At 37.4% G+C, this 72,089-nt stretch overlaps 3 protein-coding genes across 6 annotated transcripts; 1 reads left to right on the top strand and 2 right to left on the bottom strand.

Moving 5' to 3' along the window:
- Nucleotides 1-12,771: 12,771 nt before the first annotated feature.
- On the top strand, nucleotides 12,772-17,187 carry LOC127956041 (gastrula zinc finger protein XlCGF7.1). The gene is made up of 3 exons (XM_052553796.1): nucleotides 12,772-12,857; nucleotides 14,631-14,938; nucleotides 16,161-17,187. Exons 2-3 carry the CDS (start codon nucleotides 14,692-14,694, stop codon nucleotides 16,808-16,810), a joined length of 897 nt encoding a protein of 298 aa, XP_052409756.1. The 5' UTR covers nucleotides 12,772-12,857; nucleotides 14,631-14,691; the 3' UTR covers nucleotides 16,811-17,187.
- A 1,829-nt stretch (nucleotides 17,188-19,016) lies between these two features.
- LOC127955980 (bifunctional apoptosis regulator) lies at nucleotides 19,017-37,229 on the bottom strand. 3 transcript variants are annotated; one of them, XM_052553705.1, is made up of 8 exons: nucleotides 37,139-37,229; nucleotides 36,558-36,822; nucleotides 34,019-34,223; nucleotides 33,759-33,922; nucleotides 31,498-31,642; nucleotides 27,722-27,898; nucleotides 27,446-27,639; nucleotides 26,368-27,244 (listed from the first exon to the last, which is right to left on the bottom strand). In XM_052553705.1, the coding sequence occupies exons 2-8, from the start codon at nucleotides 36,803-36,805 to the stop codon at nucleotides 27,073-27,075; spliced, it is 1,305 nt and encodes a 434-aa protein (XP_052409665.1). In that variant the 5' UTR covers nucleotides 36,806-36,822; nucleotides 37,139-37,229; the 3' UTR covers nucleotides 26,368-27,072. The 3 variants fall into 3 exon arrangements, with proteins under 3 accessions (XP_052409666.1, XP_052409665.1, XP_052409663.1); XM_052553703.1 differs by having other exon boundaries at nucleotides 26,371-27,244; nucleotides 27,446-27,642; XM_052553706.1 differs by lacking the exons at nucleotides 26,368-27,244; nucleotides 27,446-27,639; nucleotides 27,722-27,898 and adding an exon at nucleotides 19,017-19,947.
- A 4,483-nt stretch (nucleotides 37,230-41,712) lies between these two features.
- LOC127955959 (gastrula zinc finger protein XlCGF57.1-like) lies at nucleotides 41,713-58,649 on the bottom strand. 2 transcript variants are annotated; one of them, XM_052553663.1, is made up of 3 exons: nucleotides 58,406-58,649; nucleotides 57,562-57,805; nucleotides 41,713-43,707 (listed from the first exon to the last, which is right to left on the bottom strand). In XM_052553663.1, exons 2-3 carry the CDS (start codon nucleotides 57,731-57,733, stop codon nucleotides 42,329-42,331), a joined length of 1,551 nt encoding a protein of 516 aa, XP_052409623.1. In that variant the 5' UTR covers nucleotides 57,734-57,805; nucleotides 58,406-58,649; the 3' UTR covers nucleotides 41,713-42,328. The 2 variants fall into 2 exon arrangements, with proteins under 2 accessions (XP_052409623.1, XP_052409624.1); XM_052553664.1 differs by lacking the exon at nucleotides 41,713-43,707 and adding an exon at nucleotides 47,068-48,882.
- Nucleotides 58,650-72,089: the final 13,440 nt, after the last annotated feature.

Consider the following 72,089-nt stretch of genomic DNA (forward strand, 5'->3'; position numbering starts at 1 on the left):
AGCAATGGTTCTTGAAGCAAAGTTGCACATTATGAGAAGATTACACGCAGTATGAAACAGGTGTAAGTTGGTCTTGGCCAACATGGATGAAAGACTGACAGTAAAACAGATCCATTATAGAGAATAGGCTTACAGACACTCATGAAATTTCTCATTAAACACTCTTTTTTAACATTTATAACTATTAGAGTGTTATTTTTTTTTTTTGCCCTATCTCTCTTAAATTTTGCATGCTTGTTCATTATTTTACACAGTCTTGAGAATTTGTGGGCTTTCTGCTTATATTAAAATGCCTTTGGGTACACTATGTAAAGAACAGAGAGTCTAGAGAATTTTAATTCAGTGGTTTTATTGATCTTCTGCTAAAACTCTTGGACTAATTCACAAAACAATCTTTTTTAAATAATCTTGAATATTTTATTAACATTTTTATTGACAACATTTGGTTTCAGAGGCAAAGTTGTTCAGAATGAGGAGATCTATCATATAATATGAAGATCTAGTGTTTGTGTGAATATATGAGCATTTTCAACCAATTTGAGGTAATTTACCATATAAATCTTTTGTTTTTGAGACCTTTTCTATTTTGGCCACTCCCCTTTTCTAAATGAACCTGTTATAGCTAACAAAGGACAAAATTCAAAAAGATTCGAGAGAATTGTTCTGTAGCGGTTTGATCAAGATTAAGCAAAAAAAAACAAAAAAACAAAAAAAACAGGACTACTTCAAAAAAGTAAGTTCTAAACTTATTTGTGAATATTTAATGAACGATTTGATTGACAGCATTAGGCCCAGAGGCAAGGTTGTTCAGAATGATTAGATCTATTTTATGATATGAAGATCTAGTGTTTGTGTAAATATATGAACATGTTCTAAAATTTCAGTACATTTTCTATAGAAAATATTGTGTTTTTAATGCCTTATAGGCATGTTATAGCGCCAGCTATTGTCCAATCTCCATAAAACTTTGCATGGCTGTTAAGAGTAACTTGACACGTTTTCTCCAAGTTTCATGAAGTTTTGAGTTTTTGTTGAGGTTTTATAGGCTTTTGTTTGTATGTGGCCACGCCCCTTTTATAAATATAATTATATATATATATATATATATATAGAGAGAGAGAGAGAGAGAGAGAGAGATAGATAGATAGATAGATAATTATTGATCTAGAGAGTCCACGGAATATTACTGCAGTGGTTTGGTTCTGAATGGGTGAAAAACCTAGGACTAGTTCACAAAAGTAGGTTTTTAACTATTTTCTGCAGTTCTCCAGCTGTGGTCCCTGGGGAGTATTTTGCTCTCCTCACCGTGCATTAAGACAATATAGAAACACGCCTTCTTTCAGGTAGATTTGTAATATTTTATGTTGACTGGAATCTCTTAACCTGTCAGCCAACATCCCCGATTAAGGGACTCACTGCTGAAAATGCCCTTCCAAACTTATCATTGTTACAGTTCCTTACTTCAGTGTGTTACTCACATAATTTAGGTGTCTTTGGAAAGAAAAACCTTTGGGCTTTACTTTTTATGGACCAGATTTGATAATGCTCAAAGATGTTAAAAGTTACAGACATTGAAGTGCCTTAAAATATTTGTTTTACCACACTGATTTTTTTTTAATCAGTCCTGGAGCAATCTAGAAAATTAATGGGTTGAAAGTAAAATGTCTCATGAGTTAATATTTCAAATCTGAAGGAGAAACGATTAAAAATCCTCACTCCCAAATATAACATATTTACCAACTGTACTGAGGGCTTCTACAAACTATTTTAGTCAAACATATCACTGCATATATTTTTAACATGAAACACTAGACAGAAACTTAGAAATCATATAAGTGATTTATCTGAGCACTAGAAAAATACATTAAGAATAATTTGATTAAGAAAAATAAAAAAGATTTAACTTTGTTTGCCAACTACACATCATCCTGAGATTGCAAGAAATGCAGCATTTACAATGAATTAAGATGCAAATAAGTGCTGATGGCCAGTTATACAGATGGTAATAATACCAATGTGCCATAAAGTCAATAAAACACACACTATTAATTAATAAATTATATAAGGTGTTCATGCAGATAGCTGTGATTACACATTAATAGCGAGCTGATTTGGGCTGATTTGTACTCAAACAGATGGTAATCATGCAGATACATTCGCATTCAACATAAAATACACTCACACATATACATAAAAGCTGTTGAAAAATAAAACAAATAAAGAAAAAGGCGATCACTGTAAGTTCCGCCTCCATCAGCTGACAGGTGCGTCAGAGCGCGTCACAAGCTCAGGAGAGAGCGCCAGAATTCAAATAAACTAACTTCAGTTTTTTTCCGGTCGATCGCCTCATTCTGTCTGTGACACTGACTGTACGCTACAAAACCATGACGTTTTTTTATTACCAAAACGCAGTTTCTGAGCGCGAGTTATTAATTCTGTCCCTGAAGAACTGAAACTTAAACAAAGGAATTATCATCCATAAATGGTCACGTCACCATTCCTAATTCCTGTTTCAGGGATGTTTTTCTCTTTTGAACAAGATAAAACTCCCCAAACCCAAGGAAAACCTTGTTAATTTATTGTTTAAGGGTTACTCCACCCAAAAATAGAAATATTGTCATTAATCACTTTCCCCCATGTTGTTCCAAAGCCATAAAGTCTGTGTTCAGAACACAATTTAAGATATTTTGGATGAAAACTGAGTCTTGTGACTATTCCATAGACCCACGGTTGGGGTACGCGGACTGATTTGAGGGGGTACGAGAAAGAATATCTAAGTCATATGCCTTTTCAAACATTTCTCTGTCCCACAGTGGTAACTTCTAAGGCCATCCTTAAAAATATTTTGGTTTGCCGTAACAAAAAAGATTGGTAGGTCAGATTACATTTTTTTTCAAGATTCAAAATGTCTAAAAAAAGTAAAATTTTGGTCATGGTGATTACGTAGGTATTAATTTAAACAAATTTGCGGGACTTTACTGACAGAATTTCGTGCCAAGTTAAAGAGGTGTCGTGAAAAGAAAAAAGAGATTTTGATAAAAAAAAAAAAACATTTATATTTATATATTAAATAACAATTAAAAAACCTCTATAAACTAAACACCAAAGAATAATATTAACTATTGAGCGATGGGGACGCGTTCATGTGTAAGGGTGGCGCTGCCAATAATGCACCTAAAAGCTGCCACAAAGAACTGGGAAAAGTAATGATAGATTATTATTATGTCAAATATATCAAGGAGACATTTCAATTGTTTATTAATAGACAAGTGTTTTCTTTGTCAAAGATGAAGTTGACTATGCTGACTCGCGATATTCGCAGCAGTGAACGCGCCAGAGAGAAATACGGATTAGCCTACATAAGCAGAGAGCAGTCTGTTTTCTTTCGTTTTGAATTGTTTTGTTACACATGTTTAAGTACAGTTTTCATGCTTTCTATATGTATATCTCTCAAGTCTGTGAGGCAAGTAGCTTATACGCTGAGTTTCGGTTCATTTAAGAGACGATCTCCAGTTCACGCGCCGTGACTGTGTCCTGATTTATTTTCTTCTTATTTATTAAATCCAGGAAATTGGTAGATGAAACATTGATTAAAATTAAGACAAAATTAATACAAAACGAAATTCACTTTAAAGAAAGGTTTTCTACAAAAACAAACTCAATGAAGTGGTCAAAATCATGTCTGCCCACTCCATTTGTCTCTCGATATTTTCGGGATCATCTTATTCATGCTTTTCAATTTTCATATAATCAACATAAAATAAATTTATTTTATTTTATTTAAACATTCATATGAAACTAAATCGTTTTTAATGACTGGGCGGGTCGGTCAGAATCGAGTTCGGTCAGAAGACACTGACAGATTTCTGGATTAGTTTGCGGGCAGAGTATCCGGACCTGGTAAACCAAGCGATTTAAGACGTTGATGCCTTTTACTACAACGTACAGTATTTATGCGAGACTGGATTCTCAGCTTTGGTCTGCCTTTAGACCAAGTATAGGAACAGACTGTTTGTGGAAAATGATCTAAGACTGAAACTGTCCCCAATTCGGCCTAACATTGCTGCATTATGTAAGAACATCCAGGCACATCCCTCACACTGGTGATGTGGATGGAGAGGTGGTAGACCTATTCTGTGTGGTTTACTACAATTTAGTTTACTGTTTACTATTTAGTTTACTATTGTTAATGTGTTCTCTTTTTTTTATTATTTTACAGCAGAGAAGTTAAGAAAATATACAATGTTATCATATGTGAAAAGCAATGCTTATCAGTATCTGAAAAGTTAACAATAACTTTAATGAGATGTTGGATATGTGTTGTAGGCCTATTGTGTGTGAGATTGGGTGCATATCTGCTTAAAATCATTATATTCAGCACATTTGATGAGATTTGTATCATTTGTTTATGATTCTATACACTATTCTCGACATAATTGATAAAAATACATAATAATAAATTAAAAAAAACTTGTTAACAATTGGTGGTGTTGGGGGTACTCCGGAAGATCTATAATGTCTCTGGGGGTACATGCCTGTTAAAAGTTTGGGAACCACTGCCATAGACTGAAGAAAAACTTCTGGTTTGTTTACCAAAAGCCAGTTTTCAAAATAGCATGACACTTCAGAAAACACATGAAGGAGGACAGTGACATAGCAAAGGCTTTAAGTGTTCCTGTCAGGTCAAAACCTAGACAGGAATTGCTTGAGAAGTTAAGGAATGGGGAACCTTCATGCACAAACAATGGATCTGGTTCACTCAAAGTCAAACGAAAGGCTAAAGGATAAAAACTATGAGTAAGGGGATGTTTTTACGGACTGAGTTGTGGAGACACATGAAGACGTGCTCCTGGGGACTCTGACCATCATGGCAGGAAGCGAGTTATTGGCCTTGCAGCACTGGTAAAATCTGCGTGCTCCAGCACTGAAGATGGCGTGCCTAAAATTCGGATGCATGATGGCGAGATTTCAGATGTTGTTTGGAACGACTTTTGCTTTGCAGAGTCTCTTGGTCATGATGCATCAAAGCATGACTATATACATCAAAAAACCCGCCAACTTGGACGTATCTTACAGACTTTGCAAAGAAACCAAACTCTAGAGGATGCTATAAAACCAAGCAACTTTATGAAGGTCATTGAGGCGGTAAAGAAGACAGCAGGATTAGACAGAGACAACAACAGTTACAAAATTCCAAGCCTTGCCTTGAAAATTGGACTCTGTTTTAAAAGTGAGTGACATTAAACGTTGTCATGCTTTAATGGCTGGAAACGAGGACCTCATTAAATCGTCAGAAGCATTCCAGAAACATTATCAGGCCAAATGATCGGAGTATATTTTACACTGCTCTGGTACAGAACTATTCTAGTCTAGCAAATATAACATAGACCAAAATTATCCTCTTCAACAGAAGATGCATGCGACAGGGGTCAAAGATTAAACTTTAACTTCTAATTTTCTTGAATGAGATCACTCAAACACACATGAAGGAATGGGGCTGTGGGAATACAAACAGGAGCGGTGTAACTATTTTGAGTGTGTAGAACTTAAAGGGAAGAGAGGGAGAAAAGCTTCAGTTCTGCTAACTCCCGAAATGTCAACTGCCCTTAAACTAATGATTGCAGAGAGAAAGTAACGTGGTGTACCTGTGAAAATCAATACTTATTTGCTGTACCAAACTGCCTCACATACAACCGAGGACTTCAATGTCTCAAACGACTTGCAGTTGAATGTGCTGCAAACAACCCTGATTATTCGCGGTCCACTCATCTATTCAGAGAAATCGCAACCACGTCCCAAATTTTAAACTTAAAGGGATCCCTGGATATTCAGACTTGTATTGCTTACTGGATTACCGTCGCCCCCAAGTTTAGAAATATCTTATACATAAAAAAAAAAGTCCATGTAACCATGGTGGTGGTTCTTTGATATACAATAAGTCATGGTATTCAATTAAAATTCCAAAAGGCAAGGTCTGTATATTTTATATCAAGCAAACGTCCAATCAAAAGAAATAAAGAATAAAAGAAATATTTCTACATGTATTGAGACAACGATGAGACTGCCTACAGGGAAGAGGTACAGCACCTGGCCACATGGTGCGCTGACAATAACCTGCTCCTTAACACCAGTAAGACTAAGGAGCTCATTGTGGACTTCAAGAAGAAGAAAGGATGCATGCATGCCCCCATCCACATCAACGGGATGGTTGTTGAACGTGTCTCCAGCTTCAAGTTCCTGTGAACCACCATCTCGGAGGACCTGTCCTGGACCACAAACACCTCCAGCCTGGTCAAGAAGGCTCACCAGCGCCTCTTCTTCCTCAGGACACTGAAGAAGAACCAGCTGTCTTCAGCCATCCTGGTGAACTTTTATGCAAGGCACTGCAGAGGGTGGTGAAAAGTGGCTTCAGGAGCCTTTGGAGAAGGACCAGCAGATTCAGGAAACAGGTTTTTCCCTACAGCTGTCTCCTTGCTGAACTCTGCCCTCTGACACCCCCCAAACACACACACAGACTCCTCACCCCTCTTCATCACTTCATCTAATTTATTTATTTACAAACAAGAAAAAACAGTAACTTGTTATACTTGTACTACTGTCTGTTCATCCAGAAAACAGAGAGTAATCCATTTGCACATTGAAATATTTTCTATCCACTTTACTGTCCACTGTACTAGTGTAAATGATGTTCATATGTTCATAGTTTTTAAAATCTGTAAATAATGTCCATAATACTACCATTTCTGTATATTTATTGCATGTAAAATATTGTAGACCTTGTATATTCTGTACTCACTTCTAGTTAGATGCTGTTTTTTTTTTTGCCTTGTACCTTACATGTGCAATGACAATAAAGTTGAATCTAAACTAATCTATTGTACTTTTACATTTAGATACATGAGGCCATGTGACAAAAGAAAACCGTTTCTGTTCAGGATTTTCCTCATGAAATCTATACTATTTTAATATTTTACTTAAAAGCAGTATCTAGTAAAAACAATGTAGCTACAATAATCAAAATATTTTCATGTTGAACAGAAAAGAATAACTAACAGTTTCAAAGTTAAAGTTCCATCCAAGCCATCTAACAAACATTTTCCCAATTATAATTATGTGACGATTTGGCGTGATCTTGGATCGTTTGGTTCTTCGAAGCTCATCCTGGAGCTGCTGTCATAGCAACAGGTCCGTAAGCTTAAACCTGCTCGGGAGCAGCTTATTTCATGTAAACAGGATTAGATCGCTTCTTTTCAACCACAACTGATACTCAAAATATGTCTGCTACCAACGCAACTTTATTACAAGAGTATCGTTCTGATCCAGGGACAATAATTTAAAATAATAATCATTTAAAAAAAAAAAAAAACATTTTTCTATCTAAGGAATATTGCCAGGATTAGAACTTCTCTTTCATTACCTGATGCAGAAAGACTTGTTCATGCACTCGTTACCTCTAGGGTTGATTATTGTAATATCCTTTATCTTGACCTACCTGCAAAGTCTGTTAAGCAACTGCAACACATACAGAACTCAGCTGCACGTGTTACACATACTCCTTCTCGTCAGCATATCCCTGGGGTGCTTAGGAACCTGGATTGGCTTCCGGTCCATGACCGTATTGATTTTAACCCTCTGAGGTCTAATGCTGTGTTCACACAAACGCGAATAGAGCGTCAAATTCGCGTCTACCGCGTCTAGTTTGCCGCTTGAACATTTTGAGTGCATTTTCACATCTAGAGCGAAATAAAAAGCTTGTTTTTTATGCGCATCTAAGACTAAATTGATGCGCATCCGAGGCGAAATCCGCTTGTTGTGGGAGGGGCAAGTGCTAGACGGTTGTCTGTTTGCAAGATGGCTGATGTTGATCGAGTATTCATCGAGAAAGTTACTGCTTTGTAGTTGCTCTGGAGAGCAGAACAGCGGCATAGGGGTCAGCGTCCCTCTGGAGGCGTTCCCAGTTTGGTGAGTTTCATCATTTGCTCCAGGAGCTGTGTCTGGATGACGGCCGCTTTCAGCGGTACTTCCGCCTGTCTCGCGCCCAATTTGATGACCTGTTGTCCCGCGTCGGAGCGAGGATCACCCTCCAGGACACCAACTACAGGCGCTCTATCACAGCTGTGGAGCACCTGTCCATCGGTCTTCCGGTAGTAAATGTGTATGTATTTTAAATGCATTATATTACATATATTAAATACAGTATGCTTAAATATGCTATGCTATCAATGTTTCTCAAACTACGGATAACATTACCACTGTTGGTGCTCTTTCTAGTGATACTCAGTAGGTCTTTGTATTTTAAGTCCTGATTTAATTTTATTTAGACCTGATTTTGTTTACAATCGTGGTTTAGACCTGGCTGAGACCTACTTTTGTCCTGGTTTATATATATAAAAAAAAAATTTTAAGATTAAATGCAATATGTTTTCTGTAAGATAATTGGTTTCCCTTATGAAAATTAACCATGGTTTTACTACAAATAAATACAAAAAACCATGGTTACTACAGCTAAACCATGGTAATCACAAATTAACCATGGTTTTGCTATGGCATTTGTAGTAAATCTGTGGTTATACAAATGGTAGTCAACACGCCTAAAAACCATGGGTTACTACAGTTTTACTATAATAAAACCATGGTTATTTTTTCGTAAGGGTTTGTATGTTGTATAGTTCTGCCTCCTCTCTGTTTGCAGGTCATGGCTGCACTGTGTCTGGTCTATCTGTCTGCTCTACTCCTGCTGGCCCAGTTCCAGACTGTCAGGTCCACCACAACATGCACATTTCATCATTTTAGACCCTGAGTCATTAACTTTTTCAATTGGTAGGTTTCCACATTAGTATATAAGGTAAAGTGATAAAAGAAGGTAAAATGATAAAAACATTCATAGTTAACATAGCTGAACAAGATCATTCCTCATTTGATGTATAATAATTATATAGGTCTGTGCCATTTCTTTGTTCAAGTTATTACTGTAAATTAATGTCATTTATTTTTGTTTTGATGATAAATGGAGCCAGCCTCCAAAATTAATTGACCCGTCCTGTGATTTCTTTGTTTTCCTCACACAACACTGTCCAGACACACTCAAGTATATTGGTTGTCTTTACATTATAATACATGTTACATATAATCAAGATTTAGATATGGAAAAATAGCATTCAATACAAAATGAATGTGTCATATATAGAAATCAAGTTTTAATGTGATAAAACACTTGATTTGTTGTGCATTAGATCCACATCAGGCATTTAGTCATATTTAAAAATAATGTATTCAGGCCAAACATAAAATAATCTGGATATAAATGTAAAAAAATACAATGTACAACCATGTTACTATTTACATATAGAGACAGAAAAAAAAACCTAGCTTGTAACGTGAAAGAGGAAGGAGGGCATTCTGTGTTTCCTGCAGAGCCTGCTGCCTCTTTTTTTTTAAAGCCTACTGTGGGCTGTTGGGGTCTGATTGTTTCAAATCTAGCACAACGGTGCTGTTTTCCATCGCTAATTTATACATTTGAAACTTGATAGTTTCTTTTATATGAGGCGGCATGCTCTGCAGAAAAGGCAGAAGGCTGAGGAGGAAGTGCTCACCAGCAGACTGTGGTGGTGGTGGTGGTTGTGGTGGTGATGGTGGTGATGATGGTGGTGGGGCTGGAGGACGCCTCAGGAGTTCGAGCAGCATCTGCTCCACCTCCGACGGACCATCACGGGACCACCGGGTGCCTCTCCTCCTCTGTTGGCCTGTGAAATCAAAAATAAAACACACAGTGCAATGAGAAGACAGAAAGATGATAATTGAAATAACAAAATTGTCTAGATATTGGGGGAATAATATCTGTGCCTGTGTGAGTGACATACACATAGCCAGTGCTTAAATACAAGTGTGAAATTGTTTTGAACTTGCTTTAACATATTTGACATAATTAAAGTTATACTTCAGACATATAAACATCAGGAAGATAAACATGTTAACGAACAGTAGTTAAAAAGTATGTGTGCAGATGTTTGGTGGCACACGTAGCAATAGAATTGAGTCTGCATATACAAATACAATGATTATTAGTAAAGGGACTAATTCACACATTTTTTGACTATGTGAATGTTAAAGCTATGAGTGGATACTGTACTGATGTTTTCTGCACGTAACGTTCAGATATTGTTTGTAGTATTGCCTTCACACAGCTGTGGGTGCAGCAGCAGGGGATCTCGGATCAGCCTCTTCATTATCTGTAGGCTCTGTCAAGACAATACTATATGTTAATACAACACGTTGGTAACAATAGCCAAAGAGAGATTACATTACTCTTCATCTGTAAACAATGACAGCATACATGCCTTGTAAATTGGCTTAATTGAAACTCACCTGTTTCTGTATCCCCTGCTTCCGGCTCTCCCTGGTCCCTGGGGTGGTTGTACTCTGTGACCTGGGTCTCGACCCCCGCCCCCGCCCCCCCATGTTACTGGTGGTCTCCCGTGGGGTGACGAAGCGCTCGAGTAATCCCAGGATCTGTGAGTACTTCCACTTCTTCACTGACCCTCCATCTTCTTCCTCTTCTCCTTCAGGTAGGTGTCCCTGAGGCTTTTCCATTTTTTTCTGCACACGTCCTCTGAATAAACAGATTACCTTGTTAGCGAAAAGTAAATAGTTGTAAAAAATGGCGGGAAGGCCGCGGGTCGATAAACGTGTGACTCAAAAGTGAAATGTGTATTTACAACTTACCAGGTTGCCCAATCTCCTCACTGTCACTCTTCCAAGCGAGGTCCTTTTTATTCCTGTCTCTATAGAAATAGGAACTTGTGTCATAGATTTCTGGATGACTGCTCACTGATAATATCAGTCGTTCCTCCATTTTGAATGAGTGACTCCGGACAGGCCTGCCGCCACAGCAGCAAGCAAGCTCCTGATTGGTTAACGCGGCGCGAATTTACGCCAAAGTAAAAAAAAGAATTCAACTCGGGCGGCAGATGCGAATTCGTGTCAAACGCATAAATGCACAAAAAGCACCATTCGCGCGACGCTCAACTCGCACATCATACGCCTACAACATTATTTTATATCCACTTGCAAGTGCAGTTAAACAGTTTATTAGGAACAATCAAAGCAGACTTTCAAACTGAATTTTTTTTCATCCTTACTCCAGTTACACAATCCTTCAGAAATCCTTTTAACAATCAGATTTTCTAACAAAAAACATTTATTGTTATTATTATTAATGTTGAAAAGAGCTGAAAATATTTTTTTCAGTTTTTTTAGGGGGGGTAAATTGAAAGAACAGCATTGGGCGGAATTTTTTCATTGGAAAGCTGCCATGAATTCCAGACCTTCAGCCGTCAGTCGGAACGGCTTGCTACGCGAGACTAGATTCTTCCTGCAGGAATTTGGGGTAGTTTTTTTCCAAGGTGTGTTTATAAAAATTACTTAAATTTTCTAACTGAACTATGGCCTAATCCTGATTTAGGCTAAGCCCGGTCTATGAAACCGTGCCATGAGTACACATCAAATGCTTTCACATTTGAAGTAGCCATATGGGTATATAATGCCATTTAATTTTGAGTTGGCTTAGCTGTTCTTAAATACAAACACAGTCATTCTCAATTTGAGTAAAGATTACTTAATTAAACAAATCTTTGTGTTAGTTCAGCCAGGGAAGCAGGTCTGGTTAAAATAAAAGGCACAAAAAATGAAAGTCTGAAAAGAAACAATGATAAATTGTTAGAATTACTGTCTCAAGCAGAGGAAAACAGACAACCAAAAAGGCATTGAAAAAAACTGTAGGAAAGGAAATCGATTAATTTATGACAAGAGTGCACCCTCAAAAATCTAAATTATAACAGGAGTTTTGACATTTGTAAAAAAAAAAAAAAAAAAAAGACTTCTTTGTTGGCTTTTTCTCTATCATATTTTAGAAATCATCAGAAATTATATATCAACTGAAAACTTAAAATCTCAAAATTCATCCTTTAAAACTCATTTTAAAAACAGACATTGCATTACCATGTAAATGGTACATCAAAATCATGTTAAAAAATGTTTTCATTCATGAATTATAAAAATTTAAGTTTGGATTGTGCACTACATTGTCTATGTTCAAAAATATGAGTGAAAGTTAAGTGGTTAAACCAGGATTGAGGCTAGGTTTGTGTGTTGGGTGTAAAAGTGTCATAAACCACAATTTGTTCCGACCCTGCAAGCCTGTGAATTGTCACATATTTAATATCTGTGTGTTATGAAAGTGAAATAGTTTTTTTTTTGAAGCATGATTTGTCTTTTGTAGATCAAATGAAAGTTTCATTAGCTACATACATACAGATCAGTGAGCACCAGAATGGCCAGGAACAGTTTCTTCCCTCAGACACTTGACAATAATTGTGGAACACACAACACTATTGATACACTTACTTAACTAACACGCATAATTTACATTTCAAACTTACACACACTGCTACATACAAAATTGCTTATTGTAATATACCTGTACATACAATTGTCAATTTGTATATTATTCCCTATTGTTCAAATTTAATTTATTTATTTATCATGTGTTTTTGTGTTTGTGGAAGCTTCTGTGTAAACATACCTGGCAATAAATCTGATTCTGATCAATTTGTTGGAGGTCATTTTCAGCACACTATTACAAAACTCAATGTATTTCATTATGTATTTTACTAAGAATAAAATTCCCTGACGAGTAATATTATTGGTATGTGTTCTCTTTATGATAAAACATCAATACCAATGTGCTATTTTTGGATCGTAGACTCAGCACCGCGTGAACAGGACTTTTATTTTGATTTGGTTATATGACGTCATAAAGCCGCGCCGCGCTCCCGCATCTGAGTTTCAGCTGAAGGAAGGTTTGTGGTTTTAATCATGTAAAGTGTTTAAATAGATTCAACGCGGTCAGTGTACTTTATGGTTTTACAAGCTTTGTGAAATCAATTGACTGTTTTTGAATGTTACATTGCAATAGTTTATCTGACAATAACTTATCTGAACCGTTATTGTGTGAGTAAAGCACACCTGCACCAGTGACAGAAAAGGCGCGTTTCATTCCGTTCCCTATCTAGTGAATCAGATTGTCGTAAATACGGATTCATTCAGTGATGAAAAATTTTCAAGTCCAATTAAAAATTGCTTTACAAATTATTTTGAACAAGGAAAAACAAGAACAAAACACACAAACACAACCTTGTAATTAACTTTTAAAAATAATATACATTTTCTATTTCTAAGTGTAATCTATTAAAATCAATCATTAACATGGGACATTCCGCATAATGGGTAACATTTGCTTTTGTAAATTTTAAACATTCAACTCAATTTTTAATATATTTTTTTTTTACTGTATCTAACAACACAAATTTCACTCTTTGAAATGTAAAATCTCAGGGACCTTTTTAATTATTATTTTTTACAAGTTTTAATGTAGGGGATGGATGCATTTTTCTCAGTCTTTAAAAAAAAAAAAAAAGATGTCTGAGGAATGGGTTATGTCCATGAAGCTCATAACAAGATGGAAAGAGGAGAAACAAGGAAAACTGAGATTGAGAATGTGGTGGAACTACCGTATTTTCCAGACTATAAATCACACTTTTTTTCATAGTTTGGCTGGTCCTGCGACTTATTTATAAAAATTAATTTGACATAAACCAAGAGAAAACATTAGAAGAGAGGGCCTCTCGCAGCTGGAGACAGTAACGTTTTCTCTTGGTTCTAAATAAATGCGACTTATAGTCCAGTGCTACTTATGTTTTTTTCCTCATCATGACTTATACTCAGGTGCGACTTATAGTCCGAAAAATACGGTATGTCCTTTCAGTCAGCATGCCATGAAGGGTGCTTCTGTATCCTGAGGCCAAAAAAAAAGTTCAATTACAGAAAGTACATCTAACAGGGTTTAAGCTAGAATTGCATTCAATTCATAAAAACCTACTGACCCTTTCTAAGAAGACTTCTGCAGTAGGTGCTTTCTGTATCTTTCACATTCCTTCTCTCAATATTTCTGTCTCCTCTCTGGGTCTGCATCACGTAGTTCATGATAAAGTCGCTGCTTCTCTGCAGCACTTAGAGGTGGATTACCACTCTGCAGGTTTGGAAAATAGATGGTACATATGATACATTTACAATATAAGTAATGGTAACTGTAAAACATAAAAAGAACAAACAATATTACATAAACTTATAGTCACACTATTATATCAATGGACCAGAGAATGCAACTCATTCCTGTTAGTAATACTCAGTCCTGTTTTGGCTTGTATGAGTAACAGGACTGAAAGAAACAGGACTGAGTTTGATAAATATGATAAATAGCCACGTGGCACACATACTAAAACCATGAGGGTACTGAGCAAATTTGTGATTTATCAAAAATGTGTATTTTTAAAATGAACAAATAAGATCTAAAAATAATTTGGGGAACAGTATGTTGAGATTGACTCTCTCAGACACGGTTCAAATATATTGAAAAGAAAATGAGAGGACTTACCTTTGGTCTCCCCATTGCCTTCAGAAAATCTGGATAATTCAACTTCCTGTGGAAAAATCTTTGCTGATTAAGACACTCGGAGATTCAGTTTGCATTTATTAATTTTTTTCTGTTTATTCTCATCTTAAACTGGACAAAGTGTATAAACACAGAAAAACTCCCGCTATAGCGACTGAGGTCCACATGACACTGTTATAAAGATGGTGTTTATTAAAGAAGAGAGTGAAGACACGAAGATTGAAGAAACATTCAGCGTCAAACACGAAGATACTGAGGAACAAACAAAGATGGTGTTTATTAAAGAGGAAAGTGAAGACACGAAGATTGAAGAAACATTCAGCGTCAAACACGAAGATACTGAGGAACAAACAAAGATGGAGATTATTAAAGAGGAGAGTGAAGACATGAAGACTGAAGTCAAATATGAAGATACTGCGGACCAAACAGGTTGGTTTTCATTCTCAAATCTGAACTATTTTGTTCTGTTTTTGTACACTTTCTGCCCTACTGCAGCTTTGTCCTTTTTTTCCCCAAACGATTTCATCTTAAAAAATAAATTTAGCAAAACCACAGAGCAACTCTGCATTGTTTTGCAAATTAAGGCATTTTTATTCGAAAGTCAGTATTTCCATCACTCGATTCTGATGTGATACTTTGAAAATGTGCATAAAAGCAGGGTGATGGAAACCCAGCAAGTGAGAAGAGGTATGGTTGAACAAATTTGAATTGGTCAGTTGGTCAAAAAAATAACAATAAAGTGGCCAAGTCAGGCATTCTGGTTGTACATTTTGTTGGTAAATTTAGAAGAAATTGTACAATTAAAGCATTTGACAAATCATGATTTGTTTGTGGAAATGTTTGTACACTTATTTTACAAGTTTGCTTGTACTTTTACTGATTAAATAAAACCTATTGTCTATCAAAGGAAGCATATACAAGCATAAAATGCAGAGGTCCTAATACTGAGCTTTGTGGCACTCCATACTTGTGTTTGATGAGATCTCTTTATTTACACATGCAAAGTGGTAGCAGTCAGATATGAGACATAAACCATGCTACTACTTGTTTACAAATGCCAACATAATTTTAAAGATATGAAAGAGAATGTCATGGTCTACAAAAGTGGTTCCCAATCCTGGTCCCGGAGAACCCCCAACACTGCATGCTTTTCGTGTCTCTCTTATCTGATACACACATTTGAGGTCTTGGGGTCTTAACTAATGAGCCGATGAGTTGAATCAGGTGTGTTTGAACAGGGAGATATCTAAAATGTGCAGTGTTGGGGGTTTTCCAGGACCAGGATTGGGAACCACTGTTCTACATTGTCATTAGATCTTTTTACCACAGGGAGGAAAAAAATAGTTTACTTGTAGATTTAAGGAGCAAAGATTTTAATGAAAATGGCAAATTTTAGATGTCTATAATTAACCGGTTCTGCTGAGTCAAGCTTTTGCATAAGGGGTTTGAAAACTCCCATTTTATTTGGGACATTTCCTAAATAATTCAACGAGTTAACAATATTGAGAACAGGATTACAGGCAACACCTCTTTCAGTAGCTTAATAAGTAGTATTTATTATAAATGATTGGTTTTGAAGCTATAAATAGCTTCAAATAATAGCTATAAGAAAGCTTTGTGGAGTTAATGTGTTGGTCTCTTTTTGTTTTAGGCCTGATGCCACAGAAAGTGGAGAGACAAGAACTGAATGCAATGGAAAACAATGTTCAGCACAAGGAGAAACATGATTTCATAACAGGAGACAAGCTTTACACGTGCCCTCAGTGTGGGGAGAGTTTCATTAAAAAAACGGGCCTTAAAACACACATTAGAAGTCACATTGGAGAGAAATCTTTCACCTGCGAACTGTGTGGAAAGAGTTTTGGTAGAAAAGGACACCTTAATCAACACATTAGTACCCACACGGGGGAAAAGCCTTACACCTGCCAACAGTGTAAAAAGTGTTTTAATTCAAAAGGAAATCTTAAAAAACATATGAAAATTCACACTGGAGAAAAGCCTTACAACTGCGAACTGTGTAAAAAATGTTTCAATAATAAATCCAACCTTAAAAAGCACACTAGAAGTCACAGTAAAGAAAAACCTTACACCTGCGAGCTGTGTGGAAATAGTTTCACTGAGAATGGAAGTCTTAAAAAGCACATCATGAGAATCCACACTGTAAAGTCTTTCACATGCCCTCAGTGTGGAACTGTTTTCAAAAGTATAATATCCTTTAATAACCACATGAAGACTCACTCAAGATCACAGTTATATATGGCATTAGCGTGGAAGGAGTTTCTCGGACAGGACAAAATGTGAGAATCATGTAATAACCCACATCAAAGGAAGCCTTTCATTTGCCAACAGAGAAAAGTGTTTCAGATCATATATCTATATATTTACAGTCACACTGGAAAGGAGACATGCACTTGTCTTTAAGCAACAATTAACCAAAGAATTAAAACTGTCAACATTTACTAACCCTCAAGTTGTTCCAAACCTGTTTCTTTTTATATGACCCTGAATTGGATGTAGACGGGTTGATTTGGTCTAGTTGAGAAAGTGAATCTGTGTGTAGTAGAAAAATTTAGCAAATTGTTAGTGTTTTAAAAATATATGTATATTTTCTCTCTAGTTCTTGTGTTCTCTTAAAAGACACAGTGTATGATTAGTCATATTAAAAACAATGCATTACATCTTTCTGAACTTTTATTTGAGAAACATACACAGTGTATATTTAAATTACCTTGAACCATGTAACTTTCAAGGACCAAAACCCTGAACTTGCACGTTAATATTATAGTCAAATGATAAACAAAATGAGTAGAAAATAATACTTTGTGAAATAAACTAAAGAGAGAGCTGGCAATACGGATCCCGAAACACTACTGACTTCGTGATTGGTAGATAGGTGGAGGGAGGCGCGTCAGGCCAAAACACAAAATGACAACAACAACATCAGTTGAGGGTTGCAAGTCCACTTTTAAATGACAATATCCTGGCCGGACTACTGTTGTCAGTGATATAAGTATTTGAAATAAACGTGATTTCTTAATGTCTAGTGACACATCAGGACCATTTTATGATTAATTGAAATAGATTTCTTACATACAGCTCCTTTAACATAAATGTAACTGGCCAAGTTAAATGATTAACACTAAACTGTAAGAACCAGTCCAGTCTCCCCTGCTGTAAATATCATTGGCTGTGTTCTGTAGCTTATAATCAAGGCCGGCCATGGCATAAGCAGTTGTCTAGGGTGCAAAATGACCGGGGGGGCACTAGTCATTTCTTTTTTGTCAGAAGTGCGCACTCCTGTGACCATCATGTGCTCCTACACCCATTTATTAAAGGGGGGGTGAAATGCTCGTTTTCACTCAATATCCTGTTAATCTTGAGTACCTATAGAGTAGTACTGCATCCTTCATATCTCCAAAAAGTCTTTAGTTTTATTATATTCATAAGAGAAAGATAGTCTGTACCGATTTTTCCCGGAAAAACACGAGCGCCTGGAGGCGTGACGTGTGGGCGGAGCTAAAGAATCACGAGCGTCAGTAGGCTTTTGCGTTCAGAGCATGTGGAAGCTGTGACATTACCGTGAGGAAAAAAACATCATCCAAAACAAACCATGGCTTACAGTCAGATTCAGCGTATATTTATGATCCAGAATCAGATCCAGAGGCTGAAATTTAACAAGAGCAGCATCAGCAACAACGTCTCTATGTGGTATGTACTGAAACTGTATATATTTGCTTAGTGGTTTTGGAAAATGACTAAGTTCCACTTTATGTCGTCTTTTTTTTTTTTTTTTTTTTTAAGGTGTACATGTGGAAAGTGCAGTTTGAAGCCAACATCGCATGTTGTTTACTTGATGTGCTTACGTGCCGATAGTTAAGTTAACAACAACAGTCGTTGGGACTGCAAAGCACCACTTACTACTTTCTATAAGGTATAAGTGTGACACTGTCACACCCATCATACATATTAGGTACACTAATGTTTAATTGTGATCATTAAGTATTGTCATTGTGAATTGTTTTTTTTGCTATCGCTTGTAAAATGGTTCTAAAATATGACAAGAAAATGACAAGAGCTTAAGAGTTATACTGTGTCAGAACAAATTCATCTTGATAATGTCAGATAACTTTGATAGAAATGTATGGAATGGATTATAATCAACTAAAACTACAGACTACTGTTATTATGACTATATTTACACAACTATCAATACTTAGTCTGAACAAAACGGTTTTGTTCAGACTGTGGTGTGAAAAGGTTGCATTAGTAATTCAGGAAAAAAAACATAAGCAATACATGGTGCTTTATAAGGTGCTGAATAATTTTAGGTCCCAATTTTATGTATAGATAGATAGATATACAATTTTTAGCAATTTCACAGGTAGTACAGTCGGTATAATGTTACAGTTCGCTTAATTTTGCTATACTCACTTACATAAATGTATTATTGTGGACCAGTACCTACTAGGAAATATATATATATATATATAAAATTATATCTGGTGTCTGAATAATGTTTGGTTTGGCTGTGCATTAATTCTTGTTAAAACTACAAAGTAATTAAATCAAGAGCAGGCAGTAATTTTCTGTCTTACATTTTCTTGGATTAACATTACAGCAACCAGTAGCTAAATTAGGCGCGGTCACTTTAAGAGACGACGAACGCATTCAATATAATACACATCCCATTTTTTTCCTCAACTGTTTACTTTCACTTATAACTGACAGTTTTTGAGCATACTTTCCAAGAAGGGTATTTTGACATATTTTGTATGTATTTGTCGGCACGAGCAAAAAGAAACAAATTCGATGTTCTAGTGTTTTGAGACGCCTTTCTCTGCGTGAGCCTGAACACCAGAACACCGCGTACAGAGTGTACTGTTACTTTATTTTGGTAAATTCTTTTTTACTACCACGCAGGTAGGTAGAAAGTGCCAGGCTGGATAGTTGCACCGTTTCATCGCCGCTCACAGTGGAGACCGTGGCTTTACCGCCAAAACTGGTGGAGAAAGACTGCAGCTCTTACACCTTTGCATCAACTATTCCATGAACTCCCTCTGCTTGTAGTGGCAGACAGAACACCGACGTTGAATTGTGACTTCTATGCCCTTTATTGTGTCACTGAAAAGCGCCGTTGATCTTTCATCTTCCACGCTGGTTGCTCCCTCAGCCACCTCTAAGTCCGCGATCTGCTCGATACTGCTGGACGGACAAGTACAGAGGCAAAGGCACCCGTCTCGCTCTCTGGTAGAAAGGTTCTTGAAGGCGTAGGAGATGCCGGCCTCAGCAGCGTTGACGAAGCTGTCCAACAAAGTCAGCTTTACATCCCCCGTTGTGTCGCAGATCTGCACCTCTTTCAGCTCATAGTCTGAGTTGCTGATCGTAATGACTCTGCTCACGGAGGCCTGCAGCGCAACCTTCACACGGACCTCTTTCACCTAAAGAAAGCACAAACACGACATTAGTTGACTTTTCATTTAGTCCATGAACAGAACAAGAAATGGCTCTGAAACGTCAGCTCTGTGACTCGCAAAGAACGTAGAACTGTTCTTAGACAGCTTTCTGGGCGATGCGTCAAAAACGAATCCCTCCCCAGCATCTTCACTCTCTTTTCGCACTTTAGCAGGACTGGACATCCATCCTTTTCTGGACTCGACCTGACGCAGATTCAACGTCATCCCGGGAATTAGCTTGCTCGGACAGATGATAGCACCGGCAGCAGTTGGACTATTTATACCTCTGATATGCAAATTAATCAGAGACTGATGAGTGTCATCCTATTGCCTTCAGTGGGAGGGGCTTAACCGTTTCCATTATTCCAAGCTGTTTATAACAGATCACTACAAATGAACCTGTTTTCCTTCAAGCCTTCTACTGTACTATCAGGCAGAAATAAATCAAGTAATATATAAAGCAAACAGCTACAACTGCAATTACTCACGTGGTTCCCTATAAACTCATGAAAAATTTACTAAAAACTGTATTTTCAGTCCAAACAAATGAATCCTTCAGGCGGCGATCACAGCGTCTGGTTTGTTTACTTCAGAACGCATTCTGACTCGTCAAATGCATTTTGATTAACCCCTTAACTGTCACTCACATTTCTGAACATAGACTGTATAGTGCACGATCCAAACTTAAATTTTTATAATTCATGAATGAAAACATTATGTAACATGATATTGATGTACCGTTTACATGGTAATTCAGTGTCTGGTTTTAAAGGATGAATGTTGAGATTTTAAGTTTTCAGTTGATATATAATTTCTGATGACTTCTAAAAATGTGGTCGGGAAAAAGGCAACTTGATATGTTTTTTTAAACAAAGGTCAAAACTCCTGTTATAATGGAGATTTTTAAGGGTGCACTCTTGTCATAAATTAATTTTCCTACATAATTTTTAACAAAAAACATTAGTAAAATATATATTTGGGAGTCTTAGACCCTTCCAATGATATATAGTTTGTCAAGTTTCACAAATTCAAACTCTGAACAGTGCCCCGCCGGGTCCTCTACAGATGCACAAATCACTTTTACACCATATTTCACACAAATATGTGGTGCGAAAAGGAAAATTAAGTATGTGAAAACTAAAGTAAATGAGGGAAGTTGCACCATTTCTTATGCTGTGGCTCTCTCTAGTGGACTTCAGTTGTCCTATAGAGAGAATTTTTTTTAGAAGCCAATGCAAGTCTTTAATTTCATAAACATTTATAATAAACTTTTCATACAAATCATGCTCAGGCTTATCAGCTAGAAAAAAATATAGAAACAAACTACAGATCAAGTCCAATGTCTGACCACTTTGGTGTCTGTAACATTAAAGCCCTAAAAACATATATACTACAGCTGAAAATTATTGGTCTCACACGGATAATAATGTTTAAATACTATAACAGTATATTGGCAAGAAAACGTTGCCATATGGCAACAGTGTACCACAATGGAAAATAATGCTGTTCGGCAAGAGCATTAGACAGGAGGGCATTGATAGGCACATTACCCAAAGCAGCGTGTCTTTGAACTGAATCCATGTGTAACTTTGATCGTTCATGTTCCTTGAATTTTGCAGTGGCTTTACACCAGTTTCCAAAGCCACCTGACACAAATGGGTTGTCTACCCTAAAACTGTCTGCATTGATAAGTTTTTTTTCTATTGCTTTCAAACAAGCAAAAGACAAAACTCGATTGGTCTCAGTCACGTAATGCAGCCACTTCCATTTGTTAAACCAAGCTGGTGTGAATGCACGATTGAAAGTTTCTGTTCCTAAATGTCTACTAGGAAAAACAAAGTTAGATGGCTGGAAAGGCTCCTCAAATGCAGCTAGCGTGCTAAATCCACCACCAGTGCTAGCAGCATTGCATGAAGGAGTGGCAGGCTCGTGAGGGTTGTTACCGCAGGTCTTGGCGATCTCTTGAAAATCAGAATGTTTTAAAACACCTTTATAACGATCCCGTTAGTTGAGCTGTATGCGACGGCATCTTAGTTTGTGACGCAGTTCAGAGAATCAGATCTGTTGGATTTACAACGCGTGAATTCATCCACTTCTCCCGAAATACATAAAAGTAAGTGGCTGGTGAACTGGGAGAAGAATAAAGTAAACTTTAAAGTTACTTACACATGTGTATCTGATATGAATAAAACAACGTGTCTAATTATAATGGAAAGGATTATTATTGTCTCTTCCTTTGACATCAGTGTGTATTATACAAACTCTAAATGTATTGTTTTTTTAGTACTTATATGTCTGAAACCTAAAATAAACATTATGTGGTTGAAAACACTAAAAAGTTGTGATATATGACAGCTCTGAACCTATGCTCTGAACGCGCCTCTCCCTGGCTCAGCGCCAGCCAACACGTGAAAGCACAGTTGATCACGTCATGCACTGGGACCAGCCTAGACTGATCACACTGGTGTGATCGTACGTATGTGCGAAAGGGTCAATAATTATTTAGTTGTGCTCAAAACCTCCTCGTGCATAAACTTCTTAGGTTAATAACAAACAGGAGGATTTAAAAAAATGTTTTAATACGTTTATGTATTTATTTTTTTGCATCTGTCAGAGAGTGCTGTAATGTCTGCATTTTCCAACGGGGGTGCTGCAGCACCCCTACTTCCCACGGCCATGTACTGTGTGTGTATATGTGTATATATATATATATATATATATTATATACACACATTGTTGGGGAGAAATTAGTTACATGTAACGGCGTTACATAATTTAATTGTTCCACTTTATATTAGGTGGCTTTAACTACTATGTACTTACATAAAAAAATAAGTACAATGTACTTATTGTGTTCATATTGTATTGTAAAACACTTTTGCTGCTATTGAGGTGGGATGGGGTAAGGTTAGGGAGAGGGTTGGAGGTATGGGCAAGTTTAAGGGTGGGTTAAGGTGTAAAGTATGGGTCAACAGTGTAATTATAAATGTAATTACAGAAATCAAATACAGATGTAATTACATGTAGTTTTTTTTAAATATAAGTACAATGTAAAAACATGTATGTACACAATAAGTACATTGTACTAAATTATTAATTAAAATGTAAGTACATAGTAGTTAAGGCCACTTAATATAAAGTGGGTCCATTTAATTACAAAATGATTGTAACTGTAATTAGTTACAGTTACTATGAAAAAATTAGTAATTCAATTACAGTAACTTATCAAATTTTTAACGATTACAAAGGGGATTACATTTGAATATTTACACACATCCACATGCAGATTTAATTGATTTATTTCCCTAAACATGACATGGACTAGTGTCTGTGAATATTAAGCCCCAAAAATGAAATATATGCGTGTTGGAAATCAGGCGTGGACTGGACACAGGGCAACCGGGACAATTCCCGGTGGCCTGGCAGATGATTCGGCCCTCTATTTTAATATTGTATAAGTGCACGCCAAAAGTACTAAATCGATCATTTGCGAATCCGCCATTTGATAATTACATTTCTAATAAGTCATGAAGTGTTAGTCATGACTCGCGCGCCTCCGCCAAACGGTTTGTATCAGCCTCAGAGTAATCAATGCAAGAGAGAGAATAGAATGGACTGTGGAAGCACAAGCTGGAGCAGAGAAGCAGAACTTCTGTTCAGGGTTTCAGGTCAGTTATATCTGTAAAAGATTGCAGCAGCAAGTTGCTCATCAGTCATCACTCAAAATATTATATAAAGGACATCATTATTACCTGTTGTAATGTTACAGTAGTAGTTTAGCTGAAAAAAATTCAGATTTTTTTTTATATATAGGTTTAGGGGGAGCTACGACAGACACAACACAACCCTTACGAAAATTAACATTTTAATATTTAACTATAAATTCAGAGAAAATGGTTACTATTGTTTAACTGTGGTAAACAAAAATGTAAAATACATTTGTAAAATAATTTATTTAAAAATAAATACAAATCCATTTGTAAAAAAAAATAATTTTTTTTTTTACTTTTATATAGGCTAATAAAAGCATGGTAAATTTTTGTAAGGGAAAAACATGACTCGTGTACAGTATTAGGATTTTTCTATAAAGATATTGTAGAATATCGTATTGTAAAGTATAGTTTTGTTCAATCTTGAGTATTAAAGTCATGAGAGAGATGGATAACAGGGCAAAATAAAGAGACTGAAGAGAAAAATGGAAGTGAAGGTGCAGTTCAGGAGAGAACTTTTAATTATTTTGCATGTCCCCAAATTAAAGATTTAAACCTTTTTTTTTAAATGTTTTTATGTCATGTCAGGTTTGTATGAGTTTGAATTTTCCAGTCTGAATTTTTTTCCCAGTCCAGTCCACCCCATAAACACACCATAACTATATACTGAATACAACTAAAAAAGGCAGAGTACCGTAACTCAGGTTGAATGTTTCAAAAGCCAGGGTGTCTCCCGGAACTTTCCAAAGCTCCACAGTCGTCCTCAGCCCAGGAGCGCTGGCCAGTCCAAAAATCAATGGCCCCCTGAGCTCCCTGCACCGCCATGGACGCCTGAGCTCCCTGCACCACCATAGCTCCCTGTAATGCATGCTCCGTCATGGCCATGTTGATTTGTCTCCAGCCATGTTAATTTAGTTTTATAATTTGTGCTCCTTTATAAGCCTGTCTTCTACGTTCATTTGGTTTCCTGTCTCAGGTGTCCTGTCTCAGCACGTTTCCTCAATTTCAATTAAAAGTTCCTTATTGCAAAGATTCTCTGAGCCTCCTTTGTTTCCCTGCCTTACACAACGTAACGGCACTCTACATCAATGTGCTTTATATAATTTAATGGCAGTTTCTGCTTCTCTGGAATAAATAGCAGTATTATTGGAGACACACTCATCCCGTGCATGATGTTTTTTAACTGGAGTCAATCGTTTTTTTTCCCACTATAATATCAGACATTGAGTAAAAAGTTGGGAGTTGCTACCTAACAGTTAATGATGTCCTGGATCGCTAAGACCCCAGGTATGCATTTTAGGGTTATGGCTAAACAGCACAATAAATTAATATTTACATTTCCTGTTGTTATTAGGATGAATAAGACATTATATTAGACATTCTCACTACTAGTACTCTATTTTAATTCACAACATTAAACTGACACTTGAAGATATTTTTCTGCAGATTCTGAGAACTGATGTTCAGTATTCACTTTGACATGTTGTTTTATTACAGAGTAAATTATTTCCTTAGAAGAAGCTAAAATTGAAATACTTATTTACATGATGATTCAAGTGATAACTACACACTATTTGTAATTTCATACATCAGCCTCAGTATAAATGAACAATAAAAGTAAATCATAATATTACAACAATAGGTCTGTGCAAATTGCAATCAATTAGACCATAATTTAGAAACATAAAAGAGGACAGTAAAGATATAGGACGACAAATATTTTATTGAACATAAAAGTAATATAGAAATAGACAATGAAACGGTTACAAAAATTTTCCTTGACAGTAAAGTCATAATAGAGAGATGGCCACACACTAAAACATAGTTACCTCTAGTACTATTTTATAAAATCGACACGTTATAAATGTGAGAATAGTATAGCTGTCAGGAGAAACTACCAGTACAATGTACTTGTTATGATAAATATGATAAATAAAAAGGGACAACAGCATTTTTGTGAATGGGGTCTCACAAAATAGTAAATACAGAAACTCCAGCAATGATAGTAAAAATACAGAAATCATGAGTATTAATCAAATTACTCAACCACACAATAATGATTATTGAATGAGAAATGAATTCATTACTTAGGAAAACTGTGGAAACTTGTAATGTAATCACATTTCATAAGAATATTCCATAATATACTTTTTCTTTTTAACAATAATTATCTTTCAGTATAGTAAATCTGACCACAAATCATAATAATATTTATGTAAAATAAGCTATTACATTAAAATAAAATTATGCTTTAAATAAATAAATAAAGTTTACACTCTCATGTAATACTAGTTTTCTTGTTCTTCTAGTTTGAGATCGTTATTTATGTTCTACACCACAGGTTTTCAAACCCCAGACATAAAAAATGGTTCACCAGGATGATTTAAGGAAAACTGTGTACAAGTTACATTATAAAATAAAATTAAAATAACAAAATTGTTTTTGTAAAATCATAGTCTATATATAAAAGAAATAATTGTGCTAAATATATTTGACTATAACAGATAAAGAAAATGAAATAAAAAATTGTGCGACATAATATATATATATATATATATATATATGTGTGTGTATATATATATTAGTACAACGCTTGTCAAATTAAAGAATCTTTTATATTGTATTTTAATTAAAGCTTTAGTTTATTTGACTTATGTATATATAAGAAGTAATGTACTGTAATAATACTAATAATATCAACATAATCGTCAATAATAATAATAGCTTAATCTCATGCTATTTGAACTAGAATTAGATTTTTAAAATGTTCTGTAAGGGAATGCCAATGTTTTTATGTTTAACAACAAAACAAAACACACACTATTACAATTATGACATATTGACAAATATTTTTGGTCATTTAGAATGTAATACATTTCTCATTATGTAGAAATTAATATTATACTATGAGGCCAAGACCTTATTGTGAAAATTATTACATTATAAACATTTTATGACATTAATAATATAATAAATATTGCATTATGTACAGTTATTACAGCATGCTTAGTTATTTAAAACATTTCCTTATGAAGACAAGGGGGTATATTCCTCACTCCAGGTTTTAATGGTTGGATTAGGTTTTTGAAGGGATGAGATGCTATAGATGAATTAAATAAAGTAAATATAGAAACAAATATTATAAAAACAATGTTAAAAAGAGCGAAAACGCTTGCCCAGTTGTTGTGAAGCTTAATAGTGAAGTTATTATAGTTGGTTAAGTAATAATATGCAACCCTGCACGCTCGCTGGTTGAAGTGATGGTTATTAGGTGACTGACACAAAATATGGCCTTCTTATTATATTCAAGCAAGTGTATTTTGTAATGAAATAGCAATTGTACCGTAGTATGTAAAATTAGCTGACTCTTAAAAAAAAAAAATCCTAAAATGTTTGGTCTTTATTGCTGTGCAAGGTTAAAAAAAGATTTCCGAACACCGATATAAATGAATGAGCTGAAAAAGAGTCCACAGTAGAATTCAAAGTCACAAAAGAACTGAGGCATCAGAGGCCACAGCAGCACAACGAAGAACATATTGAACGTCTTCTGCAGAATCATCTTCGGGAGAGTACTGAAATACACACGCAAACACACAGTATTTGACTTGTGGATATGGAGTGTAATGTGATATTGTTTATGAATCATTAGTGTTTTAAGATCTTTCAGGTTATCTGATTCAAGTCATTTGTGATCGAATCAAACAACCCATATAACTACACTGTTTTTACAGTATGTACAGTATGTTATGTATATAAAATAAGTAGTTGTGTACCTCATCTGTCGTCTTCTCCACAGTGTCCAGACATAAATATACTCCATTACTGTCATTACCATGGCATTTCCAATGACAATCCATGATATCCAGTAATGAACGCTCAGCCATTGCCAAGCAAAGTCGATCAGTAGCAGATAGGGCATCAGACAAACCTTCAAGCGAAAGTTCACCCACTGATGTTGGCTTGGCTCCTGCTATAAACACACAGTTACTTACTATTCTAATATTTTAACCATTGTAAGTTTACAATGGGGAGAGTTCTAGGACACTAACCAGCATGTTGTCAGGTGGGATGTCCTCCATTGCTTTAGTTATACGTGCAGGACAGCAAGTGTGTATGAAGGGTAAAAAGGTTTCTTCATAATCAAACAGGTACAAGTAGAGAAAAGTGAGACGTGGAAATTCTCTCAGACCAAACTGGAGAAACAGTGATTTTCCTAAATTTGCAGCCTTGACCAGGAAAGAGAATTATACACACACAATTACAAGAGTAATTATCCATTAAAAGAATAGGCAGTACATATCCTTAATCAAAGTTTTAATAAAGCAGTTACAAAAGAATGGAGTACAAAACATATGACAAATCAATGAAAAAACTTTTGTGATAGTAATGGGAAGTTTGATTCTTCTCCGCGAACCGGTTCTTTTGGACGGTTCGATTCAATAAACCGGTTGAAAAAAAACGGTTCAGCGTTTCTTTTACGCTCGAAGTAATGACGCCATTGGCAATGACGTAATGGTGTCACGTCTATCAAACATATAAAGTCAGTAATCAACTTTAGTCAGTTAAATACTCATAATCATGAAAAGTTTACAATTAAGTTTTGCAACCACGCACCCAAATACAGTAACAGCAATAATGTGCATACGAGGATTTAACCCTTGTGGGTTGTTGGGGACGTTTTCGTCCACTAGGGGGTAAAGTTGAGTCTTATTTTGGCCACAATTTTTTCTGTGTTTGATCTTATTTTGGGAAAAATATTTTTGAAATTTTTCAAAAACATCCACTAAATTAAACTGCTGTAAAAATGTATCGGATAAATATTTTTTTCACATTTTTTGCATAAATCTATTAATCAACCTCAGTCCTGATCAAAACTAGCAAATTTTGAAAAAAATTCCAAGATTTTAACTTTTTAATTACCAAGTTCATAAATGATGTCACTGATTTGGGGAAAAAAACACAAAATTACATATTTTCGATATAAAAAGTGATTGTGATAAAAGGTAAAAAAAAAAAAAATCCAGTTCACAGTCTTGGGCATGTCCAAGATTAGTAACAAGATTGGCTTTGATGTATTGTTAGCTTTTGTGCAGCATTAGATTTACATTTTTTCTCCCTAATTTGTTGTTGGTGGCTGTTTTTGCCCCATTGACTTCCATTATAACAACATTTTTTGATTGCAAAGTTTAATTGAGTGGATGTTTTCATCCCAAACAACTCGAAAGGGTAGTGAATTTGAACAATCCACAAGGGTTAAGTCTTGAAGATATAAAGTAAATAAATTAAGTGTCATCAGCACAGAAACCCTGATCCACTTACTATACATAGTGCATTGCGATGTATTTTTTATTAAATGAACTTACATTTCGCCAGATTGCCCTTCATTCAAGATCTCGGTTTACCCGCCCTCATAACATTAGCACAGAATCAGTTCAGAATCAATCATCAAAAGAATCAGTTTGGTTCAGACACGCTGTGAGTCAGTCGGCTTCACGCTGAATCATGCATGCGCAGTATCATCAGGTACTGTTTGTGTTGGAGGCCTTTTAAAAATTTTGATTGGGTGACCAAATTTAAAATGTTACTCTTAAAATCTTTTTGGCGTTTAAGACAGACGTGTCCAATCCTGTCTCTGGAGTTGCAACGTCCTGCTGATTTTATTTCCAACTAGCTGGAGGTTTCTAGTGAAATTAGTTTGGACACAGCTTGTCAGGTGGATTTCAAAAATGTTTACCCAACAAATCCTCGACTCCTGTTCAAAATTACAAATTAATATAATGACAGGTACAAAAAAAAAATAACAAAAACACAACAAGCTCTCAAAGCTGTTGTCATTCCATCTTGACGGACAATAGCTATGAGAAGAATTGTCGTAAATAAACCATGGAAATTTGATCAATTGAATTTGACTTCAATTTTCCCACTGCAGCTGCAGTGAGCTCTTTCTCATTTTCTCTTGTACTTTTAATTTAATACTATACTCATAAAGTCCGACCAATAATAATAACAACAATAACCACGTGCTCCCCTGTTCATGCGCTACACTTATTTCCACCCCGTGAAGAGCTGGTTGAGCCACCTGTTCGAATGCAGGGAGAGTTCGCCATTTTTATTTACAAGGTGCACCTGTTCATGATGCAGTGTGGGCTCCCTGTTTGGAGGCAGCGACATGGCTAATTTGACCAAAATCTTCTCTGCCACTCCGAAATGCTGGTTGAGCTCTCCCAACTGTTTACAGGTGGGGCCTACCCATCCAAGATTCCCCATTCCCACTGGATGCTGCGCTGGTCTTCCAACTCAATCAAGCAGACCGAATTCAGGTAGGGCTCTCCCGTCCGATGCAGTGAGCTGCTACTCCCACTGGAAGCAGTGAGAGTCCTCCATCTAATTTGGCATCGTGCTCCTTATTCACCAGCAGGGCTCACCCATTCAATGCTGCAAGCCGCAAGTTCCTGTCGAATGCTGCATGGGCTGTCCTGGTCACCCTGGCTTCTCCTGGCAAATTCCAACCAATTTTTCTTCGTTGAATGCAATTTTGTGGGGTTAAAGACAAATTGGTTCCCTGGCTGCTGCATGCTCATTTGCTTCTTCTGGGATTTCTCTGGGTTTGGGCTATATTCCGAGCTCGGAGCCCACCCTCATGACAGCACGCCAAATATGCTTAGTTTTGCACTTCTGATTATATGTAAGTGCGAACTTGTGAATTGAATTATATTATGGACACAAGCCTTTTAGTGCACTGCAACTCTTAAGAGAAAATTGTGAGGAGGACATTTCTAACAGTAAAATGTCTAGGTTACAAATGTAACCCTGGTTCCTATGTCAGAATGTTTACAGTATGTGAAACCTTGGCCTGCATCTGAAGCACGTGTGAAATGAATCTAATCTCAGTGTCAAAAAAACGTCCAGTGTAACTTCAATGCCCCATACCCCAGTTAATCTATTCCACAATCAAAAAAATTATTTTAAAGCAAAGGACAAATTATATGGATGGAGAAAGGATTACAAGATTTGGCTACAGGCATGGGTCACAATCTCATTGTAAGCTGGGGAGAAAGAAGGGCGAAGCCTTAAACTTTCTTGCCTTGAGGCTAACAACATCTAACTTCTCAGTGCTGGATATAACACAACATCAGGGCCTAACACCAGCAGGTGAGAACTGAGAAAGGGAACATCCCACCTCAAGTTCCTCTGACAATTCAAGCCACCAGATCCAAACCACAAAGACAGACAGGTTTGGGGATTTTTCCTGGCAGACACTCACAATCAACACAGCCAGCTCCCTTGAGAGCTGTTTGTACACACTTCTTTTTTATACAGACCACACACAGGTCAAGTGTGGATGTGGGCAGTGGAGTATCCTTCACAAATTCCAGAGTATTGAATATGAGACATGCAGAAGAATTCCTGACACATAAGCATTCTGACATAATGTTGAAATTCCCTCAAAGGGGAAATAAAAACCTCCACACAATGGGTCAACAGAGGTAGGAGAATTTGCTCCAGGCTCAAGAAAATCAGTACAACAGGGGTTCTTGGCTATAGGATTATTTGCACAAGGAGATAAAGTCCTCACATTACTCTTCCTATGAGCTCCAAATTACTTGCCAAGTGGCAAGGTCACACATCGTTGATGATTGAGGTTACTTAATTGAGGTTAAGCAAACAAACAGGTATTAGAAATAGCACAACTGTTGACTATTTATTTGCAATAGACCAATGCAGACTTTTAGTGACTTTTGAGAATTCTCATTGAAAATCTTGATATGACTGAGCTCTTTATTGAATGCAAAACTGATAATAACCAGAAAAACAAAAGACACACCTTGTACTCCCAGAGGTTTTGTGGTTGTTTGACTTTGAGCTCTTTGATTTTCTGGATTTCCTCCAGTATGACCTGTCTGTGTGATGGATTATTAACATTGAATGGAGCAGCGGACAGGTCTTCGTCTCTGAGATGAGCTAACAAACTGGGAATTAACAAAAAACATACATATCATTGGTGATAAGTTACCTTTAACTGTTTTAAGAAGTGTATAAATGGAGCATAATATAGTTTCAAATGATTTTATTCCTTATTTGCTTTCTAGTGGTTTGTTTTCATTAGTTTTGAATCTATGATTGAAGTCTCAAATTTCAAAATGTGTTGGACTGACTTTGATTTTGGCAAGCATTTGTTTCAAAAACCATTAAAAGATATATTTCTGTACTGTAGTTGCAACACTGCAGTATTGACTTGATCTCATATTCACAATGGGAGAGTCAAATTACTAACCACCTAATGTCAGGTGTACACTGTGCGATTTATAATAATCCTTTTCGTTTGTAGTTTGTCAGACTGTACAAGTACAAACACAATCCTTATGTCACCTGATGGGAGGTGGTGGTGGTGGAGTAGATATCAGAGGCAATCGGTAGGTTGGTTACTGTTGGTTATCACCAACTGTAGTCATTTAATATGATATGCGATATGCAGGTGGTATGCAAAAATGTCTGATCAGTCTTTTTCTTTAACTGGATCTGATGCAGTTCTCAAGGTGGCACACAATGATAAAATGTATGACAGAGTGTTGAGGCATTTCTTTTGGCCATGTGTTAAAAGGGATGTGTCCGCTTATATTAAAACCACACGTCAACTCGCAGGTAAACCAAACTTGGGGTTTGTGTTGGCACATAAAGTATGTAGTCTTTTGGGAAGATTGCAGGTTTCTGAGCAAAAGTGAGTTTGTGAAGCCGACCGTGACCTATCTGTGCAGTATAGTTGGGCAAGGGCAGGTTAATGTGAAAATCCAAGCGAAATTGGAGCAATTTCCAGTTCCAACAACTAAAAAAAGAGTTAATGCGATTTTTAGGCCTCAAGGGGTATTAGAAGGCATTTTGTATACATTTTTCTATTGTTATGGTGCCTCTCACTGATCTGTTGAGGGATAAAGTCAAATTTGTTTGGTCTTCTCTTCGTCAAAGTCCCTTTTAGCATGTTAAAACACTTCCTTGAACAGACCCTGTTTTGGGGGCACCTCGCTCAGATCATTCATATTGTATGTGGATATGAGCCAGGTTGGTGCTGGGGCAGTCCTCATGCAGGAGGAGGACTTTGGAATTGAGAAGCCAGTTAGTTTGTTTTCAAAAAGGTTCAATTCTTGTCAGCTGAATTAATCAGTGATCGAAATTGGCTTTGATTACGGCTTTAAAACATGTCAGTGACAGTGCTCCCAGTCTCTCCCAAAACCACATTTTATTTATTTGATTGTGATGTGAAGGAGCGTTGCTGTAAGCTGTGCAGGGTACAGGACTAATGACAGTAGTGTGGCCTATTTGTACTACCCGCTCAGTGCTACCTCCGGTAGTCCGTCTGTTTATCAATCATATACATCTTCAGATCAGGTTTTTTTTTAACTTATAAAAGGTGCAGAACACCACACAGCAACTTTTTTGGCTCTGCACCAAGCAAAAATCTATAGAAATCTTCACAAAATGTAAAGATCAAGTGCATAATAAGGTCTCTACAGGGCATTCCCACCAATGCCGCTCAAGTCAATATATAAGATGTAAATATTAAATGAGTCGCCTGGTGTGTGTCTGTGAAGGTTTAGCTCAAAACGCACCACAAATCATTTATTATTCCATGCTGTAATCACTCGTTTTTGGTAGAAAAATGACATGCCCTTTTCATGTGAGTCTTTTTAAATGCAAATGAGCTGCTGGCTAGTAAAAACTCAAGACTACAAGCTGGCATTTGAGAAAGTACTTACCTGTACTTACTGATATAAAGAATAATTCCCTGTGGAGTGGACTTTGTGTTTTGTAATCTTTTTTTTTAATGTACAAACAGCAACATTACACACTAAATCGGTATAACATTATAATAGCATCAATTTAATTCAGTTTTTGTTCATTTTAATTTGAGAACCATTGTTGTCATAATGAATAAAAGACAGTACACCCTGTAATACTGTTTTTCCCCCTCACTAGACATGTTGACATTTTATTTTAAATAACTAATAAAGCCATTAATGACACTAAAATGAAAATCAATGTAATAATGTTTGAATTCTGTTTCTGTGTGTGTGTGTGGATGGTGCACACCTGCCATTAATTTGTGCTCTCTGGAACATTTCTCTGTACTGATTGGTCCAGGGACCCAGATGCTCCACCCACAGAATGACATCATGGGGTTTCCACCTGTTGATTGGCTTTTGGACCAAGATGTCGGAATCAGCACTCATCCAGTGATATCGCAACAATACAACCTAGAAACATTCACAAGGTGTTATGTCCTGTGCACAACTGAACCCCATCAAGAACTCTTCAGTCTTTGAGTATGAATATGAGAAAGCGTTTCTCACCCCCATGAAGATCAATGCCATAATGACTCCAGAACAAAAGCTGGTTTGTATAGCTTCCTGTAGGCCTTCAGATACAGGGATTTGTTGTTTCAGTACTTGTCCATACTGTTGGAATATCTGGATAAAATAATGGAAACGCTTGTCACTCTGGAGAGCCCTCCTCCGTCTGCTTATCTTAGCCGGAAACGTCTTCTCCACTGCATCCCTAGATCATACACATGCCAATATTAAATAATGCTTTGAATTAGCAAGATGGATGGATGATCTGTTAAACTTCACAGAACACATTACTAAACCTCCCCATTCATGCAGAATTGTCTTATACAACATTAGAAAGACCAGGCCCTTACTGTCAGCAAATGTTACACAGCCTATTGTCCAAGCTCTTGTTTTATCCAGACTTGACTATTATAATGATCTTTTGTCAAGCTTTCCAGCATGTACTATCAAACCTTTGCACCTGATCCAGAATGCAGCAGTAACAGCAGTCTCATCAATCTAAAGAGAGCGCAAGTCACACCTCTCCTGATCCCATTGCATTGGTTGCCATTAGTCGCAAATTCAAGAAACTGATGTTTGCCTACAGAACAACCACTGGTTCTGCATCCCATACCTGAACTCACCACTTCAGACTTCCAGAAGCTTGCATTGTGCAGTGAAAGTCACACTGTGGTGCAATCCCAAAGAAGCATTAAAGGGGTCATATGATGCGATTTCAAGTTTTCTTTTCTCTTTGGAGTTTTACAAGCTGTTCTCAAACCCAAAGAGATATTCTTTATAAAAGTTAAACTCATCCACGCCCTCCTAAAACGGCTCATTCTTTCACACCCCCACGTCTACGTCATGATGTGAAAAGATTTGCATAAAGCCGCCCAAATGTTAACGCAATGAAAAAAGCCTTGGTTTATTGTTTTTGTCTTGTGGCACTGTTGTCCTGACCTGGACATGCATCACAGTATAACAACGTTCGTAACATTTCCGTCACACGTTTGAGGTATTCGGCCAATCACAAAGCACTGGATAGCTGGCCAATCAGAGTGCACCTCGCTTTTTTTTTTTTTTTGCTTTGTAAAAATCAACGCATTTCAGAAGGCCAGGCATAGAGGAGCAACAGTAATGTACATTATGTGGAAAATAATGTTTTGTTTTTTTTTTAACCTTAAATTGCATTAACATTTCTTAACACCAAGTAAACAAATTAAATTGCACAGACGTTTACCTGGACTGTTCACTGCCGGTGGAATGACCTGCCAAACTCAATCCAAGCAGCTGAGTACGTAGCAATTGTCAAGAAACAGCTAAAGATGCATCTTCTTGGACAACACTTGACCCATGACATTAATATTAGCACTTTCTATTCCATTGCTACATATACTGTGTTAGATTGGCTAGGAATTGTCACAGCACCTACTTGTCATTTTTCAAAAGTGCAGAGAGCAATGATATGCATTTGCCGCCTTCTCCTGCATAACCACTGCATTTTAATTATTATCTAAATATAGATGCATACATATATATGTATTCTGTCCCATTCTATATATAGAAAATTAGCAGTTTTTGACTTGAATTAGATTTAAAGCAAAAACAGAATGGTCTGACTTGAGATGTGTGAAGTTATGCTACATGAGACTAAAAATTTAGTTGGGCTAAATAATAATGCAAATTCACTAATAAATACTTTACTTGGAGGTAAGAGGAAAAGAAAATGCAATTGAAACTTCTGAAGACAGTCAGTTGCCCAGTTTCAGAAACATTCATGTAAACCCCCAATCACTGGCCACCGTAAACAGCTGCTTTCAGGCTCTAACATATTACCTTTGGTCTGTCCACATTTTTTAAATAGTCATTGGCTACTTCAGAGTGCAGAAATGTTAGTTGTAATGTGACCAAAAATATTTCACACCCATCAAATCTGAATTTAAGACAGTTTAACCCTCAATCATTCTTCATATAGCAGCCCTTAATTGGTCCTTCATGGAACATTTTAGGCACAAAGGTCTCAGGTGTGAATTTAAGATTAAATAAAAAGGATAAATTTATGCAATTTTGAAAAGGTTTTTATTTATTTTTATGTAAAACCAACTGGTCTTTGCTTTATTTCGGTTGCTCTCTGGACTGCATTGCGTTCATTTTCCAGAATGTAATTTGTGTTGAAATATTACGATGTCTGTAAAAGGCCAGAGATGCTGAAGACCAAAGCAAAGAAGAAAATAACGCAGCAGGCAGAGTAAGCTTAATCCTCACCATGCACATAATATTGGAAGAAAATCCAGATTATTGAATTGAGGTGGGGTTTACAGGAATGTATCTCTGAGGGGAACATCTTTGGATTGTGATTGAAAATTACAGGCAACCACTGCATTTTATTGACTGCAGATAGTTCTGCCAGTAATAGACCATATAAACATCTTGTTTATGTACTCGTATGTTAATACCTTCTTGTTTGTTGATTAAAAAAATAATAATAATTGGCAATCGGTATCAAAACTGGCAAAAAATCAGCTGTGTGTGTGTGTATAGACTGCAATGGTTCTCTCACCGAAGGAGGATGTTGATTCTGGGAAAACCCTGCCATCTCTCTCTGCATTCTGGACACTCGTTCCGCTGAGAGGAATGTAACCATTCTGCCAGACAATGACGGCAGAAACTATGGCCACAGCTAAGTGTGGTAGGATCTACGAGGACATCATAGCAACAGTGACACGTAAACTCAGGTGCTGCCAGGTCTTCCATGTCCTCATCTAACTCACTGAGGTCTGACTCTATTGTGATGCATTCATCTGTCATCTTGCCCTCGTACACAACTGAGTAAAAAAAGAACAGAAAACTGAAAGGGTTTTAATAGCATGTGCAGGTTAAAGCAATGATAGATCATCAAACTATAGTTACATTTCTAACTTCACTAATTAGTTCAGTCGTTCCCATCCTATCAAACTGATTTGTTTAGCAGATATATATAACAAACACACATATTTTTGTACTTCCACTAATTTTGATCTCCTCCAACAACAGTACCACATGAAACACACATTTGTCCACTGCCTCACCAATGTGTATAAATGTAGGTATGTAATAATATATGTGTATATGTTTATATATAATTATAAATGTAAATCTTACTGTCAAAATGTTGGCTGATTTTCAGATCTTCAGGTCTCGTCAAGTGACTGAGAATAAACAGAAAACGAAAGTATTCTATTTGTGCACATGACTAAACTGAAACACAGAGGCACCTGACAGTAATACTTTCAGTTTTAGATTTGAGTTGTCAGGTACTTGAATGCCATTACAATACCTGTATATTCAAACTATTTAGGCTTTTCTGACACTAAACTAAAAGTGTTTTACATAGTGAACAAGAGACTCTTAATAAATAGAGAGTTCTGGCTTATTATTATTATTACCTTTATTTAACCAGAATAAAACTCATTGAGATTAAAAATCTCTTTTCCAAGAGCGTCCTGGCCAAGACAGGCAGCAGCACAATTAACAAGGTTACAGACATAAAAACATATAACATCAACATATAACAATTTGTACAATTAATAAATAATTATAAAATCATAAGAAATCAGAATTTCTCATATTATCGAATGGCTTGAAACTCCCGATGGCACAGTCCAATAGGTATAACTCAATCTATCCCAATGACATCATCACATGGCACAGCTGATTGGTTATCTCCTGTATCGGTAGCCAATGAGCTTGTCATTTAAAAATAAGAGATTAGTGCTTGCTGTAGCAGTTGCAGCTTTCTTCAGAAACCCTCCCCCTTCCCCAGCTCCACCTGTATAGATCTGCTAAGAAGTGATTCATGTATGCTACAGTATCTCACAGAAGTGAGTACAGCCCTCACATTTCAGCAACCATATTAAGATATCTCCTCAAGGGAAAATGGTATATAAATTAAACTCAGATATATTTTAGAGTAGACAATGTGCTGCTTGTATAGCAATATAGATTTACAGTCCTCTGAAAATAACTTGACAAGGAGCCATTATTTTCAAAATAGCTGGCAACAAAAGTGAGTACACCCTGAGAGACAACAAAGCTGCATATCTAGTTAATCATGTTTTTGTCTGCTTGACAGGACCATACAAATTTGTGTATCTTGTATTAGAGCAGATAAGAATTGATTCTTTGAGTACCATACTTGGCCACGTCAGGTTACTTTACAATACTGAATATCACTTTTGTGATAATGCAGTAAGTCGGTTACATTTCCGCCAACTGTCCCTGGACTCAGTTGGCCTCAGCCATGATAAGGCCATGATTGACAACATGGTCCACAATAGTGGCCCTCATTTTATTTCATATATTTACCTATGTCCCTTGTTTTACCTCTGTATTCTTCCACTTTCATTCTTACTCCTCTTCTTCGTCTCAGCTGTTGAACCTGTTTTTTACCTGGTTGTTCATCCATTGTCAGAATTTGTAACACTGTGTTGTGCTCTGTCTATAAAGGTATATGCTTGCCGATTGAAGGTTCATTAGATGCACCTTTGAGCTATTTTAGTTAACATGTTGATCATTAATGAAGGGAATGTAAAGTGTTAAATCAACCAGTGAAGTCGAGATTCACCACCTCAATTCAGAGTATATTTACAAAAAGTCAAATAGAAATGTGTGGAAAATATGCTTGACCATTTAGGGCAACTAAATAAACCATTCTGCTTTCAATGACTTACGCAAGGAACTAATGCTTAAATGTTTTGAGTGGTAAGACTGATATTTTGATCAGCATGATATAAGCAACTGATAACGTAGGAAACAGCAGATAAATATACACAATCATATGTATATTGCATGACTGGACCAAAGCATTTGCAATCTGTTCGAAACAATTAGAAAAACTTATGATGGGACTAGTGACTAGATGATGTGGAGGTTGAACAAGTAGTTTTGAGAATTTTCACTTGTGATCTGAGAAATGCACTAAAGCGAAAGTAAACTGCCCTTTAACATTCACTCACTGGTGTCTTGAATCAGTAGTCCTAACATTTCAATATGTTTAATGAATGTGAGTGAGATTTGCTTATATTTAGATTTTAAATAGTAATTTTGGCAGCTCCTGAAATGGGTCATAGCATTATTATTAGTGAAGTACTGAGCAGTTGAAGTAAATAGAAAACTCAGTTAATTCAGTAGTGTAGGTAATGTAGCAGTGGTAAAGCAAAAGCAAAAATATTGTATGAAATTATTGAATATTGTATAAAAAATATGGAATTAAATATTACAGATTAAAATAGAATAAAAGGTGCTGGTGAATGTGTCTTTCAGATGTTTTTTGAAAATGGCCAAAGACTGAGCCAGTGTAACCTGATGAGGTGAGGAGTAACATGCACTTTTTAAGCTCATTAAAGACCACTCTTGCTGATGTATTCTGGATCAGTTGCAGAGGCTTGATAGTACATGCAGGAATTCCCGCCAGGAGAGTCCAGTCTGAAGAGAACTAGAGCTTGGACAAGGAGTTGTGTGGCTTGCTCTGACAGGAAGGGTCTAATCTCCCTAATGATGTATATGGCAAATCTGCAGGAACGGGCTGTTGTAGAAATAGGTCTATGAAACTGATCATTGACCACAACTCCAAGGAACTTAGCATTTCTGGAAGGAGTTATGGTTGACGAACCCAGCTGTATAGAGTTGTGATGAAGTGCTGGGTTGGCTGAAACCATGAACAGCTCTGTCTTAGCAAGGTTGTGTTAAAGGTGATGGTCCTTCATCTCACTAAAAATGTCTCTCAGACAAGCTGCAATGCGAACCGCTACTGTCTAATCATCTGGTAGAAATAAAAATTGTGGAAGTTGTGGCCTAGTTTGACTCCTAACCCTAGGGTTGTGGGTTCGAGTCTCAGGCCGGCAGTACCATGACTTAGGTGCACTTGAGCAAGGCACCGAAACCCCCAACTGCTCCCCGGATACCACAGCATAAATGGCTGCCCACTGCTCCGGGTGTGTGTTCACAGTGTGTGTGTACTTAGAATTTATTCTCTGCATTTAACCCATTCAGAGTATGGGTCACTATACTTGGCTGACTATAACGTCAAGTCATATCACTCAATGAGTTGAGTATCTTAATTATAGCAGTGTTAAGAAAATCCATGCTACTGTATGACAAATCCTTATGACAACATGTAAATGGAGAAGAGAAGTGGTCCAAACACTGAGCCTTGAGCAACCCCAGTAGCAAGAAGTTTTGACATAGAAGACACCCTCCAAGACACCCTGACGGATCTATCTGAGAGTTAAGACTTGAACCACAGGAGTGCAGTTGATGAGATACCCATCTTTCTGAGGGTGGATATAATAATCTGGTGATCATGCTGGCAAACAGTTATGGAATTCAAGTTGATTCTTCCCACCCTTCTTGAATATCCCACAAAGGAATTATTCAAAAAGCACTTAAAAATGGATATGAGGCTGTATCTCCACCCATCTGGTGCATGTGTGTTATAATAAACATGACCTGAGACTACCTGCAGTGTCTGAGTGCAGTGCTCCCTAGTGGTCAGGAGGTAAGAAAAATGCATATTTTTGCTTATACTTCTGAATGGTTTGGCCAAAAATCAAGTCAAACCATACCAAATGTTTTAATGTCAGCCATTTTGAGTGTCTGCCATTTTGAATTTTGTTATTACGAAAATCGGTATGCATCTTTCGGCACCATGCCCTGATGGCACTCAAAAAATTTGGGTGCAGTGCCACAAATTATGAAAATGTTAATAACTTTTGCATTTTGAATTATAATATTGTAATGAAACTGATGTTGATAGATTCCTTGCATCAGGCAGAGAGCATTTATACAAATTCTACCATAATTGACTTAAGTTCTTCTCCACCATTTTGATTCATGTTGAAAACCTACTTTGTCGAACTCCACCTAGACTGGTCCAATTTTCACCAAATTTGACTCGGATCATCTTCAGAACAAGCTGGCAAAATGTTTTGTGTTAATATACAAAGCGTTTTTTGTTTAGAGCATCAACTAACTTTCTGGTTAAGATGCCAAAATGCATCTGAGGCTGTATCTCTGAAAAGCTTTGACATATTTCCACCAATCTATGTACGTGCCATTGTCACCTCACACTGACCACGCCACATCAATTTGGTAACTGAGCCACCTATTTGTCAAGAGTAATAAACCATTGATTTATTATTAGTTATGAAATGTCCAGAAATGCTAATAACTTTCGATTGCATTCACAGGTTCACAGGCCTTCTCCTCCATCTTCTGTGAGGACCACCACACCTGCTCCATTCTCCACCTATGTAATGGACAGGTTGTGGTGTGTACTAGTTTGTTTAAACGATAAGCAAATTATGTCCCAAACAGGGGGAGCCTGAAGGAGTCTTGCCAGCCCCTTCAAAGGCCCCGGCTTTATTCTGGTTGCCAGGTGAATGGAGCAAGACTATCCCTGTACAGAATAAGAGGTGGACTGCCAAGAGCATATTTTACTCTGGCAGATTTTAAGCTTTGGCATGAGCCCCTGTCCCAGCCCTTAGTTCCAACCAGATACCAACAACTGGTTGTTTTCCCATCGGTTGATGGTGCCGATGTCCTACCACCGTTGGAAGGTAAGGGTGTCCCCTCTAGTTTTAAGAACAAAAACCTACAAGCAGTCTGGTGAATTAATCCATTCTTCAAAATACTTTATTTAATATATACTGTAATTACCAAGGAAAGGAAGGACAAACTGCTTAGGACTGTTTATTGCAGCAAATTAATTAGAGGAAACAGCACGTACATGTAGATAAAAGTTACTGGAAGCACTACAAAGAATAAACTGTGCTGATAAACAAAATAAAATAAATACAATTAAAATTAATTCAGACCCAAGTATAACTAGAATAATATTTCAGTACTCTTCCTGATCATAAATTTAAAGTTGCCTGGTATTTCCATAGTACCACAATCAGTAAACTTGTCCAGATATTACAACATTCAAATGAAATCAAGGTGAGCCTCGGGTATGAGCCTCCACTGGGGACAGCAAACCAAGTTTGTTTAGCATTATTAGCAGGACTGGATGGGCAGGCAAATTTGTGAAAGAAAATAAAAATCCTTATGGTGAGGCTTAAAGAGATGAGCGATGCAAGTAAAAGAAATCATTAGCGATAATCAGATGTAGCCTGCATGCAGCTGTGTTGTGAACGTAGCCTTGATTTCAAACACAAACTGGGTCTCACTTTTGCATGACTTTTATGTGTGAAGGCAAATTATTATTATAATACACTGAATACAATTGAATTGTCTTTTGAAAATTAATGCACAAATAATTGTAGAAATCGCTCCTTTTTTTAAACCTCTTTGTCATTTCTTCTCAGGATGAGTTCGCAAATGACGTTTCATGCTGCTTGGACATGTGAAACTCTTCTCACACTGAGGACACTTGAAAGGCTTCTCTCCAGTGTGAACCACCTTGTGTATCTTGAGGCTTCCTTCTCTTGTGAAACTCTTTCCACACTGATGGCACATGAAAGGTTTTTCTCCAATGTGAGTTGTAACATGATCCTGAAGTTGATTTGTGTCTGTGAAACTCCTTTCACACTGATGACATTTAAAAACGTTTTCTCTTGAGTGAAACTTCATGTGATAAATAAGGTTTACATTATATCTGAAACTCTTTCCACACTGATCACATGTGAATGGATTCTCTCCAGTGTGAATTCTAATGTGAGTCTTTAGGTTTGCTTTATCTGTGAAACTCTTTTCACACTGAGGACAGGTGAAAGGCTTGTCTACAGTGTGTACTCTCATGTGGGCATTAAGAAATTTTTTTTGTGTAAAACTCTTTCCACACTGTTGACATACAAACGGCTTCTCTCCAATGTGAATCCTCATGTGAGTCTGAAGGTTTCCTTTTAATCGGAAACTCTTTTCACACAGTTTGCAAGTAAAAGGTCTCTTTCCAGTGTGAAAAATCATGTGGACATCACGTGTTCTTTTCTGTGTAAAACACTTTCCACACAGTTGGCAGGTGAAAGGCTTCTCTCCTGTGTGACTTCTTATGTGGACATAAAGGTGACTATTTTGTGTAAAACTCCATCCACACTGATTACATATGTAAGGTTTCTCTCCAGTGTGTACTTTCATGTGAGTTTTCAGATCTTTATTTAGTGTGAAACTCTTCCCACACAGTTTGCAGGTGTAAGGCTTCTTTCCAGGGTGAATTCTTATGTGGGCGTTAAGGTGACTATTTTGTTTAAAACTCCTTCCACACTGATTACACATGTAAGGTTTCTCTCCAGTGTGAACTCTCACGTGAGTCGTAAGATCTCGATTTCGTGTAAAACTCTTCCCACACAGTTTACAGGTGTAAGGTCTCTCTCCAGTATGAATGATCATGTGGGCATTAAGGTGATATTTCCGTGTAAAACTCTTTCCACACTGAGAGCATATGAACGGTTGCTTTTCAGTGTGCATTTTCTTGTGGGATTTAAGGCTTTCTTCTCGATTTAAATCTTCTCCACACTGTTGGCAGGTTAAATGTTTCTCTCCAGTATGAATTTTTAAGTGGGAACTAAGGTTTGTAGTTTGTGTTTTTTGAGCTTTTTTTGGTGAGGAAGTCTTTTCATTCTGTGGGCAACTAATCGGTTCATCTTCAGTTTTGAAATCATGATGTTTCTCATTTTGATCTTTGTCTTTCATTTCATTCAGTTCTTGACTCTCCTCTTTAAGTGCCATCAGGTCTGAGGTGAAATAATAAAAAAAAACATGGCACAAATTAATTAGAATCAATCAATCAATTAAAAAATTATTATGTGACAATTCAACAGTGAATCTCCAAATGACTGTTAAACAATATAAAGATTGTGTATTTAAAATACATGGTTTAATGGCATCTTTTCCCAAGTAGCCTAATGTCAGTGAAGACCAGTCTCATACAATTCTGATACAATTACTGCTACTGATCTGTCTCTATTAAATTAATTTCCTTCCAATTTTAACCATTAATTATAGCCATTATTACTGTAAAAACATTTTAAAAATCTTCACATAAACTATATGCATAAACTTTTAATTGATTATAAATTAATATTTATTAAACAAAACTCAGAAAAGTGATTGACGTTTTCTTTTGCTCTTTGATTTACATAAATTTCACAGACTGCAGGTTAAATTTCGAAAGCAGTATTGTCTCTTTAAAACCTGAGCTCATAACACAGAACTAACACACATCTGCTTTTCTCCCAACACATAATTTAGTACCTTTTTAACAAGACTTAAGACTGTGACTTTGAGGTCACGCTGTCTGAAGCAGCTAAATTACGTTAATTGCCTTCTGTAGCGCATTCTACATGTGGTGATCCCCAGGGATCAATCTTGGCACCGATCTTGTTTATATATATATATATATATATAATATATATATATAATTTGTTTGCTTAACGTATTTATGTGCAATTATTCTAAAGGGAATTTTAATGTCATACAAAAAATGTCACACACAGTACACACAAACCACTGGCCTGTGAAATAGTGAAAGAAGTCATACCTCAGGTAGATTGCATTTTTTCTTGTCTAGCTGGATGTTGACCTCATGATAATAATGTTGTTTGCATTCACCTAATCATTCACCTTGATTTGCCTAAATCAAAACGCGGATGATGAAGGGAATTGCAGGCAGCGTAAATCCCGCTAGCTGTGAACCTGGAACGACCGGGCTGCAGAGGATTCTACTTGGTCATAAAGCCTTCCTCACATGTGTTAACAAATGAAATTGTGATTTGGGCAAAACAAATTATTACTTATCAGTTAAGAATTTTTTATTTGCATGGTCTGGTAGTAATATGGCATATGACTGTGAATAGGGGAAAGACTGCGTTCTGTATAACTTTCCTACAGAATGCTTTGATGAATTATATAACTTTACCGGAGCCAGCTAACTAATTACAATTGGATTAGCTGCCAGAAACGCGGAGAGACATCCGAATCAACAAACATCAATGCGATTATAAATCAGATTATTATTATGATGTCAGAGTGTATATGAAGCAATAACCTTTTTCAAAATTTGCTAACAGCTGGCTCCAAAGCGCTTTACAATTTGCCTCACATACACACATTCACACACCGACTGCGGTGTCAGCCATTCAAGGCACCATCCAGCTCGTCGGGAGCAGCTGGGGTCAGGTGTCTTGCTCAAGGACACCTCGACACTTGGTCAGGTGGAGCCGAGGATTGAACCACCAACCTACCGGTTTGTAGACAACCTACATGAACCACTGAGCCACTGCCGCCCCACTAATAACTTACCCGTCCGAGGGCTCTCAGTCCCTCCATTAAAGCTGTGTGTACAGTATACTGTCCATGTCCAGAAAGGTAAGAAAAACATCATCGAAGTAGTCCATGTGACATCAGAGGGTCAGTCATTAAAACCCCTCACTGTGTTTGAATCTCTCGTCTCCTGTGTTTCCCTGGGTTCCCGATCGTCACAGAAGGACTTCATCATGTTTAGATCCAGCGGTGTGGAACTTCGTGTCCGTTCCCCAGCCAGTGTGGAGGAGCGGAGGGCGAGATTCTGCTAATTAACCACTCTCCGTCAAGAGGGTACTGAGGTGGGTGGTGTGGCACAAGGGTTCTGGACCCTGGCGGATGGTATTGGATATAATGATGCGTCCCTGAAGGACCTTTTCAATGCCGGTCTGGATGACCCGGTGCCAGAGAGGGAAACTGATCAGTTGGACTCCTTTGATTTTAGGGGGTTCATCTTTTACCTACAGCATCGGTCTCCGTGGGATACCCCAGCCACACCTGTCTCTCCCGGTGGGATGGCCGACTCTAGACAGGGGTCAACAGACAGGAGGACTGCCAGCCCAGCGCCACAGCACAAGGTGGCCACCCGCCCAGCGCCACAGCCCAAGTTGCCCGCCACTGCACAAGATGGCTGCTGGCCCAGAGACATGGCACAAGATGGCCGCCTGTCCAGCACCTCTGCACAAGATGACTGCCACAGTTGACCCTCCCCGTTGACCCTCCAGAGTCCGGTCAGGTCCCCGTTGACCCTCCAGAGTCGGGTCAGGTCACCGTTGACACTCATGAGTTAAGCACTACCCCAGTTAGACCTCAGGAGTCAAGTCAAGTTACCAATGATCTTCATGGGCAAAATCAAGTCACCAGTGTTCTTCATGGGCAAAGTCAATTCACCGACTATCTTCATAGGCAAAGGCAAGTCACCATTGATCTTCATGAGCAGAGTCAGGTCACCAATGATCTTCATGAGCAGAGTCAAGTCCTCACTGATCTTCCTGAATCCAGTCTAAACTCTGCGAAACTACCAGAGCCTCTCCACACCTCTGCTGAACTACCAGAGCCTCTCAACGTCTCTGCTGAACTACCAGAGTCTCTCCTCGTCTCGGCTGAACTACCAGAGCCTCTCCTTTTTCCCTGGGTTCCTGATCGTTACATTAGTGCAATTTTGACACATTCATTTCTCTGAAATATGACAAAATTGAACCAGGATACTTTGTCACAAGAAAGAAAATATGTCACAATGCTCTTTTTAGGATTTAACTCACTTTTGACCAGATGTGTAGTTACAGCGCTTTGCCTTTGGATGGCAGTGTGGCTTGACAGTCTCATTTACATATAAACTTCAGTTGGTTTGCTCACAAGCAGTTGCAAATGGTTACATATTATACCTTTCTTATGCTCGCTGCACAGGTTACTGCTCCAATACTCAGTGGTAGAGCATTGCATTTGCAGCACAAAAGGTTGTGGATTCAATTTCCAGGGAACACACATACTGGTAAAAAAAAATGTATACCCTGAATGCACTTCAAGTCGCTTTGGATAAAAGCATCTTTTTAGTGCATCAAGCATTCTAATAATCAAGTATGATTTAATAATATAACTTTAGTAATTAAAAATAAACTTGATAACCATGTTTGAATGCATATTAGTCTTTTTAACTGAACATTTTAACTGGACTGTTGGTGGCGTTTTTTTTGGTCATTCAGTGTCTCTGTAAAAATAATAATTTTTGGGAACAAAAAAAACCTAGCTAAAAAACTGATAGGATAATAATGATATGAATTCCACTAATGAGAACCATGAAACGCATTAATGTTTACTAAAAATTAATGAGCTGCTGGATTTATGAATATTAAACAGGTTTTGTGCATTCACTCGAACTGATTTGCTAAAATCATAACAGGGACGATAATAGGGGAGCGCCAGCCAATGAGATTGCAGCTTGCGCATTAGCACTGCCCACTACCAGAATTTACAACACGTCAAATACAGGTGCGTTGCACATCCATTGAGATGTGCACAAAAAAAACACAAAAGGACAGATCGCCTGACGGAGAGTGAAACTGAAGCACTATATATATCTGTGCTTAACATATTCATAGCCTCCAATTCACACACTGGCGAGTAAAATGTGTACATTTATTAGACATTGGCTAATATTAGACATCATTTAGTCGCCCAGAGTGAAGACTTAGTCGCATATGCAAGTGATTTACTCACAATGTAGAGCGTTGGTACTACTGGCAGAGGAAATGTACGATCAGGGTTACCTGTCCCGAATCATACTCTACTGAACTGTACCATACCACACAGTGAAAATGAGCCGTTAAACTCAAGATGAGACATCATCACACGTAAACAGCTCAGTTACTTGACATACATTTATTTAAATATAAAGTTAGTACACAGAATGAAATTGAATGACTTCCAAAACGAATGAGCAGATGATGGTAGAAATGACTACTTTTTTTAAACATCTTATCACACTGAGGAAAACGTCTGTTTCTTCCCAGAGTGGGTTTTCAAATGACGTTTCATGCTGCTTGGACATGTGAATCTCTTCTCACACTGAGGACACTTGTAAGGTTTCTCTCCAGTGTGAACCACCTTGTGTATCTTAAGGTATTCTTTAATTTTGAAACACTTTCCACACTGTTCGCACGTGAAAGGCTTCTCTCCAGTGTGAACTCTCATGTGAATCTTGAGTTTTCCTTCTTTTGTGAAATTCCTTCCACAGTGATGGCACATGAAAGGTTTTTCTCCAATGTGAATTTTGACATGATCCTGAAGGTGATTCGTGTCTGTGAAACTCCTTTCACACTGATGACATTTAAAACTCTTTTCCCTTGAGTGAATACTGATGTGATAATTAAGGTTTTCTTTATATCTGAAACTCTTTCCACACTGACTACATATGAAAGGCTTCTCTCCAGTGTGACTTCTTATGTGAGTCTTTAGGCTTTCTTTGAGTCTGAAACTCTTTTCACATTGAGGGCAGGTGAAAGGTTTCTCTCCAGTGTGAACTCTCAGGTGGGCATCAAGGGTGCTTTTCTGTGCAAAACATTTTCCACACTGGGAACATATTAATGTTTTTTTCTCAGTGTGAACTCTCATGTGAATCGTAAGTCCTCCATTTCGTGAGAAACTCTTCCCACACTGAGGGCAGGTGTAAGGTCTCTCTCCAGTGTGAATACTCATGTGGGCTTTAAGGTGACTTTTCAGTATAAAACTCTTTCCACACTGATCACAGGTGTAAGGTCTCACTTCGGTGTGAATTCTCATGTGTGTCCTAAGGTTTTTTTTCCGGGCAAAACATTTTCCACACTTAGGGCATATTAACTGTTTATTTTCAGTGTGAATTTTCATGTGAACTTCAAGACTTTCTTTTTGATTGTACATTTCTCCACACTGTTGGCAGGTCTCTCCAGTAGGAGTTCTCATTTGGGAATCAATGTTTTGTGTTTTTTCATCTTTTTTTGGCGGGGGAGTCTTTTCAGTCTGTGAGCAACTAATCGATTCTTCTTCAGTTTTGAAATCATGATGTTCTTCATTCTGATATTTCACTTTCCTTTCATTCAGTTCTTGACCCTCCTCTTTCAGTGCCATCAGGTCTGAGGTGAAAAGAGACCGATACAAGTTAACACTAGTAGTGGTCGACCGATATATCAGCCAATATTTGGCATTTTTCAAATATTAGCATCGGCCAATTAGGTTTTTCTGAAAGACTAGAAGTAGAAGTGTGCCTAATAATCAGATAAAACGGTTAATCAATGGAATTAATTTATACAGAAAGTATTATAACGATTGCTTTTATATTATTAGTAATAGAAAGGCAAGCATTATAATAATGTTTTGTTTGCTGGCAGCATTAGGAAAACATGGATTTATATAATTTAAACAAATGTTTGAACGTCAAATGAACATTTAATTTCACAAACCTTGCAAACTTAAGGTTGCAAAGTTTTAAACTTTTAACTCTTCATTTCAAATTATGCTGCACTTATTGCATCTATCCACGGTCATAATCATGTCATTTTCACTGTGTGCTGTATGTAAAATGAGTGTTACCCTGGCTTTATTTGATAAAGATAATTCCCAATGCACACAAACTTCCCAGAATACTGAGTGCCCCGTTGGTTATAGTGTTTACTTCATTTTTAAATATATATTTTTAAATATTTATTTGTAAAAAAAATACTTTGTCTTCTAAAGTGTGTGTTTATTTTACACATTTATTTTTTAATCCATTGTCAAATATTAATAATACATTTCTTTTTACAGTTATATCGGCTATCGACCATCCGCTTTCCAAGATATCGGCAGTCAAGAGACACATACCGGTTGACCACTAATCACCAGTTATGGAGCAACAGACATTAAAACATGACATGAAAAGCATCATATTCAAACACGTGCATGCTAGATCCTGTACCTACTAAACTACTGAAAGACATGTAACCTGTAATATCAGAACTACTCATTGATATTGTTAATCCTTTGATTACTTAAGGACCTCCATCCATCTAGATCTTGATGAAGAGATGTACCATTACATTGTTTTTTGTAGTTATTGCATTCACAAATTGTTTTGTTAATAATCATGGCCTTCTTTCATGTTATAAATGTTGCAAGATCAACAAATAAGCTTTAGCTGATTGAATAGAGCACTTACTAGTCACAGTGTTCACTAACTGTGTTTCCATTACCCTTCAAATTGCACAAACTGAAATAGTGAATTGAAAATACACCCAATGGAAACCTATCAATTTCCCAAAACTTCCATATAGCTCCCGTTAGGCTTGCATTAGGCGTGTTTTTAGGCAATTCGAGAACAGAATAATTTTCAAAACTGCAATGGAAACATTATTCACATTTACAGGTCATCTGGCGAACACAAAAGTTATATGATCATTCTCTAATGTATTATAATAGGGTGACCATACGTCCTCTTTTCCATGGTCATGTCCTCTATTTGGACCTAAAATATGCATCCGGCCAGGGTTTCTAAATTGCCCAAAATGTCTGATTCAGATTTAGCTTTCTATGGTTGCCATACATTGTGTGCATTTTTGTATTAAAGCCCTTTTCTTAATCCTACACCCAATTTCTGACCAACCCGCTTGCCCCCGCAAACTTTCTAGTATTCAATTTAATTTTCATGCATCAGGAAGCCACTATCAATATGGTGAGTATTTACTGCCATGTTTCCACCGCAGGAACTTTACCCAGGAACTAGGGACTTTGGGCTGGTACTTGGTGTGTTTCCACTAAGGAACCAGGAACTAAAAGTTCTGGGTAAAAATTTCACCCCAAAAATGTCCCTGCTGGCGAGGTGGTACTTTTTCAAAGTTCAGGAACTTTCAGGGGTGGGACTACCACTGAACATGCTGATTGGTCGGATTCAGGCCGCATTTGATTGGTCGACTCCACGCAGCAGTAAATTCCATCCACCATTTTCCAAAATGTGTTGTGACAGAAGGAACAGAAGTTGTCTTCAACAATGGAATGTAATAAAAAATACGATCGTTGGAACGACAATGAGGTGCAGGCTTTATTAAGCAATTTATTATTTGCGGAAATCGGCTATGCGAGCTTTGTATAGTGCACACTGGAAAACAATGCAGAGAGAAGTTGAAAAACCTAAAGTAAGACTACAAGAAAATAACGAATCACAACAATTGAAGTGGTTCCGATCAGCGTACTAACAAGTGGTTTGTCAGCCTGGACGCATTGCTAGGACACAGACCATCCTTTTCTGGTGCAGCGATGACTAAAGACTCCGCTACTGCATTGTTGGAAGCCATTCCGCAATCCGATGATCAGTGGGCTGAAGGTAAATAAATATACGTATGTATCACATCAAAATGATATCTTCTTAAATTCGTTGTCGTGATAAATCAATCTTACTTTTTTAACACCATGTTTTTCCAGACGAAACGAGTGGGCCGAATGAATTGCAGGCAACAGAGGCCAGCGTGTTTTCCCTTGCAATCACCAGTAGCCCCTTGTCCCGTGTTTCCCACTGAATCACACACGCCAAGGTATTAGCCACGTTTGTTCTTTGTCCAAAATTATAACGTTACTTCACAACTGACCTATTGCATATGTTAATGGTTTTGTGATATTTTGTTTATTTTATATTTAAAACTAACATTGCCCATGATCAAATATTAAAATATGGAACATGATGGGACAACACAAATAGTTTAAAATGAAGATTTTTTGGCAAAAATCTTTTTAATAATTTTTGATGACTCCTTTTGTGTCAGGATGGATTTGCGTGTTTATTACCATATGTTGACTATATTTCTTCCACTTTAGGGAAGAGGAAAAGGGATAGTGACTTCCTTGATGCGCTGAGAGACATGGAAGTCGCTAACCGAGCCGCCCTGCAGCGTGGACAAGAACAGCGAGAACAGTACATGCATCTGTTACTCGAGAGCCAGGCTGAGGAGAGAGAGATGAGGAGGCAGGAGTTGGCATTCCTCCAGTCAGAAGCTAGAGAAAGCAGGCAACAACATAGAGACTTTCAGGCTGGGTTTCTGTCTGTTCTAGGAGAGTTCGTACAGTCTTTCAAAAAGAAGCCACTTGACTGAACAGTTTCTCGTTTGCACATACACATTTGTCTTTGCACTTTCGGAGTTTATATTTAGTAGTCTACATTTGAGGTGGATCAAAATCTATAATCAAAGTGGTCCTAAAATCTTCTTATAAAGTCAACTCTGAACTTTTAATCCACGTCATATGATTACTACTGTATTTTATATACTGTTGGAATTACTGCTTTCAGTAGTTGAACAAAAAAGTAGAGGGTTTTTTTTAGGCTGGGCTGCGGCCTGTTATTGGCCAGGTTCTAAAATACATTTGCACATTACTATTTAATTGTTCCAAAGTTTTATTTATATTTGTAAAAAATATATATATATTTTTTATTTTGTCAGAAATACTAATGTAAAATAAAGTTTGAAGTGTGACTATTGTTTTCCAGTGTCTTTTGTTTTCAATCATTATCTAGCACTTATGGTACTTTTTAAATGTTCTGGTTAGAAGTTAAAACGTTTAACACATACTACATTACACATACAATATGTAAAAGGAGATACTGCTTGAATTCCCCAATACTAATAATATTCATAATACTGTGAGGAAGTACTGACTTACAGTTCTTATTAAATTAATCCATTAAACACCAATAAGCTGTGTATTTTAAGTTAAAATCCAACACACATTACAGATTCTCATATTACAGTGATACTGTAGTATGCACTTTTAGTAAATTGAATTTATTAAAAGAAAGTTGTACACAGTTTTTGTTGCAATGTTGTATAACAGGTGTATCAGCATGAAAACAAGACACATTACAGCCTTTCAGTGATACTGCAGCTTACTACGTTGTCGTCAAAAACTGCATTAGAGCTGTGCGTGCATCTAGTCCCTCAGCCTCTACAGTGGCCGACAGAAGCACCATCAGGCTGGTTTAATGCACTGGTCACACATTCTTCCCTGAACTCATCAACATTCATTTCACAAAGGTTATGCAGAACACAACATGCAGGGATTTGACCTTGTGCGTACTTGCAGTCATTCTGTTTTAGCAACCTCCTCCATCTTCTTTTTTAGTCTGCCAAAGGCATTCTCCACCACCACCCTGGCTCTGCTTGTTTTTTGGTTGTACACAAGTTTTTGAGGTGTCATTTGTACGTTGTCTGTAAAAGGTTTCATCAGCCAGATCTTCAAAGGATAAGCTGCATCACCAAGGACAAAGTACCCCACATCATGTTTTTTGTTACATCAGGTAGTAACAAACCCCTATCCACTAGGCCCCACAAACCTGACAAACGCAGCACTCTGGCATCATGCAGGCTTCCTGGTGCTCCAACAAAGACATTCCAAAAAAGACCCCTTCCATCCACAACAGCCTGCAGGATGATTGAATGCCGGCCCTTTCGGTTGAAGTACTCTGTGTGATAGTCCTCCGGTCCAAGAATGGGGATGTGTGACCCATCAATAGCACCTACACACTGTGGCAACCCCCATCTGCATTCAAAAATTGTAGCCATTTCTTTTAACTTTTCACTGTTTGATAATTTAATAACTTCTGGCGTGAGAACCTTCTCAACAGCAAAGCAAAAATCACGAACACATTGACACACAGTAGCAACTCCAATTCCAAATAAGTGAGAGATTCTTCTGTACTTGGAGTTGGTCGCTAAAATCCACAGTGTAATGGTGATTCTTTTTTCGATGGGTTCACAAAGTCTGTAGTTTGTGTCTTGTCTCTCTAGTTGAGTTTACAATCGATGACAGAGGTACATAAAAGTATCCTTAGACATCTGGAAATTCAGCGAAAGTAGAAACCACGCTGTCGCATCATGCAGTTGTTCTATCGTGTACCCAAACTGATGGCGAAACGCGACGCATTCGATAGTACTCACAAATCTAGAACACACAAAAGTGGCAAAAATAAGTTTACGTAATCTATAATAACATTAGTCACAACTCTGGATAATTTTGATTGAATTATTTCTTACCAATCTTGTTCTTTCTGCCCGATGGTGCGGGTTTGTCCCAGCCATCTCATGGTTGATGTCAGCAAATTGCTGATAAGACACGTCTCATTTTGTATTGACCATTACGAGCTTCCGGAATACGCTTTACTATCAGTGCTCATCTGTTTTCTGCCATTTGGTGCATTATTCCTTGAGTAAACCAATACACCTTGAGCAGAAGCAGCATTCCTTGAATCTCCTGCATAGTACTTTTTCTTTCGCACAAGAATGATTACAATCTGTCACTGATAGGAAGAAGCAGTAACACGCAGTACTACGTCACCAGACAATTTAACATAATCTTCCCGGTACTTTAGCCCGCGGAGGAAATGCACAAGGCCACAGGTCTGTGGGGATAATTTCGGTGGAAACGCAGCACAAATCACTTTGGAGGCAGCTCGTGATGAATGGGGGGGTTGCCAAATCCACATTTTTTTCTACGGAACTGGGCAGATTTTAAACTGTTGCAGCAGGTTGATTTTCTTCCGTGGGTTAGGGTTTTGAAATATAGCATAAATTACATTTGACTAAAATGCTTGTATTGACACATTTTGCATTCTACCAATGATATAACTTTTGTGAGGGTTGCATAGCCACTGGTAGGAAGTCTTTTAGCTGCGTTTATGATCAATCTGCAGAATGGTGACTGTGAAATATATATTTTAGGTTGGGAAATGACACATTTTGGATTTTGATATGGGATATGGCCGTTGTACTACTTTTGAGGTTACTTTAACCAGAACAATACTAATGTTACAGAAAATACAACAAAATGAACAATTTGTCGAACTCACATGCTTTTTGAAACATTTTCCTTACTCCTTTGTCCTCACATTTAGACAGGCTCGTGTAACTCTACTACTTAAGAAACCCACTCTTAATCCATCTCTTTTAGAGAACTACAGACCAGTTTTCCTTCTTCCTTTCATTGCAAAAACACTTGAACGAGCTGTGTTCAACCAAGTCTCTGCATTTCTCACACAGAACAACCTCCTTGACAGCAACCAATCTGGCTTCAGAAGTGGACATTCAACCTTGCTTTCTGTTGTTGAAGCTCTAAGATTGGCAAAAGCGGAATCCAAATCTTCAGTACTTATCCTGCTTGATCTGTCCGCTGCTTTTGACACTGTTAACCACCAGATCCTCCTGTCAACCCTACTGATAAAAGGCATCTCAGGAACCACACTTCATTGGTTTGAATCTTAACTATCAGATAGGTCTTTCAAAGTATCTTGGAGAGGTGAGGTGTCCAAGTTGCAACATCTAACTACTGGGGTGCCTCAGGGCTCAGTTTTTGGACCACTTCTCTTCTCCGTCTACATCGCATCATTAGGTTGTGTCATTCAGAAACATGGCTTTTCATACCACTGCTATGCTGATGACACTCAACTCTACCTCTCATCCGTTGCTGTATTGTGGGGTGTAATAGCGCAGCACATAATCGCCATGGGGAAAATAAAATGAGAATGGATTAACTTTACACCGCTTTCCTGCTTGTAGGCGCGACCACGGAGACCATAACATCTGAATATTAATTTATATAGCTTAAGTCAACATTGAAAATAAGGGAAATTTCTCGGATTACTCATCCAAAATATGGAAAATTTTAACATCCATCTTTTTGTTGCTATCCCTCTGCTGACAGCAAAAAGTCGTACTACAAAACTAACTAACGTTAAGCGATTTGTGAAGCTAGGTCTAACGTGACTTTAGTTGCAGATTGGCATGAAATCGTGCTCTCACAACAACCACGCTGTCTTAAAAAGCCCAACATCACGCTAAGGTTGCTTTCAAGTAAACAAAACAATGCTTTGAAAACATATGTTTCGTTGGAAGGGCAAGGGGTAGCAACAGGACAACAGTACAGAGACTGACAGGTCAGATCTAAGTGCTAACGGGAGATTTTACAGGGAAGACAGCGGGAAAATAGCTCAAATACGTGAGAAACCCCGGATAAAAACGGGAGGGTTGACAGCTTCTAACTTTGTTAAAAGTACATGTGTGAATGGTTGTTAGCACTAACGTTTACCAAACTAGCAGCAAGGTGTGTGCCGGTTTTATGATCTGCAACTCCTGAACATATCCATTTGTGAACTGCACATGAGACTCCAATGACTTGTAGCTTCGGAACTGTTCTGAAGTGTAGGTGCTCATAAAACAAACAATGTAGCCGAGGATATCTGTAATAGGGCTGTCACTTTTTGTTCGAAAATCGATTGCACAATCGATCGGACCAACCAAAAAAAGTTTTGAAAATGAAAATAAGGAATTGATTTTAACCAAATATGTACACTATTAATTTTAAAATAATTAAACAATTAAAAAATATACATGTAACAAAACTCACAAACAAGCAGAAAAAGAAAATAAAGAATTCTGAAAGTGCAGTATTCCTTGCGAAAGCTAGACAGAAAACGCGCGCCTATTGTGAGTTATGAAAAGGACCATTGCAAGCTGACAGCGACCGGTAATACCCCCACCTTGCGCAGCTGTATCTGAGTGTCCCTGGGACATCAGTGCAGTCGGACCGTGTCTTCTCAACAGCTGGACATACAGTGAATAAAAAATGCTCTGCTCTGGACCCCGAAAATGTTGATCGACTTGTTTTCCTGTCCAATAAATTTGTAATGGCCCTAGCCTTTTTGCGCATGCCTGCCTAGTGCCGCCTAGAATAAGTGTCGTTAAAACTTTCAGTTTTTTTAACAGTTGTTTCAAATGGATTGATCATCATTTAAAATAATCTTGGAGATTTTTGAAAAGCTTAAATCATAAATGCAGCCGGTTTGCAGCCTGCAGTGATGTTGTTCTTTTGTTATGGCAGCCGTCCCCTCTGCATATATATTTTTTAGAGAATGTTGCACTCCTGTTGCTGTTTGCTATTCTGCACGAAACTTAATGCCAATAAATAAGAAATATTGCTGACTTGTGCGTTTCCAGCGATCTCTTTACGTTCGTCTGTTATTTGTGCTTGAAAAAGGAAACGTCTTTTTTTAGACATGGAAAATCGATTTTACAATCAATTCAATGAACACTTATGTCTTAAAAATCGAAAATGATTTTTTCACAAAAGTGACAGCCCTAATCTGTAATGCAAAAGTGCGGCAGCAAGTAATCGTCGGTGCTCCACTCTTTGTTAGGAATTTCATATGGATCCAAACCGTTAATGTTGCAGATTATGTGCACATACTGGTCCCTGACATCCATATTTTGTGTATCCCTTTAAATCCCACAACCTTTTCGCGACTTTACCATCTTTTCTCTTTCTCCCAACTCTGCTTCTTCTCGTTCGACTTGCTGTATGTTTACATTCGCGAGGCTACCAGCAGGGCCGCCATGTCCCAGAATGCAACGCGGCGCCCAAGCCCTATAGCACTTTTATATCATTGCTCTTTTTGTTGATTTTGATTGCTTCCATTGTCCTCATTTGTCACTTTGGATAAACGTGTCTGCTAAATGCGTCAATATATATATATATATATATATATATATATATATATATATATATATACATACATACATATGGCAAGTTTTGTATTATTGGTACTCTCAATTGCATGATGTCATAATTGTGAAAGCAGGATCTTCTGTTTTGTTTGGTCATGTGATCGCAACATTTCTGTTGAATGTCTCAACATTTCTACACTCATGTGACATTTTTCAACGATATCATTAATTTCAGTAGAGCTAGACATTTTGATAAGAATCAAATGAGTGAGTTCAGCTTTAAGAAGTAAAACCAACCTGTTTGTTCCTCAATTTCTTCATACTTCAGACTGAATGTTTCTTCAATCTTTATGTCTTCACCCTCCTCTTTAATAAACTCCATCTTTGTTTGTTCCTCAGTATCTTCATGTTTGACTCTGAATGTTTCTTCAATATTCTTGTCTTCACTCTCCTCTTTAATAAATGCCATCTTTATAATTGTGAGTCACATGAATCTCAGTCGCTTCAGCAGGAGGTTTTCCCTGTGTTTGGATGCGTTGTCCTATAACAATAATTTAAAGAAAGAAAAATAAATGCATGCTAAATCTCTGTGCGTCTAAATCAGCTCCCTAGTTCAGTAGTCAGCACACTGAGAAGGGAGTCAGTTAAAGAGATAGTTAACGGACTTCTAATGATCTGAATAAAATAGTCAAATTATAAAGTTAATATTAGGTGTTCATTTTTTTATATTTGGTATTCAATAATTTATACATAAAATTAAATAGATTACACTTTCATGTAAACATTTGCAGCTGGTCCGTAAAAGCTGTCATTGCTGAACATGTTTGTTGTTCTCATTTATTGTCAGCGCGCGCTGATTCGAATCACTGAATCATTTTACGAATGATTCGGTTCAGATGATTCGGATTCTCCGTTTCTCTCACTTCGTTCTCGTCGTACTTGAAGGATAAATTTATTTACGATATAATAGGGAACGAAATGAGACGCATCTTTTCTGTCATTAATGTGAGTATGGGCTTTACTCGCAAAAATAACGTTAAATAAATTATTACAACATTATATTCCAGCATCTAGATTTTACGTAAGGTTGTAAAATGTGTCAATTAACAGAAAGGTTAGAACTGATTTAAACCCTACTAACCTTTCTTCCGCCGAATCACAACAGATGCAGGGAGCGCGTTAGGGCTTGAAGGGGCGCGACTTTATGACGTCACATCTTCAGATCAAAATAAAAGTCCCGTTTACACTGAAGTCTATATGCATAACAAAGCATTGTCACAATTATTAGAAAGGTAAATCTATATTATATATAGATTTTTTATTAATGTGCATTTACAACACTATACTATATGTTTTCGTACCTTGCTATTAAATTACATAAGACTAGTCAATGCTGCTGCATAAGTGTTGCTATACCAATTCTGAGAGAGTGACTGCAAATCTGACACCTTTCACTCTTTTGACTTAACTGTGGCTTCTTCCGAAATCGCATACTTAATGAGTAAGTACTTAATTTCAATATGAATGCGATCCGCCATGTTTACGTTATCATGTGACATAAAAAAAAAGCGCAACAACTTAAAATAAATGACCGACAGGTGCACCAACATCTCAGTAGATCGGCAACCATATACACACTTAGGTCCGTTGAATGTTAGCATTTGCAATCATGTCTGCACAGAGGAGACGTCGGACAGCTGCTCGAAGATCTCGTCTTTGGCGAAGGCTGTTAACGTTATACTGGAAAAATGTAAATATTGTTACTTAAAAAGTAATATTAACTTTCCCACCCCAACACTTAAGCACAACAATAATGATAAATGCTGATCAATACTTAATTATATTGCACATTTTCTCACAGAAAGTAATATATATTTAAGTAAATTAAGCAGAATGTAATTTTAAATTGACCAGCATATAAATAATGATCAACATGACACGGAACAATGCTTTATTTAAGTTTATTGTTCTTTATATTGTTCACATTCACAGGCAGTGGACCCTACATCCTACTGCCATCTAAAGCTTTGCCAATTCTGCAGCTTGATTTGGATGAAGCAGCTGACCACGTGCCCATCTTCGCCTGTCTTTGCCATCCATCAGGTCCCTCGTTGCTGCACTCAGACAGGAATCTGACCATGAGTGGGACAGGGACATCGAGGTGCTTGTGTTCCTCTACTGGCTGGCCCATGCAGCATCCTACAGGGTCGTGTCACAGACCTTTGATATCCCCAAGTCCTCTGTACATGATATTGTGCACAGAGTGACCAAAGCAATAATTGTAATTTTGAGGAGGGTGATTTCTTTTCCGACCGGTGATGACCTGGAGGCAATGGGTGCAGGATTGTCACAGATGGCTGGGTCACCAGCTTTCAGCAGGGCAGTTGGTGCAATAGACGGATGTCATGTTCGCATGAAACCTCCGGCAAATAACTCCCACTGTTACTACAACAGGAAACTGTTTCACTTCATTCAACTCCAGGCCATCACTGATCACTGGGGGAAATTTAGTGACATCTTTGTGGGATATCCTGGGTCTGTGCATGATGCCAGGGTGCTGAGGAACAGCCCTGTGTATACTGCCAGCCTGTACCCAGCACCAGGGGTATGTTAACTTTATTCCCTATGTTTGTTCACTACTTTTTACTCACAATTCTCTCAACCAATGAACACTTGTTCAAGCGCCATTTCCCAAATCCAAGTCGAAACAGATTTGTTGGCAATAGTAATAACTTTTTAGTGTGGTCACTTTAAAGGTACCCTTCTTCGTGATTCCATGTTTTAAACTTTAGTTAGTGTGTAATCTTGTTGTTAGAGTATAAATAATATCTGTAAAATTCTAAAGCTCAAAGTTCAATGCCAAGCGAGATATTTTATTTAACAGAATTCATCTACAAAAAACGACGCGGTTGGACTACAGCCCTTTAGTTCCTGTAGTAATGACATCACTAAAACAGTTTTTTTGACTAACCACCGCCCACATGAATTCACAAAAAGGGGGCGTGGTCTTGTTGCGCTCCGATGGAGAAGAAGGAAGAGCTGTTTGTGTTTGTCGCCATGTCATCGAAACGCTGTTTTTTTTTATCTTGGAGTCCAATTATCTTTGTTTGGGCTTCCCAGTAACGCTGTACTTTGAGATTAATGGTTACAAATGATGTTTAACTCGGTTCCCGAAAATTATAATCAACATGTAAATAATCTCCAGCACGTGCGTTCTAGCCCAATCACGTTACCAGGCGGGCAGCGCACGCTCAGCTGCTGTCGAATCACAGCACAGGAAGCGCTGGCCCAATCAGAACTCGTTACGTATTTCTGAAGGAGAGGCTTCATAGAACAAGGAAGTCATCAGCCCGTTTTTATGACAGTGAAAACAGCGGTATACAGGTAGGTGAATTGTGTGAAAAATACTGTTTTTTTACACGCGAAACATGAACACGTTATATTGCACACTGTAAAGACAATCAAAGCTTCAAAAAAGCGCGTAAAACGGGACCTTTAAATTTACAACACTGTATACAACAGATGATAATTTGGTCAATTGTACAGTTATGTTAGTGAATGCATACATGTACAGTATTCATCTATGTCTTTTAGACAAATTATGTATTAACAAATTTGTATGGACAGATGAGGACGCAATGAACATCTCTTTTCTGGCTGGAGAAATGCTGCTCAGCATGGATGTTTCATGGATATTTTTTATTGCAAATTCATACAGATAATTTATTTGTACTACAAAACAGTGAAGGACATCGGCATCAGCCAAAAAAAAAAAAAAAAAGATAATATTTACATATTTTCTTGTAACTGTACACCCTTTGCAGAATTTGGTGGTTTTTATGTGTTTGTTTTTAATGATTTATAAATTAGTAAAACTGTACATTTAGGTTGCAAGTTGTTTTATGTAGTGCTAGTTATCTAACATATATTCTTTCCAATCAAGATAAAAACAAAATTGATAAATTGCATGATTTTATATTCCCCTGGTTCTTAAAGGTTTAGTTCACCCGAGAATGAAAATCTGTTTGAAATCTGGATATTTATCTAAAAAAAATGCATGGATTCATTTACAGGGGGGATTTATTCACCATACAGGTGAATGTGAGGGACGTTTTATTACAGATGTGTGCACTTTAGTTCACGTCTTCTGAACGGTGGACAACAAACACCCGCTCACCTCTATTGAAAGACTTGGAAGAGCAAGGACAATATTTAATATAACTTTGATTAAATTATTCTGAAAGAATAAAAGTCACAATACCCCTAGGATGCTTCGAGGGCGAGTAGAACTTGGATGAATAAAATTTTTTTTAGGTGAACTGACCCTTTAATATCACGTATTTTACCATTTTAAGCCTTTTGTCATAACTTTGCCCTAATGATGGTCAAAAAAAGGCATATGATTATTAAAAAATTAAAAATCATTAAAACTAAAACAGATGGGTTTGTTTTTATCTGTGATTGTAATAAAACTCTTACTCCCCATCAAACTTTAAATTGGGAGATTCTGGTACTTTAACCAGATATTTTACATTAAAGTCTGTTGGGTTGTACATCATTTGCTTATTAAATAATTTTTAGGAGCGAAGGAAGCCACCGACTGTGATTGGGACCAAACCGGGAGAATCCACTGCAGGAACGTGGAAATGGTACGACCTCATGGTTGAGGCAATATTTTTATCCAGCCCTCATTGTTCTCCTGATTCAGTGCCTGAAGAGACAGCAGCAGGACGGAGATAAAGAGGAGAGACAGGGCCAGCAAAGAGGAAAAGAAAGGATGAAGATCCAGTCCTGGACATTGTTGGAAAGGGATGCTGAGAAAGGTGAGGAGAGACTTCTATCAATTCTTGAAAAAATAATTGAATTTATTTTATTATTATTATTTTATTTGAAATAATTTTAATTGACATGCTAACCATTTGTTGGTAAAATATAACAAACTATAGCATATAAGTGGATTTTTATCAGACTTTATAAATAATCATGGTGTCTTAAGACTGGAAGAATATTGTAATCATAGGCCTATTTCACAACGTGACGTCAGTGAGCCGGAAGTAGGCAAAACTCTGATCTGGAAAAAGCACGTCCAGAACAACTGCAGAGACTAAAAGTAGTCAATCTTGTTGCCTACCTTTGTGTTTCAACTCAAAGAAGAAACAGCCATACTTCTCATTTCATTGCTTTCCCAATGATGAAAGTTTGAAAAAGCATTGAACTTGGGCTATAATGAAGAGAGAAGAGGGGTCGGCATTTACTGTGAGGTAAGGTAGCACTTTTCAAGGTATAAATAAATGTGCAACAATGGAGACAATGCAGTTAACAAATTCAATACAATACAGAAATTCAGATTTGTCATAATAATAACGTGAGGGAATATTAAGGTGAATAAAGACTTTACAGTGATGTTATAACATTGCATAAATCTGTAATAATATTTATCAAATTGGGTTGTTGTTGTTTTTTTCATCAGAATTGTTTCATCTGAATCATTTTTAACACTACATTAAAAAAAAAGTTTTATTTTGTTTCTTTTTAATTAGGTGCTCTTGATGAGGCATTGGAAAAAATAAAGGAGTGTGTGTCCGATGAAGACTTCAGATATTTCACGAGGTTCTCAAACAAAAACATATTTTTTGTGTTCTGGAGATCTATTGAGCCCTCTGCATCCAATATTGTGTACTGGTCCAAAGCCAAGACGATTGGAATTTCAACTGTGGAGAAAGAGGTGAAGCCAAGCCCCCAGCGCAAGGTGCAGCTCATTGATGAGTTCTTCATGTTTGGCTTGCGAGTCACTGCCGGTTTTAAAGAGGGAGTTTCCAAGTGAGCACTTCTACAGTGAGTCAAATCATAATAACATGGTCAAACTAGGATCAGTTCAAATCTGGACGACCCAGGAGCAGATGAGACGGACAATGCCTGTGCAATTTCAGCAATACTACCCAAATGTGAGGGTCATTATTGACTGCACAGAGGCAATTGCCCTCCAGTCTGAAACATACCCAACTTACAAGAGCCATACCACCTTCAAAGTCTTAATTGGAGTGGCACCCTGTGGTGCAATCACATCTCCATCAAGGTTATTCACTGGCTCTATCTCTAACAAGGAGTTGACAAGGCAGTCAGAAATCTGCCAGGTGACGAGGTAATGGCAGATAAGGGCTTCCTCATTGGAGGAAGTTAGGGCAAAATTAATCATCCCTCATTCGAGCACAGTGACCAGTTTAGCAGAGAGGAGACTGAGAGAACCCAGGCGATTGCCAGACTCCATATCCTTGTTGGACGTGTAATTAGACCAGTAAAAGAGTACCACATTTGGGAGTCCCCTGTTCTCCTCACTTTATCAGATGTGGTCTTGCTATTGTATGATGGCAAATTACCAGGGTCCACTCTTGTGACATCAAACACAAACTAGCCTTGCAACTCAAAATGAGGAGGTATAACCTTTTATAAAAGTTGTGTAGTCACGATTGCCCTGTTCAATTAGAGAAACCCCATGATATATCACCACATAATTTCATCAGTTTAGTACTATTTTGTACTTTAAAACATTACCTGCCACGTCTCCAGGTATAAGCACATATGTAAATGTAGCAGCTGTTTTCATTAACAGTGAAAAAAAATGTATAGCCAGAATTTTGTCAACCTCATCTCTTGTGATGTAATTTTCAAAATTTTCATTTTAGTATTTTGATCAGTATTCTTATTAATTGTGGCCAAGTATTAAGTAACAATAGATCATCTACACACATTTCATAACAGACATTATATGTGTTTCTTTTAACAGCAGAGAAAAGCTTGACTTGTCCTAGCCTACTTTGTGACACTGTGGTCAATCTTCTGGTAAGTTTGAGTTTTTATTACCCGTTCAGACTAAATGATTGTTTTATCTTTTACGACAGTAACTTCGTCAGATTATACAATGATTTTGACTGGATAAAATCTTGTCATGTTGTGGGTAACATGCCAGACTACACGTTGCTTAATGTGGCTTTGCACGTGGCTTTGCTAGAAGAGGAAAATATGGGCTGTCAATCCTCCAAGCGAACTCGAGGTAAAATATTGATTGTTTATAGTTTTATTTTTAGTCAGACAAAAATAGACCATTAAAAAGTGGAACTAAAGCTTAAATTAAGCAGTATGCATCTCCAATGTTTTCATTGATCAACAATGTCATTTGTTTCAGACGTTCTTTAAAATGTCTTCCTTTGTGTTCAACAGAACAAAGAAATGTATGAATAAATTAATGAATAAATATGACCTGAAGTTGAATAAATGATGACAGAACTTTTATTGTTGGGTGAACTATTCCTCTCATTGTCTTTTCATTTAATTACAGTTACTTCTGATTAAATACTGCATAGACTTTAGAAGAGTTCAATAAGAAAATAATAATGGATCTAACAAACTACTTACGGTCTAATGTTAAAATTATGTTTTCATTGTAATCTCCCTTTAAATACTTAGTGGTTAGTTCAAAAATATTTTTTAATGAAAAGTGCTATTTTGTTTAACTTTGAGGTCGATATGGGAATAAGTAAATGGTGACAACTAATGTAAGTCATTAGTACAGTTATCTAGTTAGACTGAAAATGCAACTTCTATCTAGTGATTACTTTTGTAGTGTAACTAATGCAGCACTGGAAATTCACAATAACGTGCTCCTCTTCACAGGAGAGACATTTAGGTCTTTGAGTATCATAGTAGCATCAGTGAGATCGTAATTAAGACATCATACAGGGCTTTACAAGTCTCTAAGGATGATGACTTGAAGTACATGTATCACATGCTTCCCTCAGGTTACTAAACCAAAAAGCCAGAAAACGCCAGTCCAGAACAGATTTAATCGTGAAAGAGGTGGAGGACCTCTTTTTTGATATGGACCGAGACTTTGAGGAGAAGGAACATGTCCGTTTGGCAGAGCAGAGGGAATATGAAAACCAGTTGAGGAGGGAGGCGAGTCAGGCAAGGGAGGAAGAGCTGGCTAAACAGATGGCAATGCTGCGTCAGCTACAAGACACCCAAATTAGTTTTTCGAGTGAAATTCTTAGCCGTATGCCAGCTCCAGCACCCACTTCCTATTATGTGCCTGCTCATCATGTTAGTTTTCAGCAAAGCACATCAGACAACACAGAAAATGGCTTATTCAACCCGTTGCCATCATTGCAGCTTGAGTAGGACTGTTTCAAAAGTTAATTATTGTAAAACAATTATTGAATATTTCACAGTACTGCAGTTGTAAAATTTATATAAAAATAAAAAAATTCATTGTACAAATTATATAATATACTATTGCTTGTGTAGTAAAGATTTTTTTTTAACTATTTGAACACTTTGCATGGTGTTTAGCTTTGTTAATATAGTGTTATACTTTTTTTTTTCTAATTGCATTGTTTTTTTGTAAATGTCAACACTCTTTTGTCTTATGTGCGTCTTACTACACTTTATTCAATTAAACTTATTCTTGTTTTTTTACATTGTTTTCTTTGTCATACTTTGTACTTGAAACGGTTACATTTGATGTAAACAGGCACAACACACTTTTTAATCTTTCAAAAATATATATTTTTTTTTTTTTGAGAATTATTGATGTTTTATTTGTTTTTCATGTGTAATTTCACAGCTTTTGGTACAGATGGATGTGCATGTAACAGTGTAAACAAGTTAGAAGAGCGTCTTCATAGCCTCCCGAATTGCTTGAGCATTACGGCCTCCCACTACCTGGAAAACATCTTGCGCTTGCTCTTGCAAAACATCTGTGATCAGTCAGGCAGAAACATTTCTTCATGCATCTCACAAATATTGTGCAGAACACAAGAAACAGCAACAACATGTTGTGCGGTGTTGACATTGTTGCGCTTCAGTAAGCACCGCCAACACGCTTCGAGTCGTCCGAAGGCGTTCTCAACAACTATTCATACTTAGCTCAGTATGTTGTTCTTACCTTTCTGGACATTGGACAGTAGACTGTTCACACAGTTTCAATGGAGGGACTGAGAGCTCTTGGACTAAATCTAAAATATCTTAAACTGTGTTCAGAAGATGAACAGAGGTCTCACGGGTTTGGAACGACATGAGGGGTGAGTTATTAATGACATAATTTAGATTTTTGGGTGAACTATTCCTTTAACAAAGCTCGACTTAAAGCTGTTGCTCTTCTTGAAAACTTAGGGTTTCTTCTCCTCAGGAAAAGAAGTTTCACCAGAACAAAAATTAACAAGACAAAGTATATTTTGGTTTACCTCAGGAGTCAACTTGAGGATACTGACTGGAAACCTGCTGAAATAATGTTTTAAATAATGCATGTAGGTTCTTATTGATCATTATTTTACATATTATACTAATATACTATGTTATATTTATATTTTATGAGCTGAGAAATGTGACAGTTGTTTTTATTTTCTTTTACAAAAAACAAAACAAATTATCATTAGACATCACAGGTGTATGTCAATGACGAAATTGTCTGCGGACCGTTGTTCACAAAAGCTCTACATACTTTACTTTTTTTTTTTGTACGTCATGAAACACACCAGTTACACCCCCCTAAAAAACATGGTTGCTAACAAGTTGCTAAATGGGATTCACGATGCTGCCAGAGACGTTAAACATCATCAAGCTGAACAATTGATTAACTTACAGTATTTTCCAATTGTAAAATAACCAATAGTTTTTCAAATTTTATATATAAGTCTTCAGATGGAAGATGCTTGGTTCTTACCATAAGTTAAATTCGTATTATGATTATTCCATGTAAACACCACATTTAACAGTTTCGTAACTGTGAACGTGATACTTTAACAATGCATGATACTTAAAGCCACATTAAAAATAAATGTTTATGCCCACATGAAGATGTTAGAAAGCATATAGTTTAAAGCTTTCTAGAAGCAAGGGTACAATAGCATATCCAGCTAGAAGTGGAATACCCCCCCTCAAATTGGGATGCTCTTTTGTACTTTAAAGCAGCTGTTGGCACAAAAAATACTGAGTGCTCATTTTGAAATTGACCTTTTGCCAGAGGTGTCAAGTAACGAAGTACAAATACTTTTTTACCGTACTTAAGTAGAAATTTTGGGTATCTATACTTTACTTTTAAGCCAACTTTTTACTTCTACTCCTTACATTTTAAAAATAGGTTTGTTACTGCTATTTCATTTTGGCTTGTTTTCGTTCCGGCTTGTCATTAAAAAAAAAAAAAAAACTATCCAGATAAATGGCGCCATCCGGATGGAGTGAACTTGATTGTGATTGGATGAGAAGTATAAACATACCATTCCGACACCTTATTGGTTTGTGCGTGATCCATTGCACCTGCACATGACACAAATCACATCACACTCCAGCAGGGCTCTGAACCGGTTCAAGGAACGAAAACGAAAACAGTAAACGTCAGATTAACGAAAGAAAAAATGTGCGACACGTTCCAAAGTTTTCGGAAAGGAAAACGAAACAGCAGAAAGTATATTTCTTTATTTTGTAAAAGCTTTACAATTGTAATAATTTAGCAAAAACTTGACAATTTTGAATAATGTCTTGCTCCTGTATAACCAACCAGCTTTGGTATTGTGCCAACACATCATAATTTTACTATATTGAAGCCTGTTCATTATCAAAATAAAATACAGTTAAAGGGTTACTAAACCGTAAACCAACCTTTTTTAGTTAATGATCTGTAAGAATGGGGCTTCATTAGTGCTGTTCATTGATTTGAGTAACTTTTTTGACATTTGAGTATAAAGTGTTTTAATTCTACAAAATATGGTGTAAAAACGTCTGAGTGCTGCCCTCTTCAGGTTGAACGGTGGCTACTGCAGTTGATTTTTCCTATTGGATGTTGCGGTGGCAAGTGACGCAAGCGGTTTCCAGCTCACCACGCCCCTTGGCAGTATAAAACCATCTTGTTCATGTAGCCTCTGTAGTTATTTAGCATAGTTGTTAGTGTAACGTTAGTATTGTTAGAAGCATATTTAGTAGCATAGTATTGCATCAGTTAGGATAGCTTCAATTTGGCGTAGATTTATCTGTATTTAGTACTGTGGTCAGAATGGTACGTATGTGTAGTGTTGATTAGGCACCAGTGGTTGCATGCACTTGGCCTGAAAGGCCGCGAGTTCCCGCCTAGAGCTGGAGTGTGCAAACAAATGTTTACACAGGATTGCTTCTCCAATGCAATGGAGGTGTAAATGGGCTTCTCCCCACAGCTCGCGCTGAAAAGCGATGCAGTGCCTTACGCTGCTCCTCCTGCAAAGACTCCACCACCGCAGAGGCTCTTGAGGTGAGTGATCATATACGAATATATTTTAATATTAACACAATTTGTGATTTGTCTAAAGTTAAGCCTCTGGGGTCAATATATGGGCGTTTTGCTGGATTCTTTTCACATAGCAGCAAAATAAGAATATCCCTACAGAGAGTGCGCGCTATTGACATTAACTCGATAAAACTAATCAGATTCATGTAATTTACGTCGTCTTACAACTTTGTGATGAATAATAGTAAAGTAATCATAATAATTCTGCTTATTGATAACAAATCTATTAATTTGTGCAGCCACCCAGTCCAGAGTGCCTAACAGGAGTGTGTGGTGTGACACAGGCACACACTGATGGAGCCTTTTACAGAGCGTCTCAGGGCATCAGGTGTCCACTGATGACTCCAGCTACCATCAAGACAGAAGTGTGAGTAGTAATGCCTTTAGGTTTTTATTTAGTCCCATTAGTTTTTTTTTAAATTTAGCTTTTACTTGTTTTAACATACTTTTGATTGATTGTCATTAAGTTATTTCTGATACATACACATTACATAACCATAATATGTTTATTTATGATTTTATTTAAATTTGTTTTAACTTTTTCCTTTTCTTTTACAGAGTCTCCAATGAAGTGTCACACCACAAAGTGACTAAGTACATTGTTTATGAAGATAAACTGCTGGAACTTATTAGAAGATGCCCTGTCTGCACCCGGAGTGTGGTTGTTTCACAAACAACCATTGGGACACTTCTCCATGTCAAACAGCACTGTGCTTACTGTGAGTACTCCAGTGATTGGTCGAGCCAGCCAATGGTAAACAATACACCAGCGGGAAACCTACAGCTCTGTGCAGCTGTTCTGTTCACTGGCTCATCGATAATAACATAGCGATGTCATATTTTCACGTCACCCCTCAGGTTATTATATGAAGCTGTATTTTATTTAATTTAGTTCTTGGATGTCTTCAAAATGCCAGGAATCTCAGAGTCGTGCTTCCACAAACATCAGGCCAAGCTCCTTATTCCACTGGCAGTGGAAGATTGATCAGGATGACGCTATTGAAAATGCCATTGCTAATGGAGCTGTGACTCTTGGTGTGGACATGAGAGCTGATTCACCTGGTAATAAATAACTCATTAATTATATATATATATATATATATATATATATATATATATATATATATATATATATATATATATGGAACTGCTGTCAGGCTTTGTTGACGTTGGCTTTGTGCAAATTACACAATTGTAGGACATTCAGCAAAATATGGCAGCTACACCATGATGGATCTCAAAGCCAATATTGTCATAGACATCCAACTAGTCCAGGTAAACAACTACACAATAAAAACATTTTGCTATGTGAATTACTATACATTGATCTAAGTATTTGTTTGTGTTTGCAGAGCAATGAAGTTGGAAACAGCCAACGAATGGAGAGGGAGGGATTTGAAAGAAGCCCGTCTCTTCTTGAGGAAAGAGGTGTTGTGGTCCAGTCTTTGGTGACTGACCGTCACACAGGGGTACAGTTTATGAGGGAGCAAAAAAAGGATATTAGACACTTTTTCAACCCTTGGCATATGGGAAAAGGTTGGCATTTTGAATAGAACGAAAACAGAACAAGTATTTAAAACAGAAAATTTCAGTTAGAGTGGTAGACAATTATACCGGAAGATTACATAAAGTTAATATTTTAAGATGCCCCAAAAAGGTTAATATATCACAAACAATTTTTTATCATATAGCCCAATACTGAATCAGGGCTGCACAATACAGAATTTTTTTTTATATGCAATAAAATATACTTATTATAATTATAATGCTTAAAGTGTGTAAAACAAACTTAAATTGTCTTTAAAAATATATAACCTACATGTGTTTCACATTCTTTTTGTGTTATTTTTACATCAGTGTAAACCACGGGGTTCAGGTGATCATACATTAGGTTTATTTAACAACAGAAACTGAATAATTAAATGTAAAACTAAAACACTGCTTAGTTTTCACTGTAAAATATACTCTGACATTTATTAAAGCTACAAATGTTATTCAGCCAAGAGGAGTGAGTGATTTTCTCTGTCTTTTATTCATGACCCCAGTTATTGTAACCCATTCCGATATGCATTTCACAGAATATACATGTGCGATATTTAACTATTACAGTTTTTTTCAGTCGCTAACAAGCATTTGTCCAAGCAGTTGTCACATTTTCAAAACTCTAAACACAATTAGCACAGCATCTGTCTATTGTGGCCATACCATTCACACATTTCATGTCGTTTTCACACAGTATGGAGTCATTGAACACATTTCCACAATGCTTACATTTTCTGAACAGACAAGCTATACCTCCCAACAAAATTATGGATCGTTTTTGTAGTATTTACAAATGTTAACACACAACATCCCACAATAGCAAAAACAATGTTCCAAATCTTAGATACAGTATAAAAACCTCTACTTCTGCGATGATATCAGTTCAAAAACAAATTATCTTAGCTGATTTATGTTGTGTAAATTGGGCAAACCACAAGTGATTCCAATCCAGCTTAGACTCAATCGCAGGGGTTATTTTTTTCTATTACATTGACACTTATACAATAAAAGGAGGACTTTGAAGAGTGATATTTTTGGAAACAGAAACAGAAAAAGACAAACACTGTAATGTATGGACGAGGAAAAGTAAGAGCAAGGGGCCCAGTGAGAGGAGCAGGAGCAGTGAGAGGAGCAGTGAGAGGAGCAGGAGCAGTGAGAGATGCAGTGAGAGGAGCAGGAGCAGTGAGAGGAGCAGGAGCAGTGAGAGGAGCAGTGAGAGGATCAGTGAGAGGAGCAGTTAGAGGAGCAGGAGCAGTGAGAGATGCAGTGAGAGAAGCAGGAGCAGTGGGAGGAGCAGGAGCAGTGAGAGGAGCAGTGAGAGGAGCAGGAGCAGTGAGAGATGCAGTGAGAGGAGCAGGAGCAGTGAGAGGAGCAGGAGCAGTGAGAGGAGCAGTGAGAGGAGCAGTTAGAGGAGCAGGAGCAGTGAGAGATGCAGTGAGAGAAGCAGGAGCAGTGGGAGGAGCAGGAGCAGTGAGAGGAGCAGTGAGAGGATCAGTGAGAGGAGCAGTTAGAGGAGCAGGAGCAGTGAGAGGAGCAGTGAGAGGAGCAGGAGCAGTGAGAGGAGCAGTGAGAGGAGCAGTGAGAGGATCAGTGAGAGGAGCAGTTAGAGGAGCAGGAGCAGTGAGAGGAGCAGTGAGAGGAGCAGTGAGAGGAGCAGTGAGAGGAGCAGTGAGAGGAGCAGGAGCAGTGAGAGGAGCAGTGAGAGGAGCAGTGAGAGGATCAGTGAGAGGAGCAGTTAGAGGAGCAGGAGCAGTGAGAGGAGCAGTGAGAGGAGCAGGAGCAGTGAGAGGAGCAGTGAGAGGAGCAGTGAGAGATGCAGTGAGAGGAGCAGTTAGAGGAGCAGGAGCAGTGAGAGGAGCAGTGAGAGGAGCAGGAGCAGTGAGAGGAGCAGTGAGAGGATCAGTGAGAGGAGCAGTTAGAGGAGCAGGAGCAGTGAGAGGAGCAGTGAGAGGAGCAGTGAGAGGATCAGTGA

This window comes from Carassius gibelio, chromosome B4, assembly GCF_023724105.1.
Source record: "Carassius gibelio isolate Cgi1373 ecotype wild population from Czech Republic chromosome B4, carGib1.2-hapl.c, whole genome shotgun sequence".
NCBI classification, from domain to species: domain Eukaryota; kingdom Metazoa; phylum Chordata; class Actinopteri; order Cypriniformes; family Cyprinidae; genus Carassius; species Carassius gibelio.

Excerpts from the sequence above, each read along its gene's own strand:
- LOC127956041 (XM_052553796.1), top strand. The coding sequence starts at position 14,692 with ATGGTGTTTATTAAAGAAGAGAGTGAAGACACGAAGATTGAAGAAACA. Across the intron at positions 14,939-16,160 it reads AGATACTGCGGACCAAACAG|GCCTGATGCCACAGAAAGTG; the intron begins GTTGGTTTTCAT and ends TTTTTGTTTTAG.
- LOC127955980 (XM_052553703.1), bottom strand. The coding sequence starts at position 36,805 with ATGACAGATGAATGCATCACAATAGAGTCAGACCTCAGTGAGTTAGAT. Across the intron at positions 34,224-36,557 it reads AGAATCAACATCCTCCTTCG|GGATGCAGTGGAGAAGACGT; the intron begins GTGAGAGAACCA and ends TGTATGATCTAG. Across the intron at positions 27,899-31,497 it reads AAAACCTCTGGGAGTACAAG|GCTGCAAATTTAGGAAAATC; the intron begins GTGTGTCTTTTG and ends TTCCTGGTCAAG.
- LOC127955959 (XM_052553663.1), bottom strand. The coding sequence starts at position 57,733 with ATGGCATTTATTAAAGAGGAGAGTGAAGACAAGAATATTGAAGAAACA. Across the intron at positions 43,708-57,561 it reads AGAAATTGAGGAACAAACAG|ACCTGATGGCACTTAAAGAG; the intron begins GTTGGTTTTACT and ends ATTTCACCTCAG.